The sequence below is a fragment of the Sturnira hondurensis genome, unplaced genomic scaffold (genome assembly GCF_014824575.4).
Source record: "Sturnira hondurensis isolate 20B ecotype Veracruz unplaced genomic scaffold, ASM1482457v3 Scaffold0005329, whole genome shotgun sequence".
NCBI classification, from domain to species: Eukaryota; Metazoa; Chordata; class Mammalia; order Chiroptera; family Phyllostomidae; genus Sturnira; species Sturnira hondurensis.
This window is the reverse complement of record NW_028077960.1, coordinates 10,879,148-10,951,236: the sequence shown is the minus strand read 5'-3', so window position 1 is coordinate 10,951,236 and position 72,089 is coordinate 10,879,148.

The window sequence follows — 72,089 nt, the reverse complement described above, 5'->3', positions numbered from 1 at the left end:
GCCACCCATGTAGGGTCTCTAGGATTCTGCATCTGTTTTCCTATCTCTTTGCGACAGGAAAGACTGTCTACGTTTTTAGCGATATATTTTAAAAGGTTTATTTATTTTTAGAGAGAGGGGAAGGGAGGGAGAAAGAGAGGGAGAGAAGCATCAATGTGTGGTTGCCTCTCATGTGGCCCCCACTGGGGACTTGGCTCGCAACCCAGGCTTGTGACCTAACGGGAACTGAACCAGTGACTCTTGGGTCTGAAGCCTGCACTCAACCCACCGAGCTATACCAGCCAGGGCAAGACTTTCTACTTTTAAAGCTTATGTAATTAGATGGACCAATCTGAATAATTCAGGCTAATATCCCATTCTCAAGGCCCTTAAACTTATACCTAAAAAGCCCCTTTTGCCATGTAGCATATTCAAAATTTGTGGGGGTTGGGATGTGAATATGTTTGGGGATAATTATTCTTCCTATCACAGGCACTGACTTTGAGTCTTCTGCAAAGCAGAGATGCACACCCAGTTCCAGATATCTTATTTCTGCAGGATAGTTTCTGTGCTATTTTGCTTGGAGACTTGTTACCATATAACAGGCCTTCTGTGTATTTTTTCATGAATTTGGCAAATATAGAATTTCTATTGTGTTCCAGACACTGTACTAGGTATTGAGGGAAATAAAAGTGAAAGACAGAGATTCTGTTTTCAGGAATTTACAGCAGAGTAAGAGATAATCACACATGCCACAGGGATGAGCACAGGGTACCATGGGATCGCACAGGCTTACCAACCACAGCCTTGAGATTTCAGGCGAGGTGTCCCAGGGAGAATTACATCTAGGCTGTTAGAAATCCTTAGTGAGGAGAGATTGTGTGCAGAATTGTGGAGGTTATAGTATTGTTACATTTTATTTATTTATTTTTTACTGTTGCATTCTTGAAATAAAGGAGGTACAAAAAACAGACAAGATTTCTGCCTTCATGGAGCTAAAAAACTATGGTCCAGGACCCAAGGAGTGTCCTAATCTCCTACACTTAGCAAGGGTGAGAACCTTTTATACATCAAAGGCAAGACAAGTAAGGACAGAGAAAGAATGGTAAATAACTGAAGTGGTTAAGAAGGTAGACAGTCAAAAATCTAAGAAGATGGTAGGAAGTGCCTACTTAAAAGCCTTATTTTTACTGTATTATTTTAAAAATTTTTCTTAATTGCAAGTTATTTAATACAGTGCACATGTGTTTCTTTGTTACAATGCATGTCTCTGTGTGAAACAATACAATGCTGAATATAGTGGACAAAGAGGTTCTTTTACAAAAATGTCAATATATGCCATGCCATTTTCAGTTATAAAGTTGTAACACAGGTTGTTTCTTAATAGCTGTGTAGAGAACTTTTCATGACTTACTTGTTTTCTTTTTAAAACACTTTACCTAGGTTTACAACACCATACTTAATAACTTGAAGCTAAACCTATCTAAAGGGACTTATCTAAGAAAAAGAAGATAAAAATATGAACAGTGAAAGGACAGCACACTCACAGTTATTAACAACCACACCTTAAACAAAAGCAAACTAAGAGGACAGCTAGGTCAGGAGCAGAACCATAGAAATGGAGATCACGTGGAGGGTTAGCAACAGGGGAGTGGGAGGAGGAGAAGAGGGGAGAAGATACAGAAACTAAGTAACATAGACAGTAGGTAGAAAATAGGGGGGAGGGCAAGAATAGTAGGGGAAATATAGAATCTAAAGAACTTGAGAAATGTGGACATAAACTAAAAAGGGGGAATGGGAGGGAGGGGGTGTGCAGGGTGGAGGGGAATGAAGGGGGGAATAGAACAACTGTAATGGCATAATCAATAAAATATAATAAAAAACCAAAACAAAATAAATAAACCTATCTTACTTCAAAAGAGACGTTAATTTGTATGCTTCTCATTATTCTACAACTAACCACTTTAACACACAAGTCTAGAAAAACATTAGAGCAAACTAGTAATTATCAATGTGCAGCGTGTTTTTTCTGTCATTTTATTCTTCCCAGTATTAACTTCAAAGCCAACTAAATCATAAGCTTATGTATAACTGTAGTTCTTTTTTTCATTTATATATATGTGTATACATATATATGTTATTGTTGTTCATTTACAGTTCACCCCATTTCCTCCATTACTCTTCCCTGTCCTACACAATCCCCACCTCCTACATTCAATCATTCCCCCGCCCCATTGTCTTTGTCCATGGCTTGCCCCTTCCTCTTATTTCCCCCATTACCCACTGCTGCTCCTCCACCTTGGTTACTGTCAGTTCGTTCTTGATTACCATGTCTTTTGTTCTATTTTGCCCATTTATTTCTTTGTTGATTAGGTTCCACTTATAGGTGAGATCGTATGATACTTGTCTTTCACTGCCTGGCTTATTTCACTCAGCATAATGCTCTCCAGTGTTTTTAGATAAGAGCATTAAAGAGAGCAGAGAGAGGTGTTTTGAATTTGAGGAAGTTTACCTATTAAGAGAGATTTTTTCTTAATCTCAAGGAAAATATTGAGTTGACTATTTTGAGTGTTTTTTACCCTTTAGTTCATCTTCTAAGATGAGCTTAGTTTCCAGTAAAGAACTTTGTTTCTGCAGACAAAAAGAGTAAAAAGGCCTTTAAATGGAAGATAATTTTTACCAAATTTAGTTACCGATTACTAGGGAGAAAGGACTAATTTACAGAGCTGATTTATTAGCCTGCTTTTCTTTTTTGGATTAGGAGCTAAGCAGGTCATTGATCTGACTGAAAAAAACACTTACCACCACCATTCCCAGCCAACTTTTGCTGAATGCTTGCAATTGTCCCCTAGAACACCTTCTCACCCTTTGCCCTTCCTTACATAAACAATGACCAAAAACTGATAAGTATGAGTGATAACACTATTTCCATGAACTCTCAAAGGGACTATGTGAATTCTGGAGAAGTTAGAAGAAGGTTACGAAAACTCATGATGAAGACATGGGATGAAAGAGGTATCAGAGCATGTCTGAAGTAGTAAGGGGAAGAGAACTTTCTTTTCAGTCCCATTATTTCTCATCCTGCTGCACTGCATTTTTCACTCTGTATTTCTTTAAAGTGTGGACTTCTGTTTGTCTTATTTGTACTAAAACATCTTCTCTTGGAAAGGTAGATTGAGCCAAAGAATCTAAAGTTTTAATAGCAGAATGTTATTACTTCATCTTATCACAAGATATTTATTACTTTCAGATAAAAACTCAATCCTTTTGTGTGTGTTAATTATCTTAACTAGTCTAAACAGCACATTGACAAAAATAAATAGATGAGTAAGTACATTTTAACGTAGAGTGGGAGGAGGCAAAATAAAAAAATAGATGTGCTTATTAGTGGTTTATTTTGTCACAAGAACTTGGAACTCTTAAAAGAACAGGAACTCCAGAATTTTCAAGTTGAAGGGGAAATTTTTGTAATAAGATGTGAATAGCATGCATGTTATTATATTATAAAGATTTGCAATTATGACTTCATCACAGCTAAGGGAATACATTTTTAATGAAGTGCGCATTGTCAATGTGCAAAGCAATAAAATAGAAAAAAGTTATAGAACTGAAACTTTAATATATATGATAATACACATAAATTTATTAAAGGTAAAAAGCAGAATAAATTAAAATTTAGTACCCAGAGGGTGAATAAAAATGGTAAAGAATTATAATTTTTTTTTAATTTTGTAATTAGCTTAGCATAATAAAATTAAAGAAGAAGAGTTTCAGAAATTTTGTTACCTTATAAAATATTTCATGAAAGGGAAGGAAGAAAATTGTTAATTATAAGCAGTACCTAAAGGGGAATCTGTTCTATCTTGAAATAATGATTATGTTTCTAATTAATTTGTGGTTTCATTTCAAAAACTATTAACAACAATGTTTTGAGCACTCTAAATATTCAAGTGAAATGCACAGGTATATTTAAAGTATGTGTGAAACTCAAGTAACTTTAAACATCTATGATGCGCTCCAAAGCTTTTTTGAAAAGCAACATGAAGTTAGACATTTTACCTTATTCACTGAGGTCTTTTAACATAGTTATTAGTTTTTGTGATGGGCTACTTGTCTATGTATGAATTTGGTTGTTCTTAATATATCAGGAAATGCACTTTTTATTATTGTGCTGCTGCTTTCACAGGTTTATTATGATGAAAAATATATGTTAAAGAAATAAAGTAAAGCTACAACAATCAAAAGTTATTCTTTCAGTCTTTATTTGTAATCAGAACCTGTAACAGTGGGGAACTGTAACTCACCTCACCATTTTTTTGACATTGTTTCTCTAAGTGCTGACTCTGACTAATATGTGGCTTATAGAGGAACAGCATGTTTTTGTAGGAATCCTAGGAACTAGTTTCAAAAGATATAGACTCCAACCTTCAAGCATCCCAGCTCCAAGAGATTTGCTGACCTTCACCCATGAAGCCAGGGTGCTGTGACGCCAGGATGACTAAACCAGGATGATGCACTCCGGACCATCACTTGCCCTATTGGAATGGACTGTATTCTCTGCATGTAGAGAACTTTTCAACCCCTTCCCTTGATCTCTTTGTTCTGTTCCCCTCTCCCTCCTTACAAAGAACCTCGGCCTACACTGAGAGGGGGAGATGGGCTTTGAGATGTGAGTCCCCCATCTTCCAGGCAGCTGGCGTCTGCAAATAAACCACTTTCCTTTACATTAGCACCCTCCTCTTGAGTATTGGCTTTCGTAAGGGCAGGCAGCCAGACCTGCATTTGGTTATGTACCTAAAAGTTTTAAAGCCCACCTAGTTTATAGTTAGGCTTGACACATGTACATGTTTCTGAACATCCAGAGAATGAGGGAGCACATAATTTGAGGTGAGCTACAACCTTAACCAGTAGAGGATTCAGAGAGATCAAAATTTGTTTTCTGTGGATGAGCATAGTTGACAGACTTGACCAATAGACTGTTTAGTAACTGTTCTGTCCCTGAGGGAGGAGCCATACCTTGAAAGGACTCTTAGGAAAAATTATTTTAGCATATTGTGTTATATTTTAAGGCAGATGATACTGGCATTTGCTTGATTAGCTCAACTGAAGTCAACTAAAAGTTGAGTGAATTCATCAGTCGGTTACATAGAAGGCCAATGGGCTTAGTTAGCATTTTTAGATGCTGCTCAGGGGACTCCTGGCTTCTTGTTTGCCAGATTTTGACATTGAGTATATTATTTTTATGCAATTGAAATTCCTTGTTTATGCGGCATTGGGTACTTTTTATGGACTGAATTGGGTTCCCTAAAATGTGTATGTAGAAACCCAAACCACCAATGTGACTTAATTACCTTTAGGTGGGTAATTAAGGTTAAATGAGGTCATAAGGGTGGGTCACTAATGCCACAGAACTGGTGTCCTTATGAGAGGAGAACGAAACGCAAGAACTCCCTCTGCCTTTCCCCTTGTATGCAAACAGAAAATGAGCCTTCCCAGGACACAGTGAAAAGGTGACTGTCTGCAAGCCAGGAAGTGAGGCCTAACCAGAGACCAACTCTGGAGGTAGCTTGATCTTGGGCATCTAGCCTCCAAAACTGTAAGAAATTAAATTTCTGTTGTTGGATCCACCTAGCCCGTGGTGTTCTGTTATGGTAGTGCTGGCAGACAAGCCCAGTGCCCCAGTGAGAGGGTTGATTGGATTAAGCTAATTATTTTGTGATCATAGATTTTGATGACCTTGTGTAAGGAGCCTGGAGATTAGATTGTGAATGCGTTCGAGAACCAGGCTGTGTTCCTTGTATGTGGTTTTGGAGCTGGTTTTATTATGGATACTGTGTGAAAACTCAGGGAAAATAATGTAGTGCTCAACTGAGCAGCCTCTTGTTCCTCTAAATTTTGGGATTATATGAGTTCCTATGTTTTTAATGTATATGTTCATACATTTTATGAATGTTTTAGTAGCATGTTTACCATGTTTCTCAGATTTCCGAGTAGTGTGACTGTCTATGACACTAAGTTCAGGAGAGTCCTGCCTCTTAGTTCTGATTTTTGTGCCTTTTTCATGTTTATAGATCATTCACAATGGGTAAAGATATTTTAATGTGCATAATTCTATGGGGAGGATATGGGAAGGATAGTAAGTCCTTTCTCATATGTAAAATCTATTTATTTGACTATTAAGAGAAAGCAAAACTTTCCTATTTTTTAGTACTTTTTTCGTTGAGAGCTAAATGGTTGCTAGTAGTCATGCCTTCATAAATTAAAAAAAACCTACTCTTATCTTCTCTTCTCCATTTCATTGAAATGTGTAATTTTTATTCTTGCCACATAAGTCAGCTGAGATGGAATAGTTTTTAATTTGAGTGGTATGCATTCAAAAAGAGAAAAAATGTTTTGGGTACATATGCCATTCCAAAAAAATACTGCTATTTTCCAATTTTGCCAAAAATAGAAACATTTACCTATTTTTTAAAAATATTTTATTTATTTATCTTTAGAGGGGAAGGGAAAGAGAGAGGAAGAGAAACATTAATGTATGGTTGCTTCTCGTGCATCCCCTGCTGGGAACTGGCCCCTGCCGGGAACTGGCCTGCAACCTAGGCATGTGCCCTGACTAGGAATCGAACCGCGATCGTCTGGTTCGCAGGCCCATGCTCAATCCACTGAGCTACACCAGCCAGGGCACCTATTTTTATATGTTGCAACTTTGAAATAAGTACTACTGTTTTATAGCATTGCAACTTTTCTCTGTAGCAGTGCGCTAGTGCAGAAAAGTGTGGACAGACTAGGTGGGGCTTGAATCCTGGCACAGTCACTTAATCTTACTAAAGTCATTTTACTTTTTGGATTTGGTGTCCTTAATGTAAAATGTGGATATAATTCATGATCTTAATGGGTTTGTTGGAAAGACTAAGTAAAAAGTTTGTAGTTCTACTTAGCATAGTAATAGGCACACAGGCCGTGAAAGCTATTTTCTAAAGAATGAAATTTTGAAGAGCTTATTTTAGTTCTTTACACTGGAGGTTGCCAGAAGTTGGACCTAAGGTTAGCATGGGTGTTTTCCCAGAGGGTACTATGTTTCCAGAGGGTACTATGTTTCCAGGTGGTGCTGAGATTAGTATACCGGCACGGGCCAGTCTCCTGTGTGTCCTTGTTTCCCAGGGTTTGTGGAAGGGTGTGCTGCAGTAGTGCATGTCTGCAGGCACTTTTCATAGCCCCTGAGAGGCAGTAGGTAGCCACTCACTGCACACTGCACTGTATCCAGGGACATGGTGGTCATTAGCCACCCTTCAGTGATCAGTTACTGCTCATTTCCCACTCTGGTAGCCAGGTTTTGGTTCTGGGCAATGACACAGTGATTTGGGAATTGGCTGCATCTATAATTCCAGGCTTTTACTTTAGGAGAGTCTATGGTGAGTCAAGCGGTCATGAAAGACAGAGACAGAGTGGGGGCTCCTTAATATACTCTGTCTGTCATCATTCCAGTCAATTTTTCACATTATTTAAAAGGCGAACATAGAAAACTATTTGGAGAGAGAAAAATTTAAAATGCAAGTATCTTACATGGACTTCTTTTTCTTTTTTAAACATACTTGTTTTTAGCCAGGGAAAGATTTCAGTAATATATAAATGTGGCAGAAGAGCCTCTACTGGGTAATGATTGATATGCTACGTGGTAACATTTGAAAATTAAGAAGTACACTGGAACTAGTCCAAAGTAGTGACAACAACTGGGAATAAAACTTGTTCATACAGCAATAGAAACAGAAATAAATCACCTTTGAGTTTTTCATGACTGTATTATTCAGATACTTGGTTGTGTTGCTATCTGATATATTTCTATGCATAATTATAAAGGGAAATCAATGTTTTCCTCAATGACTGTTGTTTTTAGTAAAGTGGTTAGTGGCTATGAGTAAATTATACACATAGAAAAAAAACCCAATGTCAGGAAATATCACATGTGTCTGATAAATATAATAAAAGTACTGGACCATCGTAATGCTCACTTATGGTACTTATAGGAAATAAAAATTAGCACTGGACACAGACACTAAATATGTACATATTAAATGAATAATATACAGGTGGAACAAAGCTTATGTATCTTAAGAATAACTACCTGGGAGATGTTTGCAAACAACAGCTCCCACAAGGTGTTGATATTGAAAATATGTAAAAACTTCTATAATTCAACATGGAACACACAATCCAATTGGAAAAAAATGGGCAGAGGACCTGAACAGACACTTATTCTGAAAAGACTTACACATGGCCAATAGACATATGAAAAGATGCTCAACTTCACAAGCTATTAGGGAAATGCAAATCAAAACTACAAAGAGATACCACATCATACCTATTAGAATGGCTATTATCAACAACACAGGTAATAGCAAGTGTTGGAGAGGTTGTGGAGAAAAAGGGACCCTAATTCACCACTGTTAGGAATGTAAACAGTACAGCCACTAAGGAAAATTGTATGGAGGTTCCTAAAAAAATAAAGAATAGAGTTACTCAAATAATTTGGAAACCTTTATTCACAAAGATATATGTATACCTATGTTCATTGTAACATTTTCCACAGTGGCCAAGATATGGAAACAACGGAAGTGTCCTTAAATAGAAGATTGGATAAAAAACATTGGAATACTACTCAGCCATAAGAAAAAAATGAAATACTTCCATTGTAAGAATATGGGTGGGTCTTGAGAATATTATGGTAAACAGTATAAGGCAATCAGAAACAGTTAAGGATCATATGATTTCTATCATATGTGGGATATAAAGCTAAAAGCAACAAGTGAACAGACAAGAAAAACAATCAAAAACTCATAGACACAGACAATAGCATGGTGGTTACCAGAGGGAAGGTGGGTGAGGGAGTAGTGAGGGGTAAAGGGAGCTAAACAGATGGTGACAGACGATGATGTGACTTGGGATGGTGGGTACATAATGCCATGTGTAGATCACTATTATAGAAATATGCCCTTGAAACCTATAGAATGTTATTAACCAATGTCACCCCAATAAATTTAATGAAAATAGATTTAATAAATTAAAAAATAAAATATAAAACCAAAAGGTAGTTCCTTAGGTATGACATGCTTCTATTTCATAGGGGTATTTCTATGTATATGTATTTTTTTCATATTAACTAATCTATGGTGTGACATAAATAATAGAAAGGAAATTACTATGGACATGTATTTTTGGTATTAGTCTGTGATGTGACATAAATAACAGGAAAGTGATTTAAAAAATCTTATTAAAATACAGAATCAATAAGAAACTATTGAATAAACTATACTTCTCTCTAATGCCACATGACCTGACTCTGTGGTTCTCTCCTAGACTTGACATGCCTTCCTCTAGGGTGCTGTGTCCACTCACCCCTCGTAGCAGGCCCCTCTTCTTCACACAGTGTCTCTACTCTCCCCTTGCTTCCTTCACCTATCAGCATCTGGGATATCTTTTCTTTAAGTATATTTTATTGATTATGCTATTACGGTTATCTCAATTTTTTCTCCCCTTTATTTCTCTCCACCCTGCACCCCTCCCCCACCCTCCTGCCTCCCCCCCCCTCCCTTAGTTAATATCCATGGGTTGTACATATAAGGTCTTTGGCTTTTCCATTTCCTATACTATTCTTAACCTCCCCCTGACTATTTTCTGCCTACCAATGATGTTACTTATCCCTTGTACATTTTCCCCCTTTCCCCCTCCCCACTGATAACCCTCCGTGTGATCTCCATTTCTGTGCTTCTGTTCCTGTTCTAGCTGTTTGCTTAGTTTTTGTTTTTTAGGATCAGTCGTTGATAGTTGTGAACTTATTACTGTTCATAGTTTTTGACCTTCTTCTATTTTTTAGATAAGTCCCTTTAACATTTCAATATTATAAGGGCTTGGTGATGATGAACTCCTTTAACTTGACCTTATCTGGGAATCACTTCTATCTGCCCTTCCATTCTAAATGAAAGCTTTGCTGAATAGAGTAATCTTGGATGTAGGTTCTTGCCTTTCAGGGCTTTGAATACTTCTTTCCAGCCCCTTCTTGCCTGGAAGGTCTCTTTTGAGAAATCAGCTGACAGTCTGAAGGGAACTCCTTTGTAGGTCACTGTCTCCTTTTATCTTGCTGCTTTTAAGATTGTCTCCTTATCTTTAATCTTGGGTAACTACATTATCTTTCTTGTTGTGTTTCTTCTTGGATCCAATTTTCTTGGGACTCTCTGAGCCTTCTGGACTTTCTGGAAGTCTATTTCATTTGTCAGATTGGAAAGTTCTTTATTATTATTTGTTCAAATAAGTTTTCAACTTCTTGCTCTTGTTCTTCTCCTCTGGTACCCCTATGACTTGAATGTTGGAGCATTTGAAGTTGTCCCAGAGGTTCCTAAGCCTTTTCTCATTTTTTTGAATTCTTGTTTCTTCATTCTGTTCTGGTTGGATGTTTATTTCTTCCTTTTGTTCCAAATTGTTGATTTGAGTTTTGGTTTCCTTCCCTTCAATGTTGGTTCCCTGCAAATTTTCCTTTAGTTTACTTTGTACAGCTTTCATTTTTTTCCTTCGTTTCATGACCAAGCAAAATAAATTCTGCAAGCATTCTGATTAGCAGTGTTTTGAACTCTGTATCTGATAGGTTGTCTATTTCCTTGTTCCTTAGTTCTTTTTCTGGAATTTAAATCTGTTGTCTTTTTTTGGGCCACATTTCTTTGTCTTGGTGTGCCTGTTTTGTGGTAAGGGGCAGAGCCTTAGGCATTTGCCAGGGTGGAGCAACCCTCTCTGCTGAGTTTTGGTTCAGTCTGTAGGGGAGGGGTCAGAGAAGGAACAATGATGCTTGCTCAGCTCTTGCCCCACTTTCCGTTACTTCCCCCACAAGTGGATTGTGCCCTTTCAGGTGCCGATTTCCAGGTGGGTGGGTTTGTTTACATTTTAGGACCCTGTGGGCCTCTCCAATGGACTCTCCTCTGAGACTTGGAGTTGCTGCAACCCCCACAGGGTTTTATAGCTAGAGTTTTTGAGGCTTGGTTTCCCCACACTGGAACCCTGGGTTGCATGGTTTATCTTGCTCCCCAGTTGTTCCTACCTGCTTATCTGCACACAAATGTGGGAAATCCTGTCTGCCAGCTACCACTTCGCCATGCATCCTTTCTGTCCTCGCTGTCCATTTCCACCCCTCCTACCTGTCTGTATGAATGTTTCTTCCTTAATTCCTTGGTTGTTGGACTTCCATGCAGTTTGATTCGCTGGCAGTTCTGGTTGTTTTTGTTTTTAAATTTGTTGTTCCCCTTTTGGTTGTATGAGGAAGTGAAGCGTTTCTAACTAAGCCTCCAACTTGAATTTCATTCTAGCATCTTGAGTATGTTGATTGTCAGTCTGAACTTATCCCATTGTCAAGAGTGTGGAAAGGTCTGAGAACTCCTTAGCATATAATTACACCAATATCGACTTACTGTATTACTCTTTGACTTGGCAACACAGTTGGCATTCATTGAGTAACAATGAATAGTTTCTGAATTAATTTATAGAGAGAGGTTACCTAGGTGAGGAAAGAGAGACAGGGGAAGAGAAAGGATGTTTCTGCATCTGAAATACCATGAAAAGTATGAAGAACAGTCCATGCATAGAATATTTTCCATCGTGTTCCGAATGAGACAGGCTGTGTAGCAGAGGGGACACTACACGGGCATGACTGAGCCTGGAGTGCAGGCCTGGCTTACCAAGGGTGGAACAAGACATCTACCTCCTGTCCTCCCATCATTTCATTTCCAGAGAGTGGTTCAGACTTGGTTGCCTCCAAAGGGCTATTTTATGTCTCAGCTTTTACAATTTGTCAAATGATGGCTTAATATTGTTTCTATTGAATTATAGGTGGGGCAATTTTGATTAGATTTCAATATATTGGAAAAGAGGCATAGAATCCTATGTCACATAATAAATTGAGAGAATGTTTCACCAAATTGAGAACTATTTTTAAAGGAGGAGTATAATTTAGTATATATCAGAGGTGTTTTTATGCTGATATAAAGTATAAAAAAAATACCCTGGATAGAACAAGTAAGTTACTTAACCAGAAGCATAAGTTCAAAGTGGTAATTAACAGTATTAATTTTGCAAGCCATCATGAATAGTTGATATTGTAGAACTAGAAATAACAATTCTAGGATATTTATTATTATTCAAACTTTTATTGGGGAATTGCTGTAATTTTCATTCTTGTGTTTTAGTAAATTTCTAGAGATGTGAGAATCAAGAAGGTGGAATATAGTCGGGCGCATTTTGGAAAGAGACTCTAAAAGAGTCAATATATCGAAGGTTTTAAAATTAGGATGGGGAAGATTCATAACTGTTTTCAAGCATTTGAAAGGGAATTATGAAAGGATTGTGTTCAGTTATCCTCCAACTCTGCTGGAGATTGAAAGAGAAACAGGGGGCTTAATTTGTAGCAAGAGGAAGAATTCATTTAGCTAGAATTTTCTTTTTTGCCCAAATTATGATTAAACATTGTAATAGTTGACTGAAAATTGTTGTGAATATAGATGAACTTAAATTCTTTTTCATATGAATATATATTCAATATTTTCACTTTATGCTTCTTTGATGATCTTATACAGACTCTAGCATTTCAACAGAGTCAAAAGCATTAGGGGAAATATATTTGCTAAAAGGTATTTTCCCTTTCAATATTATTTTTGTTTTACCCGTTAAGGTAAAACCCAGCGCACATTGTCTGCTTTGGTATCTGAACAAGCTTATGAACATATGTACTAAAAATAAATGAGAGAGGCCAGGTAAAAGGCATTTAATTCTTTTTTTGCCTTTCCTCTTTCCCTCTGGTCACCAAGTAAATGTAAAATTCATTTGAGAAGCTGCTGTGAAGTTGTGTGGGCTGCTGTTTTCCCTATCAGCAGTGCCTGTGAAGGGAGACAGGCTGGACTTGTGGCATTTGTCGGGTCCGTTCCTTAAACTCACTTCATGGTAAACAGGTTCGGTGAGCTTTTCAAATGACTCCCAGGATGTGGAGCGCCTCCCTGCTGTTCTACATTAGAGTAAAATTCAGCAGAGACTTAAAAGCATTTCACAGCCTCAGAACAGAAACATAAAATAAATTCACCAAGTCCTTCAGAGAAAACTCAAAAAGACTGTTTTTCCTGGCATGTCTTAAAATTTCCCTTCAGGTTATTGTTAGGGAGAGAGATATTCGGCTCACATCTTTCCCAGCTCAGACACAGTGAATTATTGCCTTCCTATGGTGTGTGCCTCCTCAGAGTCCAGATTTGGGAACTAACTGGTTACCGCGTGTAGTGTGTGTGTGTGTGTGTGTTTCTCTCCTTGTAACAGCGAGTGGGTAGTAGTAGCCTAAAGGGAAGGACAAGAAGACAATAATTAAATATTTGGAATTTGAAAGGAGGTAACAGAAAACCTAGGAGCCGTCACAATTTTGAAGGCAAGTTCTAGACATGCGAGACTCTACCTCTGACTCTGCTGCTTACTTTCCACCTTGCAGGTCCTTGGGCAAGTTACTTAGTCTTTTCAGTCTCAGTTACTTCATCCATGAATAAGGAATAATGATAATAACTATTCCACAGAATTTCTATGAGAATTAAATCCAACAATGAATGCAAAGTGACCATTATGTGATAAGCATTCATATGTCAGCTGTGATGGCTAACATTGAAGAAAAAGTTCAAAGAATATCATAAATGGCAAAAATCTGTGGCTGAATTACCTGTTTTTGCTAGACGTCTGTGACCTCAGCCTTCTGCAGGACAATTCTGGGTGAGTGCATATGCCCACTAGGCAGGATATTGCTGTCTGTCGCTGTGCCCTTTGCTCCCAGAAGCCTCTTGTTCTAGACTCGCTGCTCAGCAGCACACCTGCTGCTCTGGTTGGCAGTCTCCTGAGGATTCATGTTTGTGTCCAGCCTTGCCACATCAAATGGGACTGTCTCCTGTCTCTGCGAGTATGCAGTCCTCAGGGGTTTCCAGCTCCTTTCTTGCCATTTACTCCTGCCTTCATCCCTGTGAAGTAGATGGGTAATTAGCATGGTTTTATAGCTACCTTAGGAGGAAAAAGGAACTAACCATGCACGTATGAATGTGACTGAGAATTTAATTGTCTGTTGCTTCCTTCTTAGCAACCTACATGCATTGTGTAAATATCTTTTAGCTGCTAAAGTTCACCTGTGGTGAAATTCAACTTCTTTTCCTTTTAAATAATAATTTATCCCTAAGGGAGTTTTTCTCATTAGCAACCACAAAATTGCACAAACTTGCCAGTTGACTATATGATGAAATTTATTCTCTATCATTATTGAAATAAAATAATTATAGCTGTAGAAGAAAAAGAGAACAATCAAATCTTGGGTTTCTGTGCATCGAGCTGCATAAAGGATTCTCTTGGACGTTTTGGAAAAATTAGCACAATGTGCTAGCATTCAAATAACCATAGTGTTAAATATTCACCCACCTCCTTCTATCTCTGTCTCCCTCTATCCCAGTGCACTTGGAGAATCTGAATTTTTGATTCCTATACACTCTGAAGAAATACTAATAACAAACATCTGTCAGGTAGTTTCTATGTGCCAGGCTCTGTCTTAAGTCCTTACACATGCAGGCTTGCAGAAGACATCAGGGGCAGAAAGAACAGTGAAGCTCAATGCCTTTTGATAGTTCTAAGAGTGAGAGCTCACTGACCCACTTTTAATTTTATTATTTTACATTTTTATTTTATTTTATTTTGGATGGAGGATGCCTGGTGGAAGCATCCAGACTTTCGAATTTACTTCTAGTGAAGTATAAGTGTTCTGGATCTGGATATGTGTTGGTTTTGTTTAGAGAACAGGGCACTAGTATATCAGCAGCCAATTATTTTTATAAGTGCCTGGGTCCCCTCTTGCTCGTTTCTCTTCTTTCTCACATTGGGGATCCTATTTTAGATTCACATGGAATTGACTGATAGATTATTAGTTTAATTAATGCACATTTTGAAAATCTAACTCACTAAATAACTAAAATGAATTTCAAAGACAACTGTAAATTGACTTTAGGATTGTTAACGCTTCCTTTCAGAAGGGGGACAATTGACATTAGCTCTAAAATGAAGAAAAAGCCTACTACACTGAGCAAACATATTTTTAAAGTTTATTTTTTGGCAGCTAATAGGAATAAAACACATGCTAGAATCTGAAGGAGGGTACAGGCAGTTTTCCTCACCACTAATCCACTTTAAAAATTCTGTTGTTCATCGTCTTTCAAAGGTCTCTTCGAGGACGTTTCCATCCTTCATGCCCTTGTTGGACAGATTATGCTTGTTTTGACCTGCTGCCTCTACAAGCTGAATTCAACTTGAAGATGATTTTATCCATGACCTAATTTTGTGGAAACACTGCACTGAAAACTGCCTGTGCAGGAGACCAAAAATAGCTGTATGTTACTTTGAGCAGGCACATCAAATTCTTTTCTCCCACCTTGTGGAGCATCTTCCTGTACTAACAAGCGAACTCTGAGTTGGTAGGGTTCACAGTCAATACCCTGCAGTGACCTGAACAGGCAGCCAGTAGGTTATGCTCAATGTCTGGTCTTCAGCACAGGCTCAGGAAAAACATCCTCAGTGGCTTTGCTATGTGCACAATAAGTAGATATTTAATTTTCACTGTTTTCTATTCCCAATCATATTATGTAGATCTCACATAATACTCAGCTAGAAAAATTTAGATTTATATAAAGTAAAATACCTAGGTAAGAGTATAATAATAACATAATGATTATTTCCATTATTATAGTATGAGGAAAGATGAAGAGAGTGAGAAAGAATATGTTCAAATAATTAAGTGATATAAAATATAGTATTACTTTAGAGTTTTATACTATATGAAAACTAAAAAATCTGATAAGTAAATGGAAACAATCAATTTTAAAATAAGTCTTTATTATTCTAAATATGAAAAACATAGGAAGAAAATGTTACAGTTTATTTCAAGTATCAACCAGGTGTAAATTGTATCAACTTATGCATTTACTTGGTCCAGATCAATGAAGTTAAAGTTCACTTGGATTTATTTTTATATGAAATAAAAATTTTTTCCTGTTTGATGCCATTATAGCCACTGTATCCTTTTATGCTTGCAATTGCATGAGCATTTTATATTCATGGAACTTTGAACATAGTCATTTGTTATATTTCCAAATTCCCACAAGATGGCAGAATTCCAGAGCATTTTAGAGTATGTGCATAGATAGGTAGCTAGAATTATTTTTAATCTTGTAACCAGGTTAAGCACAAATCCTGTTTTCTGATCAGTGATGCAAATAAACTCACACAGAGCAAGGTCCAATTCTTCTTCTTGTTATTTACAGATTCTACTAAATTGAAGTTATAAGACAATGGATTGTGCAGGGTTTACAATACTTGTCTGGTAGGGAACCAGTTTCTTTTTTATGACTCTAATTCGAGGTCATTTATAATCACCCAGGAAAGTGCCGTCTCATCTGTGTGTTTCGTTTGTTTTATTCATGAGGGTCAGAGATGAGCTGGGAGACAGGTTGTAACAGATGGAACTCCTCATCTTGGTACTTCAGAGGTTCTGGCCACATGGCAGTGTGGCTCTGCAAGCAGTGAGGAGCAGTCAGTCCTGTCCATCACCAGGCTTGCTCCTGTGAATATTAAATGATTGGGTTTTGCTCGATAGCGCTTGGTATGCTCTGGGCGATACAGTCTTGTTGTTGGAAAACATGGGGAAGCAAACTCCTGTTCTTTTATTCCTCCTTAACTTTTATCTTTTTTCCTCTTCCTCCCCCTCCTTTCTATCCTCCCCTCCTTTCCTCCCCTCTCTCTTACTCCTCTCTCTCTTCCTTCCTTCTCCCTTATTCTCTTTTTCTTTTATGGTACTAGAGACTGCTTCCGTGGCCTAAGAAATGAGAGGGCAGTACTGGAACCAAATTGAAGTAAGCTATTTTGAGTAAAAGGCTAAAAATAGAGGTTTAACTTTAGCACCTGTTTCAAATCTTCCTCCCTTCCTCCCTCCCTCCCTTCCTTCCTTCCTTCCTGTTCAATTACAATTGTCCCTGTTTCTCCCCTTGCCCATTACTCTCTCCCACTCTATAGACCCCTACCTCTCACATTCAGTTCTTCACCTCCCCCTTTGGCTTTGTCCATGGGCCCTTTATACATGTTCCTTGACAACTCTTCCCCTTCTTTCCCCTCTGCCCTCCCTTCTGGTCACTGTTAGTTTGTTGTTTATTTCAATGTCTCTGGTTCTATTTTGCTCACTTGTTTGTTTTGTTGATTAGGTTCTGTTTATAGGTGAGATCTTATAGTATTTATGTTTTACCTCATGGCTTATTTCACATAGCATAATGCTCTTCAGTTCCATCCATGCTGTCGTAAAGGGTGGGAGCTCCTTCTTTCTTTCTGCTGCATAGAAGTCCATTGTGTAAATGTAGCATCGTTTTCTGATCCATTCATTTACTGATGGGCACTTAGTTTGTTTCCAGCACCTGGCTATTGTAAAAAATGCTGCTATGAACATTGGGGTACATAGGTTCTTGTGGATTAATGTTTCAGGATTCTTAAGGCATAATCCCAGCAGTGGAATTACCAGGTCAAAAGGCAGTTCTATTTTTAGTTTTCTGAGGAAATTCCATACTGTTTCCACGGTGGCTGTACTAGTCTAATTTGCAACAACAGTGCACTAGGGTTCCCTTGTCTCCGAAATCTTGCCAACTCCTGTTGTATGTTGATCTGGTTATGATGGCCATTCTGACTCATATGAAGTGGTATTTCATTGTGGTTTTACTTTACATCTCTCTGATGGCTAGTGAATCTGAGCATCCTTTCATATGTCTCTGGGCCCTCTGTATGTCCTCCTTGGAGAAGTGTTTGTCGGGGTCCTTTGCACATTTTTTAATTGGGTTGTTTATCTTCCTGGAGTGAAGTTGTGTGAGTTGTTTATATATTTGGGAAATCAAACCCTTCTCCAGGGTATCATTGGCAAATATATTTTCCTATATGTTTGGTTTCCTTCTCATTTTGCTGACTTTTTCTTTAGTTGTGCAGAAGCTTTTGAGTTGATGAAGTTCCATTTCATTATCTTTCCTTTATATTCTTTGCTCTAGGGAACATGGTGAAAATATTGCTGCATTGAATACCTGAGATTTTCCTGCCTATGTTCTCCTCTAGGACTTTTATGGTGTCATGACTTATATTTAAGTCTTTTATCCATCTTGAGTTTATTTTGGTGTATGTTGTAACTTGGTGGTTGAGTTTCATTTTTTTGCATGTAGTTGTCCAGATTTGCCAACACTATTTGTTTTTTTTATTTTTAAAAAATTTTTATTATTTTTTAATTAATTTAATTATTTTTCAAGTACAGTTTTCTCTCTATTACTCCCATCCCTATTTGTTGAAGAGGCTATTTTTACTCCATTTTATACTTCTGCTCCCTTTGTCGAATATTAATTGACCATAGAGTCTTGGGTTTATTTCTGGGCTCTCTATTCTGTTCCATTGATCTATGTGTCTGTTCTTATGCCAGTGCCAGACTGTTTTGATTACAGTCGCCTTATAATATAGTCTGATGTCAGGTATTGTGATTCCTCCTACTTTGTTCTTCTTTCTTAAAACTGCTGTGGCTATTCAGGGTCATTTATGGTTCCATATAAATTTTTGAAATGTTTGTTTTATATCTGTGAAATGTGCCATTGGTATTTTAATAGCGATTACTTTGAATCTGTAGATTGCTCTTGGTAGTATGGACATTTTCATGATGTTAATTCTTCCAATCCATTAACTCGGTATATGCTTCCATTTATTTGTTTCTTCCTTAATTTCTTCAGTGTTGTATAGTTTTCCAAGTATAGGTATTTGGCTGAGTTTATGTTAGTCTTCCTCTTGTCTTTATAGGTGGGGCTTTGTATTCTTTTAATGTCTTACATTTCTTTATCTAGGCATAGGGTCATCTGAGCATAAGAGATATTACTTTTTTGAAGTCACTTTTTCAAATTAGTATGATAGTTATATAGCTAAATTAGAGAACTAGACAGTTCCTTCATTTGATAAGTGGGATAAATGTAATTTTAAAAATCATCTTATCTAAGTGATTACCTTTTGCTAAGATTATAATTCTGCCTGAATCCACCTGGAACTTACCCAGTACTAGTGGAAGGTTGTTTATGTTACAACATGCCAAAACTCATGAGAAGATAATGATTTACTTAATGGCAGGCTCTCTAAACTGACCATGAAAAGTTTGTTATCTAATAATGTCGGAACTCTTAATTATGGGATTTTGTTTTTAATGATGTTAGTAGGGTATTTATCTGAACTTGGGAGGTGATTGTGTTAGATGGTTAGGTGGAGGCTTACACTTACAACTGATATACACTTGAGGGAGTTTATTTTTGTGACCTAAATTTGACTTGTTGCACAAACTGCTTTCAAAATACTTATGGGCACCACGAGGGCAATACTTCTTAAGGTTCTGCAAACCTGTTTGTTTTGGCTCCTCATCAACAACCTGGAGGGCACAGGCACTGAAAAGGGGCATCTCAGTGGCAATAATGAATAGCAACTTTGAAATCTGCTTAATTGTATATTCCTAATGCCAGAGACCACCTTGAGGGAAACAGACTCCACTACACTCTACTTCCCCACCTCTGGTGTGCAGACTGAATGGCGTCTCTCCTGTTCCACCTTGACATTCATTTGAAAAAATTCAAGGTGATTCTCATTATAAGAGAGTTCCCAGTATGAAATAAATATCTTCTGGGAAGAAAATAAAAGCTCCTGAATGTAGAGGATCTGTCAGGACTTTCCCCCCCCATTCTGAGTTTTGGAGAAACTGCTAGCAACACAGAAAATTAACCTCATTTAAAATATTACAAAGATGATCTATAGCCTACTGTGGTATGGAGATATGGAGATAAAAATACCCAGTTGCAGAGAGCTGAATCCACTTTAGCTAGTTTAAATACAAAGGGACTTATTACTGAATATTCAATAGCTTATAGAATCATCGGGAGGAATAGACTCCCAAAGTCACACCAGAGAAATCAGCTGCAAATTTGCTGCTGTTGCTGCCTCAACCAAGTGGTTTTGTGATGAACAGGGAGGGAAGTTGCTGTAGCAATTTCCAGCTTCAGAACAATGCAGACCCTGCTAAGAGCCACCCCAGCAAATGAGTGTGTTATGCCTGCCTTACTCTGACTTACCTCAGTTCAAAATTCTCATAAGCATCTAATGGACAAAACAGAATGACATCTGGAGCACAAACTACAAGGGAGTTAGGTGCATTTTTCACAATGCATTTCATGACAAGAAAGATAATAAATGAAGTTTTAGGATTAAACCTTAACAAATGGATAAAATTTAACACTTGTGATGCTGAATTGCATTGTTTCGAATGTTTATTCAAATTGTTTCATGAATTTTCTTGTACCTGCCTTCTTTGAGGTTTGCCCTTATACAAAATAGAATATTGAACGCAGTTTTAGTTCCAATATGAAATAAGAGGCAAGCAAAATTTATGAAGGGAAATGTACTGAAAAGAATCAAGATAACGGAGTAGTTTTTGTTAAGGCTACACTGAAAAATCTGAGACTCAGTCTGGAAAAGGTGGTTTGACCATGTTTTCAGTAACTGTAGACTTGAAAGAATGGCTATGAAGAAAAGGCACAGCTAGGATTTGGTTCTAATCTTGAGTAGGTGATTTTAGATAAATACAGGGAGGTGCTCTCAGCCAGACAACGGGCACCATTTCCTTCCTACAATGCATACAGAACTGGCTGCACCCTCTGGGGATGTTTACCAGTGGAAAGCGAATCAGAATACCCTGAAGAACATGAGCACTGTGTGCTCAAGTATTTCTTTAATGTGAATGCATGAATGAAATATAAAAATAGTTCAACCTTTGTTATGGTAATTCATGAAAGGTAGATTATCAAAGGAAGTCAAGATATAAACATGTCTAAGCCTCTGGACTAGGTCATGGGAAGGAAATGTAGCACAATGGGAAGACTTTGGGTTTAAGTCAGGTGTTTAATCCAACTTTGCCATTTACTAGTTGTGTGATCTTGAGCAAATGACCTCTGGTACCTTCAATTTATTCAGTAAATTGGAGATAACATAGCTAGTATTAAAGGTTGTTGTGAAAATTAGAGATGGAAAAGGTGAAATATCTAGCCACATGCAGGCATAAGTGATTATGTTTTATTGCTACTTTATTAGGGACAGAATGCCTACCAGTGGGGTGGACACTTGATACAATGCCATGTGGCAGGGTTTGTCTCTGTGTGGAGTGTAGCGGAGTCTATTGTATAACCCCTTGTGGCCTTCCTCATATCCTCATGTCCTTGGACCACACATAGACTTTGAACTCTTGCTTGTCCTACATTCTTCATATTACCTTATGCTTAACTGACTTCAGTAGCCTCATGATGAAGCCTTTGGTTGTTTTCCATCCCTGCTCCTATCCTCACTTTAGCCCGTGTTCTGCTCACAAACTGATATTTATTATGATAGTTCCCTCTCAGATATCTGCAGTGGCTTCATATCATGCTTTCAATTGTTTTTAAAAGTGCAACTTCACTCATTAAATACAAATGAAGCTGATGAAAGTTTCATAGAATAGAGGTAAAAAGCCAGGTAGATGGTAAGTAGATAGATAAGTAAGTATAGGTACTTAGATGATAGATATTGAATACTAGATACTAGGTACTTAGATATTTAGATTTGTAGACAGATACACAAAAATATAGATAATTATAGATAAGTAGATGATAGGTAAAATGAATTTGTGAGAATAGGGGCTGAAAGGGAGAACAGGAGTGTGGTGACATAGGTGGATGGATGATCCCATGAGCATTGGGAGACCCAGTTCTGTCCCTTGTCCCCTGACATAAGTCCCTAAGTCAGTCTCGGCTGTGCTATGAGTGTTTGGTTCATGTGACCTATCACCTTGTGGTTCTAAATGAAGAAGGGCTGTATATATTTTGAAGTCACACTTACAAATATTATGCCTTAGTAATAAATCTCTGACTTGAAGAAGAACTTTGAGTAGGATGTTTTTCCTTTCTTGCTTACCTTCTTGTTTCTGTTTGTTTTCTTTTCTTGTAATTTTTGCATTACTATTATATTTCCTAAACAAATCAAATTTATTCTTTCTAGGTAGGAAAACAACACATGCTTGTTGCAAAAATATAAATGTTAAGAATAAGAAGCCCATATTTTTACATTGGGCGTGTATGTTCTTTCTGATTATTTTTGTTAATACAAGCAATTTTATAACATTAGACATTTGGACATGTGAATAATCATCTCCTTTAGATGAAATCCTAGAATTGAAATCCTTGATGAAGAGTGTATGTATTTTTAAGGGGTTTGACATGTATTTCTCATTTCTGCCTCCCTCTCAAGCCCTCAGAGAAGCTATAGGTTGTGAGAACAATTTTTTCTCCTCATTCTCACCAACACTGGGTATTATTGATTTTTAATTGTTTCCAATCTATTGAGTGAAAACAACATCTAATGAATGTTTTAGTTTGCATTCTATTCATTAATAGTGTAGCTTGAAATACTTTCTTATGGTTATTGGCCACTTGTAGTAAGCAATATCATACCATAACTTATCATCACATTCTTTTTTTAGAAAGTACTATTATCACGCCTTTGTAGCGAAGTAGCAAGTCCATGCTAGGCAAGTTCTGTGTGTGTATTTTACATGAAGAGAAAAAAAATTAAACTATGTTATTTGGTAGTGGCCCAATATATGATATCTAAAATAAAAAGATTCAGAATCTATGTTTTATATCCTTATTCAAAATTACTCTAATTTTAGATTTTATGTTTTAGTCTGTCTTTCTAGTAGAGGTACCATAATAGCAGTATATGTAGCATGTGATGTTTCTAGTGATTTGACCATTTTCACTTTTCCAAAGCTGTACTTCCCAGCATAAGTTAAACTTGAACCAACTTTACTTTTCATTGTTTACTGAATTGGGTTCCAGTCTGTTTCAATATAAGCATCTTTAAATGTGAGTTCACTATGAATAATGCTAAAGAGTGACATGGGCAATTGCCCAAATAACAGTAATGTTTACTTTAGAATAGTTTTTCAAAAAAGGCCTCACAGTACTTCAGTGACATTAACTGGTAGGTGTCTTCATTTTCCTCCTTTATATAGCTGGGCTCCTAATCTTTGAGGGGGGTAATGGGGGAAAGAAGGGGAAGGGTTCAGTCAAGGAACATGTATAAAGGACCCACAGACATGGACAACAGGGTGGAGACTGATTGTATGGGGGGTGGGTGAGGCAGGGGAGAACAACAGGGGAAAAACTGAGACAACTGTCCTGGAACAACAATAAAAAAACAGGCTGTACCTGACCTATACTACCAACAGATCTATTAGAAATAATAACAGTAGTATAAGGAAAAAAATTAAGAAACGAGCAAGCAAGGGCAAGTAAAACATTTTCTGTAATAATGTTGAAGTGAGTGAGGAAAGTGTGCAGAACCTTTATAAAAGTTCCCTTTTTTAAATCTCAGATTTCTGATTTTCATTTAAAGCGTTCTTTTTTTACTGATGAGTTCTGTATGCACAGTTGGCTAATGTGTGACTAATACACTAAGTGCTTCTTCCCCAGTGGAGAGGACAAGATCATTTGGAAGAGATTCAATTCTAAATCTCCTCTTATCAGGTTTGCATTATTGGCTTTGGTGTGTGGATATACACAGTATACCTTATTCCTGCTGCAAGTGGAATTTTTCACTAGGAGAGGAAAACATTGTTTGCCCTTGAGAAACCCTCAAAGTGAGTGAAAATTGCTGTGATACAAACTCAGGGAAGCAATTTGTAAACCTTTAGGCCACTGGCACTAGTATTTCACATCTTAGTGTGTGTCCTTCCTGTTTCATCACATTTCCTTTATCTTTCATGTTATGTCAGAGAATTATTTTGTTTGTTGTCGTAGCCCAGGGATATGATCTGGGGAGAATATCAAAATGCCACGGCGATGCAATGTAGCGAGTGAGGAGAATATTGGGGTTTGAGGAAAATTCCACTGAAGTAAAATTTCATTGGCTGAGCTTCTCTCCCTTTCCTCCTTTTTTCTTAAGTCACTTCTCCAGCATCCTACTAGTTAATGTCTTTTTTACTTCTAGACTTCAAGGAACCACTATTTCACACTATTATTCTACTGAGGATCACCTGCCCCTTCTTCAAACGCACATGTGGTTTAAGTTCAATGTTCCATGTCTGTTAAATAGTGCTGAGTGAATGTTTAATAAAATAACTTGAGTGAAAAAAAAATCCCTAAAGATTCCTGGAAACACTGTTCGGCTTTGGAGTTCTCAGTTGTCAAATACAAATGCTCTGTGCAGGTTTTTCATCTTGGGGTGAAGTGTTTTCATTTTATCGGGGAAAAGGGAGGTACATAGGTTGCATTGGTTTAAAGAATGCAAATACTCTACCTTACAAAGTATTCTAAGTTATAAAGCAAAGTAGCAAATTTTGAGTAATAAGATTAAAAAAAGAAGTCAGAATAGTCTTTCAAAAATGAGAACATCTGGAATTGAGTAAATAATGAAAACACAGTTTAAAAAACGGATAACCAAAAAGAGAATATTCTTTCAAAATATAAGTGAGAAGAGAAAGGAAGTTGCTTGCCACGGACTCAGGCAATGCTTTTCTTTTCGTGCCTTCGGCCCTTGGGGCAGTGACAACTTTTCACTCATGCTGGCCTCTGTGTGCCCCTCCGTCCCTCACTTACTCGCTACCTCTGCCCACACTTCTCATCCCTTTACGGAGCCCTGTTACTGGAGTCTTTTTATTTGAATCACCTGGGGGCGAATTCTGTTTCTTCTGGGGGACCTGATTGATACAGTATCAAATCTCTGCGGTCTTCTATTCTTTAGTTTCTATATGAAGAAAAAAATGAAGATTTTTTAATATGATAATTCTACCATTATTTATAGAAGCCTCTATCATCAAAGTGTATTTTTATCTAATTAAGTAAATAGAAAAACTAAAAGAGTGTTTGGGCAGACTAGGTCTTCTTAAGCTTTTCTGCTTCGATGTGGTGAGTTCAGCAAAACATTGGCTGGGAAGCAAAATTGCGATGATTTTGTCCCTACCAAGCTTACTAATATTTAGCACTGGACCTTCTGTTATTAATGATAATTATTAAACCAAGAGTATGTAAGAGAGCAGAACCATGGAAGTAAATACTTTTTAAGTCATTATACAGGGATAAGAGATGAATTGTAAATACTGATGTTGGAGAATGTGCTTTTAAAGATACAGAAAAAGGTTACCGTGTGACACTGGGGATTGTGCTGAAGTTGACGCTGGCCAGTCTAGCTATTTTGTGAGTTTAAAACACTTTGCATGTGCCAAGAAGAATTATATTGATGGTATTTGCCATGGCCCTTTAACATAAAAGCTAAAAACCACTGAGCAGCTTCTAAGGGACTGAAAGCCAGAGCTGCTTAGGTCTTTTGTGTGGTATTTTGCCTAGGACAGTATCCCCTTAAGTACTTTTGGAGGAAATAATTAAATATGTCCATAAAACTGAAATAATAGACAGCCATGAATTTTTATTACAGTTAAAAATTACTTCGTTGACTTAATTTTCTTCCTGAGTTTCCACTTAAGGATTTGTAATGTTCTGTGGGTATTGTAGGAACAAAAAGAGAAATCAATGATACGATGTCTTTTCCCCAAAGGTGTTACTGTTTAATCAGAGAAATACATGTGTGAAAACTAGAGAACATACCTGAGTGACATGCAAACACTGACCAAACGTGTTATTTAGAACTCTTAGTGGCTAATAACAGAAACTCCAGACTAATTAATTTAGGGAAAATGGACTTATTGTTTATATAGTGAGAAGTACAGTGAGGTAGAACTAGTTTTTGGCTAAAAGAGTGCCATTAGGTTATTTATTCTATCTCCATTAATGATCTCTTCTCTCTTCTGTGCTGGCTTTAATCTCAGGCAGTATCCTCCTGATTGGTGGTAGAAATTGGCTATTGGAGGGTAGTTATAAAATTGTTTTTGGTAGCTAGCAGTTTCAATCAGTCAAAAGAACATGCCTCTTTTCTTTTATTGGCAGCTGAATTCACAAGGAAGGTGGTGATTGCCCTGGACTAGATCATGTACCATCCTGAATATCCTTGTGACCAGGTATTAGGGTGCTCTGATTAGCTCATCTTGGGTGGTGTGCCTTTCCCTGTGTAAGGTGGGGATGGGACGTAAGGGTGAAAAAATGGAGTTTCCATGAAAAAGGCAAGTTACATAACAAAAAGAGGATAAGAAAAAGTGTGAACCGATGGAAACTCTGGTTATCACAGTCCACTACCATTTCTTTCTCTTTTTGAATATTTTTATTATGTAAGTCATAGTGAGCTAGTTTGATTCGTCATAGAAACCATTTATGGCTTGACTGCTGCACAACGGACTTTCTTCCCATAGGCGTTGTTTCAAACTTCCATTGCCTGGCCATGGAAATGTTAGACTTACAACCAATGAGGTGCTGATCCCCAAAGCAAAGGGAGGCGAGTCCCTGTCTCATCCAGGCACTGCCTCCACCTTCCAAGTCCTCACCTATGTTACTTCAATCCCTTCACATTTGAAGTTCCATTATTTACAACATACCACTTTCTGATTTTTCTGTATCTGTCAGGGCTGTCTTGTATATAAGTGACAGAAAACTTGTAGAAACTATGTTAACCCCCAAAGAAATTCATTGACTCCTATAAATGAAAAGTTTACAGTTAGATCCCAGGCATGATGGACTCAGGGATAAAAACAATGCTAGCAGGACATTGCTTTTCCACACTTGATTCCCAGTTTCATCTCAGTTGGTTTAGTTTTGGGGCAGATTTTCTAACATGATAGCAAAGCTGATCATTGGCATCTTCAGGCTTACTTCAATAGCATAGTCAGAAACCCCAATGATTATCAGTGCCCAGTTCTTTAGAGTCCAGCAAAATTTCCAAGGATTTATCTGGTTGACTTGGGGAAAATGCCCATTCCTGAGCCAACCTCTGCACATGTATGTGTGTGATTTGGGGGGTCATGAGTGGATGGAGTATCCTGATTTGTGAGCTGCTATTATGTGGCCACCATGCATGTAGTGGTGCTGATAACAGGGTGAGATCATCTGGACCATGTGGAATGGGTTTCTCATGAAAATGGGAGCCTACTTCCAGCAGAAATAGATCACAGAGAAAGATAATATTCAAAAATGATAACTACTGCCCTACCTGATAAATGATAAAGAAAAGAAATCAGTCTTTATTTTTATTTATTTACTTTTTTTATCCTCACCCAAGGACATTTTTTCATTGCTTTTAGACTGAGCTACACTGGCCAGGGCAGAAATGAACCTTTACTGAGCCCCTGTAGTGTACTGGGTATCTAGTACCAGGGTTTTTTGAACCTGCCTGGTAACTCGTGCCATTTCAGTACAAGGTGGGGGGGAAAGTGGGTTTACAGTTGGGAGTACATGAAAAAGAGTTTATTTATTCTTGTATTATTATTTACCAATTATTGTATTATTTGCCATTCAAACAACAGTAAACCTATTTAAAAATTTTTTATTTTCAGAGAGCGAGGAAGGGAGGGAGAAAGAGGGAGAGAAACATCAGTGGTGTAAACCTACTTTTGTCCAACCCTGAATATTCCTATCACTTTAGAGAAGGTATTTCTAGATTTCCTTTTGGAAGAAGTTCTACATTTTTGAAAACTAGGGAGGGCCTTAGGGCATATAAATAAGAAAGATGGATGATATGGACATGGAAAAGAGGAGGGAATACAAAAGGATAAGGCTGATGTCTTGTCTGATCAGAGCTGGTCAGACGAGCTCCACTCAGCGCTGGAGGCCTCCAGAGTGGAGCTGTGAGAAATGTCGGTGGGCCAGACACACTGAGGGCCCTTCGTAAAAGTCTTTAAATGCTCAGCTGGGAGGTTTAGATTTGTCTTAGAATGTGAGGAATGATCCGTTAAGGATTTGAGCAGGAAGGATTTGGGATGAAAAGGATGTTGAGACTTTTACACAGTAGTATGTTGGAGAAGGCACTAGGGACCAACAGAAACTGCAAGCCTTACCAGCTGCTTTATATGTAGTGATAAGAATCCAACTAGAGAAGTGGCAAGGAGGAATTGGAAAGCAAGACCCACATAGATGATTTCGAAACTCTGGGTACAGAAGAGTACCCGGTGGAGTGTTCTACAATTTACATCCCAGGGATTCTCTCCCAGGTGGTCCATTTCATTGACCCGGAGTGGAGCACAGCACTACACACTTAATAAGCACTCAGGATGATTGGGGTGCAGGTCATTCACACACCACAGTTTGTCTCAGAGGAGGCACAGACAGGTGTTTGATTAACTAGGAAGGGCAATCAAGCTGGGAGGAGAGGGGCGGCTGCTGCTGATGGTAATTGGAAGGTCCTGATTGTAGGCAGAGTTGATGAATCCTGCTTTGATAATTTTTGTTCACGTTTGTGTTTGAACCTTCAGTGTGTCGATTTCAGTTGTTGTTTTCTGTGTATATGAAGCTGTTGATAAAAAGAGGTCCTAGAACTATTAGGCACTTGTCCTCGGTCAACAACACTAGAATTGCATTGGGCACTTACTGGCTCTGGCTGGTTTGGAGCAGAGTTTGAGGTGGAATAGAGAAGTGGATATAATAAAAGCTATTCTGAAGCTGTTGCATTTTTGGAAATGTCTGGTTGGTCTTTGTTTTCCTTGACTAGAAATTATGACTTTCAGAACTACTCTAACGGTATCAGAAAAATCGGGGCGAGAGAATTTTTGCTAGTATGACACATAGATTGTAAAATTATCTTGGCTGTCTCACAGTCTTCATGATGTTAGTAATGTTACTGATGGAGTTTTACCCCAGTAAGGCAACTGTCCTTCACAGGACAAATCATTCCTTTTAAGCTAAGCTTGTTGAGTTATAGTACTTTGTAAATCTGTGTAATGAGTAACTTTTAAATTTGCCTAAATAATTTTCACTATTCTGAGAGAATGTAATGTTGTTTTTTTCCATTATTTAAAATTTTCAGGTCTGGGCTATCTCTTTCTGGAGTTCTATGAATTGTTCCAGGGAACCCAGATATTTTTGTGACATGACCACTGATTAATCTCTCCTAGCTCCCTTCTACAATTCTGTTTACTTCAGTGAGGGTGGGAAAGTTGTCTTCATAAGTTATCCAACACTCCTGAGTCTATTTACTAAGCCCTTCACCTAAAGGCATTTTAGAAAAATCATAAAGCATAAAAAGCATAAAAAGAAAAATATTTTCTTTTATGATAATCTGAGTCATTTCATGAAATGGGATTTAATAGATAGGTTTGCTCAGAGAGGAAACGCTTTTTATGCAGTTTTTCTTCTTGATGCTCACTCGGCCAAGGTGGTGTGTGACCGACCCAGGTGGATGGAGTTCATTTCTTTCACCCCAGTTGATGGTGCCCCAGGTCAGTGTTTGTGTTTGTATGTAAGATAAGCAGGATTAAGTGAAAGCCTCTCTTTTTTCCCTTCAATATTGATTACCTGGATATATCCAGTCATAGTCTACTTTTCTCTCTTTTGTATGCACGCATATATTTTAATCTTTTGAGACTTTCTTTCCAATCCTGTTACATTTTACTACATGCAAATTCATATTATTATTATATGCTTTTCATGACAGACCCCCTCCCCCCCCAAAATGATAGTGATTCAGGTTTTTTTAGCAGCTATTGATTATTTACAGAAGCTTTTCACTACCCTTTTCCTCTTTGCTAATGAGGTTATTCTTTACAACAAGTTACGTTATTTCAGAGCAAGCATCAAACTGAGGGAATAACAGCTTGCTACATGTTAACAGGAGTTACACGATCTGTTTCCTTCCCTGTTAATTGTCTCTCTCCATTGTAATTTCTAGGGCTATCTTCATAGGGCATCAGAAAGGTATGTTAGATTATTCTTTTTGTATAGAATACATGGACTAGAATCCCTTCCTCACAAAATCTGTGGATACTTAATTTATATAATGTGTGTGTAGCTATTACTCTCTGTGGTTGATCTCTCTTTCTGTCCATCTTCCAACTGACTGGGGAATGGTGGGAAGCTAAACTTCGGCTCTGCATTCTGGAAGAAAGCAACACTCATAAAGTGTTCGTAACGTTTCCTCTGCTGCTTTGTTCAGATTATTACATGGATAACTTTTGAGACTGATTGCGAGAGTAACTGAAGTCTCACACTGGACCTTAAACAAATTCATAATTACGACTTGACAGATAATGCTGCCCTACTGAATTGTTACCTTAGGTAGGTTGGCTCCATTTGGTGTCATTTGTTTATAGCTCTGGACCAGAGTACATTCAGCTGTCTCTAATCTCTTTACTATTGCATCAAAGAATTAGTGGCTACAAATTTAAAATAAATGAACATGCACATATGCATTGGAAAAACTGAGGGTAACACAGCTATCAGAACAGAGCATGATTTAATTTCCTTTTCATATTTGTGGGAATATATTTTTTATTGTTGTTCAAGTACAGCTGCCTCCATTTTCACCCCACCATGCTCCCAACGGTACCCTGTGGTTTTGCCCATGTGTCCTTTATACATGTTCCTTGATGGCCCTTCCGCTATTATCCCTCTCCGCCCTCCTCTCTGATAACTGTCAGTTTTTTCTTTATTTCAATGTCTTTGGTTGTATTTTGCTTCCTTGTTTGTTTTGTTGATTAGGTTCCACTTATAGGTGAGATCATATGGTATTTCTCCTTCTGCATGGCTAAAGAAAGCATCATATTATGTTTTTTACCAAGGAGAGGATGGACAAAGAATCTCTGCATTTTATAATTTGTATTTTAAATGAAGATCTATTTGATTCAGCAGCAGATAGACAATATGTGTAAGGAATCATGGGCTTGATATTCTTAAATAAGAAATCCACCATAGGCATATTTAGAAAATTTGTTCTACTTTTCTTAGCTTTAGTTTCCTTTTAAAAAACAAAATTCCTAGAAGTCTTTCTCTATCATTAGACTCGTGATGACTAATGAGAAAAAGTTATGATAGATGAAAATATAAGTAAAATTGGAGAAATGGTTTTTGGAGTGCAGTATTAACATCTTGGCAGTAATTTTAATGAATAACAACCATATGGGAGATGGGAACATATTCTAAAATAGTGTGTGGAACATTACATAAAAGTTTAATTTTTAAAAATTTATTAGAAAAATTATTAATTTACACACATTGTGTTTATTTATTTGGACATGATGTGATACAGATTTTTTGGTATAGTATTTTTCTGGCATATTTTCCCCTAAGATTTTACTTTCAAACATTTTGTTTCCTTAATTTTAAAAACAGCTTTATTGAGATATAATTTTCACACAATAAAATTCATCCATTAAAAGCATGCAATTCAATAAATTTTGATGAATTTATAAAGCTCTGCAACCACCGTGGTAATCTACTTTTGAAGCATTTTGTTCACTCCTAGAAGTTTCCTCATGCAGGTGATCTCTTGTCCCCCTATTATGCTGTTCTTTTGTCTCTATAAATTGTTTTTTTTAATGGACATTTCATATAAATGGAAGCAATACATAGTCTGTGCATCTGGCTTTTTTTCACATAGCATAATGTTCTTGAGTGTCATCTCTGTTGCTGCATGTGTTAGAAGTTCATCCCTTTGTCTCTGTGGAAAGAAGTATGGAATTTTCTTAGAAAACTAAAAATAGAACTGCCGTTTGACTTGGCAACTCCACTGCTGGGATTATACCTTAAGAATCCTGAAACATCAATCCACAAGAACCTATGTACCCCAACGTTCATAGCGGCATTTTTTATAATAGCCAAGTGCTGAAAACAACCTAAGTGCCCATCAGTAAATGAATGTATCAGAAAACTATGGTACATTTACACAATGGAATTCTATGCAGCAGAAAGAAAGAAGAAGCTCCTACCCTTGGCGACAGCATGGATGAAATTGGAAAGCATTATGCTAAGTGAAATAAGTTAGGCGGTGAAAGACAAATACCATATGATCTAACCTATAAGTGGAACCTCATCAACAAAACAAACAAAGGAGCAAAACAGAACCAGAGACATGGAAAGAAAGAACAAACTGATAGTAAACAGAAGGGAGGAAGAGAGAGATAATGGGGGAAAATAAGGGAAGGGCCATCAAAGAAAGTGTACAAAGGATACACGGACAAAGTCAAAGGACGGTAGGATCAAGGGTAAGAAGTGGGGATGGGTGGGGTGGGAGGGAATGGTGGGGAGAAAATGGAGACAATTGTACTTGAACAACAATAGAAAAAAGTTCATTCCTTTGTATTGCCAAACAGTCCTTGTTTGTGTGTATACACCATATTTTGTTTACCTGTTCATCCATTCATAGACATTTGGATTATTTTCAGTTTTTGTCTATCATGATTAATTCTGCTATGAACATTTACATATGTATTTTTTATGCACATATATTTTAATTTACTTTGAATAGAGTCCTATGAATAGAGTGGGCCATATGGTAAGTGTGTTTTAGTTCCTTAAAATACTGCCATACTATTTTCTGTAGTAGCTGTACTACTTCATGTTCTTATCTTCAGTTCTCAAGGGCTCCAGTTTCTCTGCATCCTTATTAACACTTGGTATTGTGGTTTGTTTTTTTTTCAATGATAGCCATTGTTGTGGGTGTAAAGTGATATCTCATTGTGAATTTACTGTTGTTTCTCTGATGACTAACAATGTTGAGCCTTTTAAAGATTCCACAATGTTCCTAATATTCCTGTATTATCAGTCCTTAGGTTCTGTAGTAATGTGTTCTCTTTCTTTGTTGATATTGGTAATTTGTGTCTTCTCTTTTTGTCCTTATCATTGTAGCTAGAGTGTTAGTGTCTCTTGATTATTTTTGAAGAAGCAGCTTGGGGATTTTTTTCTCTATTTTTAATTTTCTATTTAATTGATTTCTTCTTTGTCTCCTCTTTATTATTTCTCCCATTCTACTTTGGGTTTAATAATTTTCTCATAAAATTTTTAAAGTAGAGGATTAGATAACAGATTTTAGAACTTTTTTCACTAATATAGAATTATATAGTGTGGAGCAAAAGTTGTTGGCACACACAAGTTTATTCTTGTATTGTTATTTATTAATTATAATATTGTTTTATTTTTCAAAAGATTTTTAAAATGTATTTTTAGAGAGGAGGAGGAAGAAAAAGAGGGAGAAACACATCAATATGCGATTGCTCTTTGTGCTCCCCCTACTGGATACCTGCTCCACAACCCAGGTGTGTGCTGGAGACTGGGAATTGAACTGGCTACTCTTTGGTTCACAGGCTGGCACTCCATCCCCTGAGCCACAACAGCCAGGATATTTATTATATTATTTTCTATACTAACAACTGAAAATCTACTTTTGCTCCACCATGTAGATATAAATTCTCCTCTAAATACAACCTTATTTAATTTTATAAATTTGATGTTATATCTTCAGTTTCATTTCGTTGAATTTTTTTTTCACATACACTTGGAGAAATTTGCATTTTGCTTCTGTTGAGTCGTGTTCTGTAAACAGCAATTAGGTAAAATTTGCAGATAGTATTTTCAAGTCTCCTGTACCTTTGTTTTTTGTCCACTTTTCTTAATTACTGAAAGAAGAGTGTTGCAATTTCTAATTTAATTTTGGATTAATCGGTTTCTTCTTCATTTGAACCACACATTGTGCTCAGTAGTAGAGTTGATTTTCACTCTGGTGCAAGCTCCCCATCCTACTGTGCTGCAGGAATGATCAGTTAATTGCCAGTCCACCACCAGTGCATGGATCCCATTTGAGGTGTCTGTTTTGGAATCACTAGTAAACTATGGGCACAGAAAGCCTTCCAATAACTATGCATTTAAAAATGCAAAATGAGGCCCTGGCTGGTGTAGCTCAGTGGATTGAGCGCAGGTCTGCGAACCAGAGGATCGCGTTTCGATTCCCAGTCAGGGCACATGCCTGGGTTGCAGGCCAGTTCCCTGCAGGCCAACTCTCAGCAGGGGACACACGAAAGGCAACCATACATTGATGTTTCTCTCCCTCTCTCCTTCCCTTCCCCTCTAAAGATAAATAAATAAAATATTTTAAAAAATGCAAAATGAACAGGATGAACTTGATATAAATATTTAATTATTTAACTAATTAAAAGTGACTAAAAATTACTTGAGATGTCACTTAAGAGAGCCTGAAATCTAATGGGAAAGAAGAGCTTTGACAGATCATAGGTGGTTTCAGTTATTTAAAAAAATAACCATTTTGGTTCCCGTGGGCCGGCACAGGGGCAGCAGGTTCGAGAACTGACCCGCAGCGTGGAGAAGGAGGAGGAGGAGCGGGGCCCACGCGGGACCCGCATCGGAGATGCTAGTGCGAGGAGATCTCGGGTTTCTATTCCGGCGGGAGCTGTCAGGTTGGCACCATCTGATCACACACACATAACGAAAGGAGTAGGTGGAAGCAGAGAACATCAAGATACCTGCAAGAGACTGCACCACTGAATTTCACAGAAGTTCACACCATAAACCTAGGGAGTCAGAACAGATCAATTTAAGAAGCTGAAGCTAACAAGAAGAGTCTCATAAGCAATGGGAAGACAAAGAAACAATGCCCAAATGAAAGAAAAGGTGGAAGTCTCAGAAATAATGTTAGATGAAAGAGAGGCAAGTCAGCTATCAGATATTGAATTCAAAGCACTAGTTATCAGGAAATTCAAAGAGCTCACAATGAGCTACCAGAAACTAGAGGGGAGCTACCATGAGCTCTCCGCAAACTATATCAACATGAAAAAGGAAATAGAAACTATCACCAAAGGACAAGAGGAAATGAAGAATACAATTTCGGAACTGAAGAACACAGTAGAAGGAATGAAAAGCAGGATCGATGAGGCAGAAGATCGGATCAGTGAGTTGGAGGACACAGTAGAAAGAATCTCCCAGAAAGAGCAAGAAAGGGAAAAGAGGCTCAAAAAGAATGAAGATGGACTAAGAGAAATGCAAGATAATATGAAACGTAATAATATCCGAATAATAGGAATACCAGAAGGAGAAGAAGAAGAACAAGGGATAGAAAACCTATTTGAAAGAGTAATGATGGAAAATTTTCCTAATTTGATGAGAGAAAAAGTTACACGAATCCAGGAATCACAGAGAGTCCCATTCAAGAGGAACCCAAAGAGGCCCACTTCAAGACACATCATCATTAAAATGGCAAAATTTCAAGACAAAGAGAGAATCCTAAAGGCAGCAAGGGAGAAAAAGGAAGTAACATACAAGGGAGCCCCAATAAGGTTAGCTACTGACTTCTCAATGGAAACACTCCAAGCAAGAAGAGAATGGCAAGAAATATTTCAAGTAATGAGAACCAGAGGCCTACAACCAAGGCTACTTTACCCAGCAAGGCTCTCAATCAAGATAGAAGGCCAAATAAAGAGCTTCCAAGACAAAAGAAGTCTAAAAGAATATGCCTCCACCAAACCAGCTCTACAAGAAATACTAAAAGGGCTGCTTTAAGGAAAGGAAGGAAAAGAGAGAGACAGAGAGGAACTGTGGTACAAAAATGGCAATGAATAAGTCCCTATCAATAATAACCTTGAATGTAAATGGATTAAATGCTCCAATCAAAAGACATAGAATAGCTGAATGGATAAGAAAGCATGACCCACACATATGCTGCCTACAGGAGACCCACCTCAGGACAAAAGACCATCACAGACTAAAAGTGAAAGGCTGGAAACAAATTTTCCAAGCAAATGGACAAGAAAAAAAAGCCGGGGTAGCAATTCTAATATCAGACAAAATAGACTTCAAAAAAAGGGCCATAAAGAGAGACCCAGAAGGTCACTTCATATTGCTCAAGGGAAGAATCCAGCACGAAGACATTAACATCATAAATATATATGCACCCAACATAGGAGCACCCAAATATATAAGAAAAATCCTAGAAGACTTCAAGAAAGATATTGACAGCAACACAATTATAGTAGGGGATTTTAACACCCCACTGTCAAAAATGGACAGATCTTCCAAACAAAATATCAACAAAGATATAGCAGCATTAAATGAAACTCTAGAAGAAATGGACTTGACTGATATATATAGAGCGCTTCATCCCAAAGAAGCTAAATACACATTCTTTTCAAATGCACATGGAACATTTTCAAAGATAGACCACATGATAGGACACAAAATGAGCCTCAACAAATTCAAGAAAATTGAAATCATACCAAGCATTTTCTCTGACCACAAGGGACTGAAATTAGAAACCAACCCCAAAGGAAAAAACCCAAAACACCCAAAATCATGGAGACTGAATGGTATGCTATTAAACAACGAATGGGTCAAGATTGAAATTAGGGAAGAAATCAAAAAGTTTCTGGAAACAAATGAAAATGAACTCACAACAACCCAAAACTTATGGGACACGGCCAAGGCAGTCCTGAGAGGGAAGTTCATAGCAATACAGGCTTACCTAAAGAAAATAGAAACATTTCAAACAAACAACCTAACCCGACGCCTGCAAGAACTCGAAGAACAACAACAAAGACAGCCCAGAGCAAGTACAAGGAAGGAAATAACCAAGATCAGAGCAGAATTAAATGACATAGAGACCAAAAGCACAATTATAAGGATCAATGAATCCAAGAGTTGGTTTTTTGAAAAGATAAACAAAATAGACAAGCCTTTAAGTAGGCTCATTAAGAAAAGAAGAGAGAGGACACAAATAAACACAATCAGAAATGAAAGAGGAGAGATTACAACTGATACCACAGAAATAGAAGGGATTGTAAGGAATTACTATGAAGAACTGTATGCCAAGAAATTTGAAAACCTAGGTGAAATGGACAAATTTCTAGAAAAATATAATCTTCCAAAACTCAATGAAGAAGAAGTAGAAAGCCTGAACAGACCAATAACAGCAAATGAAATTGAAGCAGTAATCAAAAAACTCCCATCACACAAAAGCCCCGGACCAGATGGTTTCACAGGAGAATTCTACAAAGCGTTTAAGGAAGAGCTAACCCCTATTCTTCACAGACTATTCCAAAAAATCCAAAATGATGGGAAACTCCCAAACTCTTTTTATGAAGCGAGCATTATCCTAATTCCAAAACCAGAGAGAGACACAACAAAGAAAGAAAATTACAGGCCAATATCACTGATGAACATAGATGCTAAAATCCTCAACAAAATATTGGCAAATCGCATCCAACAATACATCAAAAAGATCATACACCATGACCAAGTGGGATTCATCCCAGGGATGCAAGGATGGTTCAATATCCGCAAATCAGTAAATGTAATACACCACATAAACAAAAGCAAGGACAAAAACCACATGGTCATATCAATAGACGCGGAAAAAGCTTTTGATAAGGTACAACACCCATTTATGATAAAGGTACTCAGCAAAGTGGGAATAGAGGGAGCATTCCTCAATATAATAAAGGCCATATATGAAAGACCTACAGCCAACATCATACTGAATGGGCAAAAACTGAAAGCTTTTCCACTAAGATCAGGAACAAGACAAGGTTGTCCACTTTCACCACTTCTATTTAATATAGTATTGGAAGTTCTAGCCACAGCGATCAGACAAGAAAAGGAAATAAAAGGCATCCAAATCGGAAAGGAGGAAACAAAACTGTCACTGTTTGCAGATGACATGATAGTGTACATGGAAAATCCTATAGACTCTACCAAAAAACTGCTGGAACTAATAAATGAATTTGGCAAAACAGCGGGATACAAAGTCAATATCCAGAAATCAAAGGCATTTCTGTATACTAACAATGAATCAGCAGAAGCAGAAATCAAGAAAAAAATCCCATTCGATATAGCAAAAAGAAAAATAAAATATCTGGGAATAAATCTAACCAAGGAGGTTAAAGACCTGTATGCAGAAAATTACACAACACTGAAGACAGAAATCAAGGAAGACACAAACAAATGGAGACGTATACCGTGTTCATGGATTGGAAGAATTAACATCATCAAAATGTCCATACTACCCAAAGCAATTTACAGATTCAATGCAATACCTATTAAAGTACCAATGGCATATTTCACAGACATAGAACAAACACTTCAAAAATTTATATGGAACCATAAAAGACCCCGAATAGCAGCTGCAATGTTAAGAAAGAAGAACAAAGTAGGAGGGATCACAATACCTGATATCAAACTGTATTACAAGGCCACTGTAATCAAAACAGCCTGGTACTGGCATAAAAACAGGCACATAGACCAATGGAACAGAATAGAGAACCCAGAAATAAACCCAAATCTCTACAGTCAATTAATATTCGACAAAGGGGGCAGTATCATAAAATGGGGTAAAGATAGCCTCTTCAACAAATGGTGTTGGGAGAACTGGACAGCTACATGCAAAAAAATGAAACTCGAGCACCAACTTACATCATACACCAAAATAAATTCAAGGTGGATAAAAGACTTAAATATAAGCCATGACACCATTAAAGTCCTAGAGGAGAACATTGGCAGGAAAATCTCAGATATTTCACGCAGCAACATTTTTACTGATATGTCCCCTAGAGCAAGGACTATAAAGGAAAGAATAAACAAATGGGATCTCATCAAAATAAAAAGCTTCTGCGCAGCTAAAGAAAACAGCATTAAAATAAAAAGACAACCAACTGTATGGGAAAACATATTTGCCAATGATACCTCAGACAAAGGTTTAATCTCCAAAATATACAAAGAACTCACACGACTTCACTCTAAGAAGACAACTAACCCAATTAAAAAATGGGGAAAGGACTTGAACAGACACTTCTGCAAGGAGGACATACAGAGGATCCAGAGACACATGAAAAGATGCTCAATATCACTAGCTATCAGAGAGATGCAAATTAAAACTACAATGAGATACCACTTTACACCGGTGAGAATGGCTATCATAAACAAAGCAATAAACAACAAATGTTGGAGAGGGTGTGGGGAAAAGGGGACTCTGGTCCACTGTTGGTGGGATTGCAGACTGGTACAACCATTATGGAAAACAGTATGGAATTTTCTCAGAAAACTAAAATTGGACTTGCCTTTTGACCCAGCAATTCCACTGCTAGGATTGTATCCTAATAACCCTAAAACACCAATCCCAAAGAACCTATGCACCCCAATGTTCATAGCAGCACAATTTACAATAGCCAAGAGTTGGAAGCAACCTAGGTGCCCGTCAGTAAATGAATGGATTAAAAAACTATGGTACATATACGCAATGGAATTCTATGCAGCAGAAAGAAAGAAGGAGCTCCTACCTTTTGCAACATCATGGATGAAACTGGAAAGCATTATGCTGAGTGAAATAAGCCAGGTGTTGAAGGACAAATACCATCTGATCTCACCTTTAACAGGAAGCTAAACAACAAAGCAAACAAGCAAGCAAAATGTAACCAAAGACACTGAAATAGAGAACAGGCTGCCAGTGACCAGAGGGGAGAAGGGAGAGGGGAGGGAATTGCAGGGGAAATAGCAGAGGGATTTAGAGGAACATATATAAAGGACACATGGACAACAACTGAGAAGGGTGGAAATGGGAGGGAGGGGGAGCACCGGTGTGGGATGGGATGGGAGTAATAGACAGAAAACTGTACTTGAAAAATAATGAAATAAAAAATTGGGAAAAAATATAAAAAAAAATAAAAATAACCATTGTTATCACAGCCTAACGAGTTAACACTTTAAAGCAAAGCAAATAAATTTAGTATAGAAAATTCTTAAAGTGGTTTAAAAGGTGGCATATTTAGATGCCACCTTTGTGGTTATCTAAATATGCAACTTACAGAAAACTGAGGCTTAGTGAATTTAAATTCACCTGCAGAGAACATGGTGAAAGTGGGAGTTGAAAATCACTTTGTCTTTCTTCAAATCCCATGTTCTTAACCACTTTGTTACGCCTCACTATTTCTCTAAAATTTTGAGATCTTCAGCAAGGCCATCTGTTTCATACACTGTATAAGAATGCCTAAAATTACTTTAACAGAGCCATTCTTTAATGTTAAAAGTGCCTCTGTTTCTGATTCCATGGAAACTTCCATGGTTATCCCTCTGTAGCTATCCCACATGGACATTTGGTATGAGTAAAACATTTATTTTTTACTATGAAGTCATACACTGCCGTGCTGATCAATATTGATTTTTGGGAACTGGTCCTAGAGAGACTGGTAAAAATTAGCATTATGAACCAGTAAGGCTGAGGATCAGGCCTAGTGAAACCCTCTTGTAGTTGGTCCCTATCCTTCCGTAAACCACACTGTTGGTAAAGTGCCATGCTGCTAGAACCATAACATGTGACCCTGGTGGGAGAGCTCAGCTGGTTGCAACTGTCGGCTGATGCACCAGGGCTGCAGGTTGATCCCCTGACCCGTGATGTGCAGGGGTGGACCAATGAGTGCACAGGAGGGTGGAGTGACGGATGAATCTCTCTCTCTCGTTCTCTCTTAAAACAAACAAGCAATAAATTAAAAAAAAAGACACAACACTTACAAAAATATAAAAAAACTGATAAGAACATAAGAATGAATGACAAGCTTTAAATTTGATTTTGTGCTTCTTAGAAAGGAAATTAAAGTGGAGAAATATGGATTTTTATTTCTATTCATATTCATGAATCTAAGGATTCATAACAGCTCTTTTTATTTGTGCCTTGTGAAATAACACAAGCAATACATGATTATTATGAAAAATCAGAAAATAAATAACAATTCTTTTTGAAATGCATATAATCCCACCACCCAAAACTAATTCCTTTTAAAATTTCAGTGTGAGTTAATGTTTGGAAATGTTTACTTTTTTAAACTTCCATTTATATACATACATGTTAAAAATAGAACTATATTTTTATACTCTTTTTACTTACCAATATTTTGTAGTAAATATACTTGTATATTTCTATACATTTTCCCAATTATTTCCTTGAAATTAAGTTCAAAAAGTGGAATTGCTGGCTCTAGAAAAGTTTTCATAAAGAACTTCATTTTTGAGCTGGTTTTTGAAGAATGATTTTATCAAGTAAAGAATCAGAAGTAGACAACTGTAACACACTTTTTGGCTAAAAAACATTTAAATTAATTTAATTAATTTAAATTAGTTTTACATTAAAAACTAATTTATTTTTTACTTTAAAAACTAAATTAAGTGTTATAGTAAGGTCTTTGAAATATAAAGAGTGTCAAAAATTTTATGAAGCTCAATTTGTAAGCTTTTTTAAAGCAAATAATAATAATGAGTACACCTGTTAAAAATCATATTAGTGTAAGTGTGCAAGGCCAAGGTATTTTCCCAGGATGTTACAACTCAGCCTGGTTAAAAACCAAATAATTCAATTCATTCTTTTCTTCATTTGTACATCAATATACTTAGTGACATTTATTGGATAATTAATAAATTCAAGGCACTGTGGTAGACCTGTGGACACACTAAGATAAACACGGCTAGAAATATCTTTAGGAAGCTACACTGCAAACTTCCACAAATATTTAGCTTATATTTACTATGCTTTTGTTGCTACTGATTTTCTGAATCAGAATATTTTGATATGAGCCAGGTATATTGGAAAATGTATCAATATGATTCTTTTGAAAACCAGCGATGTAAGGAACAGCTTTCTGTTCTATCTCATTCAACTTCTATGGAAACACTTTTGTCCTTGGTTTGGTTTTAATTATAAAGTTGGCATGGAGTTTTCCCACTTAATTTATTCCCAAGGATATGATTCAGGGTTTCATAGACAACAATAAAAGGTTGTTTAGAGCAACAACTCTTAATTGCGGTTCAGACTCATGTTTGAAGTATTGCACTCTGGCCTGAGTGTGTTGGACTCCACTGAGAAACAGCAAAGGTCAGTGGCGGCAGGGAGAGGGGTCCCCGTAGCTTCTGAGGACTGAAAGAAATAGAAGGAGGGCAAGGTAATGCTCCCTTTCTCTTGCTGCTTTTAAGATTCTCTCTTTATCTTTAATCTTTAATATTTTAATTATGGTGTATCTTGGTGTGGTTCTGTTTGGGTCTATCTTGTTTGGGACTCTCTGTGCTTCCTGTCTATTTCCTTCACCAAATTAGGCTTTTTTTCTTTCATTATATTTTCAAATAAGTTTTCAATTTCTTGATCTTTTTCTTCTCCTTCCAGCACCCCTATGATTTGAGTGTTGGTACATTTGAAGTTGTCCCAGAGGCTCCTTAGCCTGCCCTTGTTTTTTTGGATTCTTTTTTCTTCTTGTTCTGATTGAATATTTTTTTCTTCCTTAGGTTCCAAATCATTGATTTGATTCCTGGCTTCATCCCCACTCCTGTTGTTTCCCTGTAAAGTTTTCTTTATTTCACTTATGTAGCCTATGTTTCTGCCTGGGTCTTTTTATGTTGTTGAAGTACCCAATGAGTTCCTTGATCATCCAAATAACAAGGTTTTGAACTCTGCATCTGATACATTGCTTATCTCCATTTCATTTAGTTCTTTTCTTCAGGTTTTGTTCTTTTCTTTCATTTGGGCCATATTTCTTTGTTTCTTCCTTTTGGCAGCTCCCTGTGTTTGTTTCTGTGTATTAGGTAGAGCTTCTTTGATTCCCTGTCTTAATAGCATGACATATAGTAAAAAAGCATGTTGGTAAATCAGATTGGGCAGACCCTTAGGTAATCACCAGGTCCAGGCAATCCATGTTAAGTAGATTGATGGAGTCTCTGATATTGCTGCTCTGTGGCTCTGTGTGGGGGAGATCTCAGAGAAGGGACAATGCCACAGCCTGGACTCTGGGAGAAACTGTCTGTCCCCTGGCACTCGCTCTGATATAAGGAGAAACTTCAATTTTTCCCTGTGTGCCACTGGTCCCTTCCAGCGGCTGGCCCTGTGCTGAAGCCCAGAGGGAGTGAGTCTGCAGAAGTTCTAAGTCTGTTGTGACTCCTTTATGAGGAGACACCTACGAATCCTGCAGTTTCTTCAGCTGCCCCAACCCCTACTGGTTTTTATCATCAGAACTTATGAGGACCTATCTTTCTGGTACTGGAACCCTGGGCTGGGTGATCTGGTGTGGGGCTGGGACCCCTTGCTCCCCAGGTCTCCCTCCCGATTTTTTCCCACCACACGGTGTGGAGCCACTTGCTTTGTGTCTCTGAGCCTCTTCGCCTCTCCACGTGTCTCTGCGCTTCCTACATGTCTAGATGCATGTGGTTTCTTTAATTCCTTCATTGTTGCAATTCCATACAGCTTGATTTTCTGATGATTCTGGGTGATATTTGTTTTGTAGTCTAGTTGTAATTTTTGTGGTGGTTGTGTGAGGAGGCAAGCCATGTTTACCTAAGCCTCCATCTTGATTGAGTATATTGTTTTTCTTCCCTGTGTCCAGATTTAATATTCATTTTTATCAAATAGTGTGGTCATGGCTCCAATGTTACTATGAAATTGAGAAGAACACAGCATTATTCCATTATACTTTTGAAAAACTGCTGTGTCTTTTATATTAGGTAAACAGACAGAGCTCCAAAACGGGATATACGTTTCTATTCTGCTTCTGTTCATGCTGATGTTACATGAAAGCACGTCCTTGGAGCCAAGAGTGAACAAGACTGCTTCTTAAAGAAGAAAGGATAAAGCAGGATAAAGACATCAAAGCTGTTGCTATTACATCTTATCCTGAAAGAAATAAGAAATTACTAGGAAGGATCAGAACGTAACGAAAATGGGGTTACTATTACAAATCCTCCTGAGAATTTCAGATGAAGTTTGGAAGTTTCAGGGGAGGAGATGTATTTGTCTAACTGACAAAGCGTCTGTGAAGTTTTCCTGTTAATGGAAACAAAAGGCAGGGGCTGTATGTCTCAAAAATCAGGTAAATAGATCTAAAAATGCATAAAGTGAAAGTGTTAGGTTTTGAAAAACTTTTAAAGACACTTTCAAGATTTCTCAAAATACAGCTTCCTGTTCAATAGAAACTCACTGAGAACTGGTGTCACCAGGGCAGCATCAATCAGCATCAGTAGATTGTTACATTTGAGGTTTCCCATGGTTTCAGGTACTGAAGAAGCGCTGTTTGTTGTTTCATAATGTTTCATTTGTTCAACAAGTTCTTTAAAGCTCCCACTTTCTGCAAGGCTCTGTGCTGAGGACTGTAGAGGATTCTAAGATGTTTGGGGTGATTATTATATCCTTAAGAAGAAGACATAAGAAGAATGCAATAGTTGCTGACCATGATTTTTTACAAAAAATCATGATCTTTTACAAAGCTTACCAAAAATTAATTTCAACAAAATTGATGACTTATAATGAGAACAAAAAGATCCCATAGTATTAGTTTCAAGGAATGTTTTATTCTAGGTGTACAACTGATCTCTCTTTTGTGACCTATGTGAAAATTCTCCCTTCCCTTCAACTATGTTCCACTGTATTTGTGTGTCCTGAGAAACCCAGCACCATTTAGGGGTGCTGGGCAATGTTGAGACCAGGCTCTGGAATAGGAAACCTGGGTTAGAATAACTGTCTCAGTACTTGGTAGTTTTGTGATTTGAGCAAGTCCTATAATTACCCTCTACCTCAGTTTTCTATTCTGTAAAATGGGGATAATAAGACTGACTTTACAGGATTGATAAAATTAAAGAACATTGTAAAGCATTTAGCAAACTGCTTAGCAATACTAAACACACATTAACTGGTAGTTTATGATTTAAAAAATAAATCTAACAATATCACTCCTTTGTTCAAAACTAGGTGTATTTAATTGCTTTCCATTGCACTTAGAATCCAAACTGCCCATTACCACTTAAGATGGCTTACCATGCTTTACAGAATCTTCCCTCCACTTATCATAGTGTTACAGAAAACAACTCAGCCGCTTTCGGGTGTACAGGGTGGAAGTTTATTTTATGCGTGTGGACCCAAAGGAGCCAGTCTCCAAATTCTGGGCCCTGAGCAGTGGGAAAGCAGTTATTTTTATAGGGCAAGGGAGGGCCCGCCCTTCAGACCAAAAACAGGAGGCAGCTTACAGAAGTAGAGAGCAGAGCATTTCATTATCTCTGGTATGTAGATGATAAGCTAGAGAAACAAGGCAAATCACTGGGCTGTAAAAAACCTGGGCTGTAAAAACAACTCCCTAATTGCTGTGCTGTATTTTAAAATAGCCATCAATTTCCCCCAACAGTAGCACTTCCTGCACGACTCTTTCCCTGCATTACATACTTTCAGCCACCCTTGGCCCTTTGCTGTAATTGGATAATGCTGTTCCTCCTTCCTCCAGGGATCTCCAAACTTGTTTTCTAACTATGAAACCTCTGCAGCGAGATTGTCCAGTGGCCCTCTCCCATTTTCACATGAACCTTTTTCAGTGAAGCCTCAGAATCAGTTCCATTGTCTCAGCCATGCCTGACTTGGCTGTCATATCTAGCAGTTATTCCCCTCAGTAGGGTTCCAGTCACTCTTTCCTGTTCTTAAACTCTCATAGGTGAAGAAGTTCTTGCCCTCCCTCTCAAGACAGAAATCTAGAGAAGAGGCAAAACAGATTCAAAAGGGGATGTTTGCTACAAACAAAGTGGAGGGAAAGGAGAAATGGCAGGAGCCTGATGCACCAAGAAAGCACATACTAAGGAAGAGTATGGCTCCCAAGTTGGTGCTGGCGTCTGGGTTATACAGGGCTGGGTTCTTTGTGCAGGCACAGAGCTCTTTCAGGGAGTGCTTGAAGAGAAGCTTTAGACTTGTTGAAGAGAGGCTTAATAAAATAGCTGAAGAGCATTCCCATCCATATAAGAGAGGCTCAACATGTCTCAGTGCCACTTAACACTGAAATTCTTTAGTTATCTTTGTCATTTCTTACTAGATTGTAAGTCAGAGAAAAGGACCTGTAAAGGAAAGACTGCATCTCCCTCCACTCAAATGCTCTGTCCCCAATCCCTGACAGTGCCGTGCGCATGGAGATGCTCTGAAAATTCTGAATGTCTGGAAGCACTTTTTTTCTATGAAAAACAAGCCCTGTTCTGTTAAACTCTATTTCTAGAGAAAAAGGATAGCATTAGAAATTAGGTTCTTTATCAAGGGGTTCTTGAATCAATGTAGTCTCTTTAAATGTATAAAATGAAAGTTTTGAATTTTAAAGAGCACAACAGTTGTAGATAAAAATAATTAGTGCATTCAGGTAAGATCTACTGATTTGTTGTATCTTAATTATAAACTTTATTTATTTTTTAAATTTTTATTTTTTTTAATTTTAATTTTTATTTAATTCTTGTTCAAGTACAGTTTTCTGTCTTATATTCCCAGCCATGCCCCCCCACCCAGTGCTCCCCACCTCCCTCCCATTTCCGCCCCCCACCCTTAGTTATTGTCCATGTGTCCTTTATACTTGTTCATGTGAGTCCATCCCCTTTTCCCCTATGATTCTCTCCCCTCCCTCCTCTGGACCCTGTCAGCCTGTTCCGTATTTGAGTGTCATTGATCATATTTTGCTTGCCTGTTTCTTTTGTTGTTTAGATTCCTGTTAAAGGTGAGATCATATGGTATTTGTCTTTCACCACCTGGCTTATTTCGCTCAGCATGATGCTTTCCAGTTCCATCCAGGATGTTGCAAAGGGTAGGAGCTCCTTCTTCCTTTCTGCAGCATAGAATTCCATTGTGTAAATATATCATAGCTTTTTGATCCAGTCATTGACCAATGGACATCTAGGTTGCTTCCAACTCTTGGCTACTGTAAATTGTGCTGCTATGAACATTGAAGTGCATAGGTTCTTTAATTGTTAATTCTAATTTTGTACCTAAATTATTACCTAGTGACTATTAAAAATAAAAAGGCATGCCGAATTTTAAAATTATGAGTCCTATATTTCATGTTAATAGTAAACAAAATAATCTAAATATTACTTACTCTTAAAATCCACAGACTAAGTCATAGTTTTATAGTTATTTGTTCACAGTGTCACAGTAGGGCCTGTGCTGTGGCGCCTTGTTCTGGCTGCTCTAGGTGCATGCGTTTTTGTGGGTTCCTCAGGAAGAACACATTTCTTTGATATCCCTAGTGGTTGATGTAGTTTAAAGCAATGAAAAGTTTGTCCTTCAGTGGGATTGTATTAAAGAATATTTTAAAAATATTCACTTGTTGGTATTCTGCTGGCAGTTAGACTTACAATAGCAGACACATGTGACTCTATTTTTCAGGGTTTAATATTTCACTAATGAAGTGTGTCAGCCTGACTTTTGAGCTTTTTACTCTAAATTAGCCACTCCGAACTAAAGAATGAATGTGGAAGAAGTTTGCAGACTGGAGAAGGTGTTAGGAAATTGAAGATAGCAAAATTATTCCCATTCCCTCTTACCATGAGTAATAAGTTCAGTAAGAACAAACAAAAAAGCAAAGGGTATGAAGATATTTACACAATGATGTTTTAATGAAATAAATAGTTGTAGTGCATGGTGTATGCAATATAAATCACATTATTAAGGTGTTCCTATTAATTATAACAAAATTATTCATTCACTCAGAAAATATTTGTGCACTTACATGAAAATACGTGAATGAACAAACAGACAAAAAATTTCTGCCTATAATAATTATCAGTTATAATTTTAATGACGTTTAGCTTACAAAAACTTAAAGTTTCTTAGATGACTTGCACTTTATAAATCTACCATGAGAATATATATATAAATTATTTTTTTTCACTTTGTATTTTGCAAGTATCTGTTGTTTTTAAAATAGAACTGGCTACTTGAATAAATAAATCAATTGAAGACTATCTTAAGAAATCAATACTAATCACCTATCCTTGAAAAAAACTAAGTGAATGTAAAGATATTCTTATCAAAGTAGGGATTCAAAATACTGATAAGCACAATTGATGTTTAGAGACAAGACATGGGGCATGAAGTCAACTAGACCACTGAGGAAGTCAAATGCTCATTTGTGCTTCCTATAACTGTCAATTTTCATTTGCCTTGTGCTTCATAGGAGGCAGTCTTTTTTTTTTTTTTTGGTGTCAGATGGGTGCAAGATTTATTGGGCTGATCCCTTGTTAGGTTATGTAATGTCTAATCCCTGGGTTATACACTTGAAGCTACTGTGATAGTGTATATAAACTGTAACTGAAAATAAAAAATAATTTTAAAAAAGTTAGATCTTGCTCCTCAGCCAGATTTTTCCCCCTTACTTCTTTACTTTTCCAGAGTCCTCTATTTCCCCTGCTATTTTTTTCCCCAATTTTTTTATTTAATTATTTTTCAAGTACAGGAGGCAGTCTTTAGATAACATTTTTACTTGACCTTACGCAAAGGATTCGTATTTTATTTTTTAATCCTCATCAGAAGATTCTTTTTTCATTGCTTTTAGAGAGAGGGAAAGGAAGAGAGAGAAACATTGATGGGAGAGAGAAGTATCCATTGGTTACCTCCCTTATACACTGGCCTAAGGATCAAACCCCCAACCTAGATGTGTGGCCCGACTGGGAATCATACCTGCTGCCTTTCAGTTATGGGACACAGCTCCAAACAACTGAATCACACTGGGCCAGAGCTATCTTTTAAATAAATGAAGCTTCTATAGTGATGGTAGCCTTCTCTGTATAAAAAATTAGTAAATGTAATAGATTTTACACATTTACAGATTAAGGTTCATGGTTTCAACAGTTTTTCCAGCAATGGAGAGAATTCTTAATATTTTTACTGAAAGAAATTTGGGTCGGTTTTGCTCTAACACTGAAGCGAATCACTTGGTTTGTCTAGCAGGTGCTCAAAATAGTTTAGTGTTTTTGTTGCTCTCTCTTAAATTGATGCCAACTTTCTCTTTCTGTGAAAAAATTTCATTAACTGAGAGAGCAAATTGTATCAAAATTTGAACAGAGAAATTATGATTTGAGATATATCCAGGAAATATAGGACTGGTTGGAAACAGCCTCCTTTTTTCTTTTGAATGAAAAAGAAAAAAGGAGACTCCATAAATAATATATAATCAAATTTGGAGATTTCCTAAGGATTAGGCACATGTTTATAACATTACCCCAGACCTATTATTTGGGGTTCATTCACTTCACCTTGTTAATATTAAGTTCTAAATGATTAGGATTTAGATAAATATGTTTATAGTTGAATTTTAAAGCATATTTATACTGTGTTTACCATGGGGTGGTTATTAAAAGTATTAATGATTTTCTAGTTGGTTATTTTGTTTACGAACTTCTTTTATGTACAGAGACATGATGAAATTTTATTATAAGCATTTTGAATTTGTTGACATTTCAGTCAATAAAATTATTTCAAAACCTTTCCATTTCTACTCTGTTTACATCGATAGTGTCAAGTTTATGGCTGTGGTAACATTTGCAGCTATGGACAGCACAGATAGTTTAGAAAGAAAAGTTCAAACACAGAAGTATTTAGTGAGTTCTTATTAGGCTACACATGGGGTAGTTTATAATTGCTTTCCAGCATCTCACAGTCTTGATAGAGAGGGAGAGTTTGTGTGCATCAGAAGATTAGAATATCGTCAAAGATGAATGACCAGTTGAATACAATCAAGCACCAACCTTTATGACAAGTTACGGTAAGAGCCCTGTGTTCAAGGAGGGTTTAATGAACGAAGTGAACCTGAAAACAGATCTCAAAGACCTGGCTTTTCTTTAGAACTCGAAGAAATGGAATAGAGCACATTGTCTATAAAACTGTGAGACAGAACAAGTAGGTTATTGTAAGAAATTGAAGAGAGGGCATAGAGGAGGGAAGCTTCAACAGATTTCCCAGAGTGTGATGGTGCCTGACCTGAAGGCATATACTCATCCAGAAAGAACTTGGGATGCTCTCCACTATGCAGTGAGAAGTCGCGAGGGCTTGTGAGTATAGGACAGGTTCAGTCTGAGGACATTTTTCCATAACGTGTGCAAACAGTTTGAGGTAAATCCATACATTTGTTTGCCCTGATCCAAACAGATATTTGGAAGAGGAGAGACATTCCAAGTTAGAATGCTATGTAACTGTACTTTCTTCTTCATCTAACATTTATAAAATGCTGTGGTATGGTAGAACCTTTACCCAAGTGTTATAATCCTTTTCTTTTAAAGGAAATATAGGCTAAAATTAGAATTTTGACTGTTTTTCATTTGATAGAAAATGCAGTTTTCTAGGATGATTGAAGATCACAGAAATGTTGACCTCAAAGCTCTAAAATTTAATTCAGAGACTGTTTCTATATTAGGAATGGGGAATTTATTTTCTTGTTAGTATGAATGTACATGTTTAAACAATAGCACTGTGGCTGGAGCTCTATAAGTGAAAAAGGAAAAAAAAACACAGCTGGAACTTTTGGCCAATGTACATAATTAATAGAGTATTTTTAAAAATCTGGTTAAATTAAGAAAACCCTAGTGATTGACTATATTAAATTTATAAAATAATCATTTTTCTGGAATCATGCAAAGGGAACTCTCTGAAGAAAATAATGTTAAATAATAGAAGTTTTCATAGGTGGTGTGACATGTACTCAGTAAAAATTAAATCTAGAACAAAAGTTGAGAAAACCCTTACTAGTTGGCAAGATCATAGAAAGACTGAGGAAATATTTTAGAGGACAAAGTCTTTGTCCCTACTCCCCATAGGGGATCCCTTATGTTCTAAAATCTGTGCCATAGAAAGTCATTTGAATATTTCTTTATAATACTTCCTAACTATTCACTAAAGTATTTGTTTATGTTAATCTGTCTATAGGATGTTTCCAAGGAATGTTTAATGACACAAGAAAATGATCACCGTGTGAATGAAAAACGAAAACAAAATCAGACATTACCATTTCCATTCTGCAATGAAATTAATTAAACAACTATATAAAGTAAATTTTAGGAAATATATCACAATGCTTTTGGGGGGGTCCTTCAACTATGTTTTATTTCTGTGTAGATATATATTTTAAAATTATTAACATTAAACATTAATTTTTTATACTTGTAGGCAGGTGAGTGGTCTGTTTGTAGTTGCTGCTCTTGTATTTATTTTTATTGATACTTCAATATTTTTATCATAGATTTGTGTCAATTTTCTGTGTATCGAGAAAAAATAATTCTTGAATGCTATGTAAGTTGCATAATGTAGTTTTCATTATAGTGTTATGACTGGTTTATTTATTTCTTTTCTTTCATTTTTTTGATTTATTACTTTTCAAGTATGGATATCTCCATTTTCACCCACCACACCCTCCCCCACCCATCCCCACCTCCCACCCTCGAACCTACCCCCTTTGGCTTTGTCCATGAGTCCTTTATACATGTTCTTGATGATCCTACCCTTTGAACAATGAATGTTTTTCAAATTCAGGAATTTGTTACGTGCATTCTGATCACAATATACACGATGACACATTTTCACTCATGATTGACTTAATTAAACTGTAATTCTGTTTTAGTTCAAGCTTATGATTTATATCTGAAAGTGAAACATGATGAATGCATTAAAATTACAGGGCAACAGACAACTACCAACCAACAGCATGTACTTGGGATAAAGGAGAGTGTATGTTGCTTCACTTAAACTAAAATGCTGTATCATTCAGCATGTGTTCATCAGTTTTCAGTGGGAGGATAGAAAAAGTTTGAAACTCAGGTTACTGCTTGCTTTATCAAAAAGTTACAGACAGAGTTATGGGTCATTTTACTAGGTAAATGCTAGGAGCTGCTGCTAGGTAATTCCATTTTTCTTGAAGGCTTAGATATTTATTCCCCGAGTGTAGTGTTTGTAAAACATGTAAGGGGTTTTTCACAGAAAAACAGCTCCATTTAAAGGTGTGAATTCTGTGTATATTGCTGAACAATTCTGTTTTTTTGAAGACCCCAAGAGAGAAAAATGGGTAGCTCATTGTTTAAAATAGAAAACAAAACAAAGCAAAAATTGCTGAGTGACTTGAATTTTTACAGTGAATTTAAAATGGCTTCGGGTGCATTTTTAATGTCTTTATGATTTATATTTGCTCTGAGAATCTGGGGGATACTGGATAAATGCTTAAAAAATACAGTGCCTAGTTAATATGATTTAAATATTCTCTTGGGGGTAGGGGTGGAAAACTGGTCCCATTGTGAGTCCCATGGAGTCTATTTTATGAGAATGAATGTGCTTTGTATAAAAACTTGGTGATAGTGTGTAGTTCAGGTAAAGTAAAAAAAGCAAAAGGATATTGTTGAGGGCAAGGGGAACTAGCCAGAACATAGCTGTAAGGAAGCAAAAGGTGTTTTACTAACTAAGGCAAAGAGGCTCCAGGACACACCCGAAGAGCAGGGTGTGTTCCAGGATGTGGTGTAAGAGCAACCAGGTTAGTCAGGCAGATAGCCATCTGGACAGTTACTAGGGAGGGAAATTTTGCCCCTGAGCACAAGCTCAACTGACCAATCAAGTAAAGGAGCACGAGCCAGTGCACAAGTTAACTCACCAATAATCAGTAACCCTATTGTGCCCCTGAGCCAACCGCTAACCGCCACATCTGCTTCTGTATCCAGCTTGCTCGCGCGCCTCCATAAAACCCTAAGCTTGTAAGCGTTTGGCACGACTCCCATTTACAGCCCTCACGGACACTGTGTCCTTGGATACTTTGAGAGTTCGCCCCTGCGCAGGTTAAACTTGGCCAATAAAGTAACACCTTTGAAACCCTGAAAGTCTCCGAGATTTGTTCTCGCGGTTTCGAATGCAACAGATATGAGTTCAGATTATGGTTCTACAGTTAATGTTTTATGTGATCCTTAAAAAGCTATTGTAGAATACTGATGGAAAGGACATCAAATTATATTTTTTCAGGTTGTGAGACATTGCCTATGTGATTTACTCTCAAATTAATTTTGTTGTTTGTAAAGTGATGACACTGCTATAAATTTTACAGGGGTTATTGTGAGGATTAAGTAAAATGTATGAAGTGCCTAGGACATCACCTCATATTTTTTGCAGATTCAGTAAGTGGTGGTTTGCACGGTTGTTTGTATGTCTTCTTTCTGTCCAACTGTGGGTTTAGCCTGGGGTCCATGGACATCTAGGGGGTCACGGAGGGTCTCCATATAGGGGACTCCTTAAATTCTGTGCAAAATTTTGTGTATGTGCTTTTTTCCTGGAGAGAGTGTGTAGCTTTCATTGGATTTAAAACTTCTCTGTTAAATACCTTGATTACAAAGATACATGTTAAATTCTCTTCAGTTTAACAGTCAATTTATCTTATAGTCTGATTTAACAATTTACTTGTAGACAACTCAAAGGAATGACTACATGAATTATAAGGCAGACCTGAGGGTATAGGTGTAGTTATGGCAAAAAATTGCAAAAAGAACTAACTTAAAAGTGAAACATTTAGTCAATAGATTTTTGAAAATCTGTTTTTGTAAAATGGTCTCAGTTTTGAATTGACTTGATTTGTTGTTTTGTACAAAATCTTGTAAAAATGAGACCTTTGCTGTGGCTTAGAGAACAATGAGAATTTTCAGTATTTCATTTTAAACACATAATATAAAATTTATCTATAAAATGTTTGGTCATGTATAGGTGTTAATATAAAATGAAAGGATTTTATTTAACTTTTTAAATGGAGTTCTTTGAGTCTTTGATTTTTATATATAAGTACTTGCAATATATAAGGCTTCTTTCTATATTGCAAATGTTTGCCTAATAATATTAAGATCCAAGTATATGCTAAATATCCATGATTTATTTTTTCTATTTTTAGTGAGATATAATTGACTTTAACATTGTGCAAGCCTAAGGCATACAAGATGATGACTTGATACACACATACATTGTGAATGATTACCACAATATGGCCAGTCAACACCTCCATCGCCTCACAGTTAACTTGTGTGGGGGTGTGTTTGTGTGTGTGCTGAGGAAATTTAAGATATATTCTCTTAGCAACGTCTAAGTATAAAATAGAGTATTGTTAACGACAGTCACGAGAGACTCAGAATTTAGAACAGAAAGTTTGTACCTTTTGACCAGCATCTCCCCATACTCCCTGTCCCCCAGCCTCTGACAGCCACCCTCTACTTTGTTTCTGTAAGTTCACCTTTTTTATTTTTATTTTTAAAATTATTTTATTGTTTTTCAATTACAGTTGTCTGCATTTTCCTCCCACCATTTCCCCTCTACCTGACCCTAGCCAAACCCACCTCCCTCCCTTCCACCCCCGCCCTCTGGGTTTTGTTCCTCTGTCCTTTGTAGTTTTTCCTGAAAACCCTTCCCTCCACTGTCCCCTGCCCCCTCCCCTCTGGTTACTGTCAGATTGTTCCTCATTTCAATGACTCTGGTTATATTTTGCTTGTTTTTTTCTTTTGTTGATTAGGTTCCAGTTAAAGGTGAGATCATATAGTATTTGTCCCTCACCGCCTGGCTTGTCTCACTTAGCAAAAGTTCACCTTTTTTTAGATCCCACATATAAGTGCGATCATGCAATATTTATCTTTGTCTGACATTTTACCTAGCATAATGCCCTCAAAGTTCATCCACGTTGTCACAAATGCTAGAATTTCCTTCTTTTTCTTGGCTGAATAATTTTAATTGTATGTATATAACATATGACTTTCTTATTCATTCACTTATAGATGTGCACTTAGGTTGTTTTGTATCTTGTCTATTGTGAATAATGCCTTAGTGGACAAGGCCCTACAGATATCTCTTCAAGATGCTGATTGTGTTTACTTTATTTATTTATTTTTTTTAAATATAATTTTTATTTAATTCTTTTTCAAGTACACGATTCTGTCTTATATTCCCAACCCTGCCTGCCCCCCNGCTAGAATTTCCTTCTTTTTCTTGGCTGAATAATTTTAATTGTATGTATATAACATGTGCCTTTCTTATTCATTCACTTATAGATGTACACTTAGGTTGTTTTGTATCTTGTCTATTGTGAATAATGCCTTAGTGGACAAGGCCCTATAATCAAGATGCTGATTGTGTTTACTTTAAATATATAACCAGAAGTTGAATTTCTGGGTCACAGGGTAGTTCTATTTTTAATTTTTTAAGAACCTCCATATTGTTTTCCACAGTGGCTGTACCAATTTACAATCCCACCAACTGTGCACAAAGGTTCCCTTTTCTTTTTCTTTTTAAATTAAATTTATTTTTAACTCCTCACCTGAGGATACATTATATTGACTTTTAGAGAGAGAGGAAGAACAAGAGAAGTTAGATAGAGAGAGAAAGAGAAACATCAATGAGAAATAGAAACATCAATCAATTTCTTCCCATATGCACCCTGACCAGGCATTGAACGCACAACCTAGGTATGTGCCCTGACTGGGAATCAAACCCATAACATTTTGATCTATGGGATGATGCTCCAACCCACTGAACGACCTGGCCAAGGTGTAAGTGTTTCCTTTTTTTGCATTCTCACCAGTACTTGTTATCTCTTGTCTTTTCTATTGAATTAAATGGGGTGGCATTGGTTAATAAAATTATGTAGGTTTCAGCTGTACAATTTTATAATATATCATCTGTATATTGTATTGTGTGTTTACCATCTCAAGTCGAGTCTCCTTCCATCACCATTTATCTCCCCTTTACCCTCTTCCACAGCTCCTACCCTCTGGCAATCCCCATACTGTGTATAAAGATTAATTTTTTAAATCCCTTTACTTTTTCCATAAAGTCCCCAACCCCCCTCAACTCTGACAGATGTCAGTCTGTTCTCCATATCTATTAGTTTGTTAGTTTATTTTGTTCCTTATATTGCATGTAAGTAAAATCATAGGGTACCTGTCTTTCTCTGATAGGCTTATTTCACTTAGCATAATAACCTCTAGGTCCATCCATGCTGTTGCAAAAATTTTCTTATTTTCTATGGCTGAGTAGTATTCCATTGTGTAAATGTACCATAGCTTTTTAAACAACTTTTTTTTACTGAATTTATTGAGGTGACAATTAATAAAATTATATAGGTTTCAGATGTAGCCATTCCAGCAGATATGAGGTGATTTTCATTGTGGTTTGATTTGCACTTCACTGATGATTAGTTGTAGTAAACACCTTTTCATCTCTCTATTGGTCATCTGTATGTTTTCTTTGGAAAAATGCCTATCCAGGTCTATCGGGTCTATCCAGGCCCAATAACCATTTGTTTTTTCACCATTAACCATTTTTAAGTGTACAGTTCAGTTGCATTAAGTACATTAACACAGTCATGCAACCATCACATCATCTACCTCTGGAATTTTTCATCTTCTCACACAGAACCTCTCTACCATTAAACAACTCCCTATTCTTCTTCCCTGCACCTCGCCCCCGATGACCACCATTCTACTTTCTGTCTCTAAATTTGCCTAGTCTAGGAGGTTTGTGTAAGTGGAATCATAGTGTATTTGTTTTTTTGTGTGTGTCTGCTTTAATTTAGTTAGAATATCTATGATTCATCCATGTTGTAGCATGTATCAGATTTTCCTTTCCCTTTTAAGGTTCGATGCTGTTCCATTTTATTACCTTTGTTTATCCATCCACTGATGAACACTTAGGTAGCTTCTATTTTTGGCTATTGTGAATAATGCCACTGTGAACATGAGTGGGCAAGTACCTGAGTCCCTGCTTTCCACACTCTTAGCATCGGGAGCTCCCATAAACTTTAAGAAGATGCTAATCAGTGTGGATGAGCAGAAAATGGGAATGTGAAGAAGCCGGGCAAAATGCAAGGGCTGCAGGTGGAGGGAGTACCCTGAGAGCCACCAGGAGAAAAGTCCAGTGGAGAATGTGTGAGGTCTTCTATGGGGGAAGAGGGTGTTGGTGCTCTTTCAGGTTATTTAGTCTTCTTCATTCCTGTTAGACCCATCTCACAGTGGGCTGGCCAGGAGCCCACACCGAGTATGAGCCAGCTGACCAACAAGATCTATGAGGAAGCAGAGAAGAGGGTACTGTCTCAATTGAAAAAACAAGTAAGAGGTGGCACTGGATGCTGTAGCTCAGTTGGTTGGGTTGTTGCCCATAAACCAAAGGTTGTGGGTTTGATTCCTGGTCAGGGAGTGTAAGTGAGGCATCTGATGAATGTTTCTCTCTCACACTCATGTTTTTCTCCCTGTCTCTCTCCCTCCCTTCCCTTGTCTCTAAAATCAATAAGCACGTCCTTGGGTGAGGATTAAAAAAATACAGGTGGATTCCTCATCCCCAACCCAGGGCAAACACACCTCACCACGAAACCACAAAACTACCACCAACTGTGATCACTGAGTGCTGAGACATGGGAACGCTTGTCTTGCAAGGCACAATGAAAGCAAATGAAAATGTTCCAGATCTGGAAAACAGGTATCTGGTTTTTCTCCACTTCTTCACCCTCCTGTAACCATTGTTTAATTGAAGTGTTTGGGGTTTTTTTGCTGTTGAGTTGCAGAATTTCTTTGTATTTTCAGATATTAATCCCATATCAGATATATGGTTTGCAGATATTTTCCCCATTCCATAGGTTGCCTTTTCGTTTTGTTGATGTTTTCATTTGCTGTACAGAAGGTTTTTAGTTTGATGTTGACTAACTTGTTTATTTTTGGTTTTGTTGCTTGTGCTTTTCCTATCATTTAAAGAAAATTGTTGCCAAGATCAATATCAAGGAGTTTTTAAAAATGTTTTCTTCTGGGTGTTTCATGACTCATGTTTATGAATAAATCTTTAATCTATCTCAAGTTAATTTTTAAGTGTGATTGAAGATAAGGATTCAATTTATTTTTTGCAAGTTATTTTCCAACACCATTGACTATGCTTGCCTCCACTGTCATGTAATAGTTGATTGTATGTGTAAGAGTTTATTTCTGGACTCTTGATTTTGTTCCATTTCTCTATGTGTCTATTTTGATGTCAATAGCATACTCTTTTGATTACTCTAGCTTTGTAATATAGTTTGAAGTCAGGAAAGGTATGCCTCCAGTTTAGTTCTGCTTTCTCAGGATTGCATTGGCTATTTGAAATTTTTTTGGTTACGTACCAATTTTAGGATTTTTTTCTATTTTAGTGAAAAATGCCATTGGAATTTTTTCTTTGATAGGGATTGTGTTGAATATATAGATTGCTATGAGCATTATGGACTTTTAAAACAAATTTTAAGCACAACATTTTTATCTTTTCATTTTTTACTTTTTCATATTGTATATTTATTTTTTGATTTAATCTTTAATATATTTTTCCCTTTACCATTTGGTCCCCTTATACCCTCCTCCCCTCAGGAATCACCAAACTGTTCTTCATGTGCACGAGTCCTTTTTTCATTTTGCTCAAACTTTTAAACACATCAGTTCATGGATGGATGCCCAATTACTGGTATTGAAGGGTGGGGCAGATACAGGCAAGGGATGTCTTATTTGGTCATTGTGGTTGATGCCATTAAAATATTTGTTGTTTTTAAATGTTTGAATTTTCTAATTTAACCTTTTCTGTTAGTTTTATTTGTATATTTACTTTTAGAATATAAACATTCAAGGGAGAAATATCATGAGATGAGAAGTCACAAAAATTTTCCTTTTACGAATTACAAAATAGAGCTATTGCATGACTTATTTTTTAAATGATTTCTCAGATATTAATGAGGGAAATTACCCAACCATAGAGGTGATGCTGAAATGCATCATCTGCAAACTGAATTGCATCAAACTTCATAGGTTAATCTGTTATTTAAACATGAATAACTAGTAATTTTAGTCATCTGTCACAAGTTGACATATTCCTGACCATGTTTTTATTATTACTTTAACTAAGGGCTTATTTTGTGCCATGCATTTTGCATACATAAATATATTTAATCTTCATAATAATCAGGTATTATTTCTCACTTTATAACTCAGAAAACTGAAAGATATTTAATCTTCAGTTACTTAATATAAATTATAACATACTATGATTCAGGAACAGTGTTTTACTCAGTATGGAATAATAAATAAAACAGACCATATTCTGTTATCATGGAGGTTGCATTAAACTGCAGAAAGATAGAAAATAAACAAATTAATATGGTTTTAGGGCTGTAAAGAAAATACTGAGTGGGATAAGGAGTAGGTTGTGGGAGACTGGGGCAGAGCTCTTGGGATTCCTTTAGATGTTGTAAACATCAGGTCTTTCTTTACAGGCTTTGGGGAAGAGTCAGAATGGCATCAACGCTACAGGAGGATTTTGAGCAGAGTAGTGACCTTCTGATTTACCCGTGAACCATATCATTCTCACTGACTGTAGTAAGGCAACAGTGGAAACAGGTCGTCTGCTAAGAAGAGCCTCAGGAGTACAGGTAAGAGACTAGGATAATGTCAGGTGATACTGAAAGTTGTTGGGTTCTAGGTGTATTTTGAGTATAGAGAGGAAGGTAGAAGTTAAGGAGGAGACCAATGTCTTTGATCCGGGTATTTGGAAAAATGAAAGTGACATTATATTAAGTTTAGGATAACGAGTATGTTCAGGGTATAGTTAAGACTTTTGTTTACAGTGTGTTAAGTGTGGAATTTGTGTTAGATATATTTTTTAAAGATTTTATTCATTTATTTTTAGAGGGGACGGGAAGGACAGAGGGAGAGAAATATCAATGTATGGTTGCCTCTTGTGTGTTCCCCGCTGGGAACTGGCCTGCAACCCAGGCATGTGCCCTGACTGGGAATTGAACCGCAATCATGTGGTTCACAGGCCCGCGCTCAATCCACTGAGCTACACCAGCCAGGGTTGTGTTAGATATTTAAGTAGAGATGTCAAGTAAGCAGTTGGAAATAGAGTCTAGGGTTCGGGGAAGAGCTTATACTTAAAGCCATAGGACTGGGAGATTGGAGGCCATTATCTGGCACGTCTGTGTAGATACACAGAGAAGAGGCCTGGAGAAGATGAGGAAAATCCAGTAGTAGTTGGGGAGAGAGAAATGTGAGAGAGAAAGAGAGAGGAAGATTTTTAAAGAGACTAAAGTTTTTCAGGAAAGAGGAAGTGATTAAGAGGTGGGGTCCTAAAAAAACTGAGGATTGGATTTGTGAAGTAGAGGTCATTGCTGACCTTGATAAGATAGTGGAAAGATGAAGTTGTCTTTGGTATTCCTGTTTTTACTACAGATATAAGAGCAAAAAATTGGGTTCTATTTAGAAGAGAAGATGGGGTTTTGAATGTTGTTAGAGTCAGGTAATTGTCATCTAACAGTGGGAGAATAATTTTACTATGGCAATTTAATGGAATTTCAGGCAACATTACCTTTCCCCTTAGGTCTGTGTTCATGCACTTAAAATGGGACCAGCATGAATCCGAGATTTTCTTTAGCAATGTTCAGCATCTCATGTAAAGGCAGGAAGTAAGCAAAGAGTAGAAGTTAATCAGAGTTGGGATCTTGCCAAGTTGATATACTGGCAAAAGAGATGGAGAAAGCAGAGAATGTTGTGATGGGCCATGGAATCTGAGTAGGGTAAGGATGAAAAAATTTATGAAACAGGTGATCAAGAAAATCATTCAATAGATTAGTGTTCCCACAGTGAGGCAAATAATTCTTAGAGTTGGGATAAAGAGAATTCAATAATATCTTAGTTATAGAGAGTGGGATAATGGAAGATGAATGTAGTTATTGGTAATAACAAATTATAGTTACTGAATCAGGTGATTTTTCTGATGAGAGTTACCTGGGGTAAAGTGGAAGAGTATGTGGATATGACAGAGGAGTGGGAAAATGTGTTTGGTGAAGGGCCATATGGTGCCCCTATATTACAGGGGTCACAGTTCAGAGAGCTCAGAATCATAGGCTTCTTATGGCTTCTGAAGGCACCCAGGGCCTGAGGACATAGCCTTAATAGTGATTCAGGAGGTGATAATCAGATCTAATTAAAACCTCTCAGCTTCTAAGTTGTTCTCAGACTTGGTTGCACATTAGAATCACTGGAGCAGGGTGGGGACACTTAAAAAGTCTCTGAAGCCCAAACTTTATCCCAGATCAACAAAATCAAAGTTTCTGGGGGCAGTGGGACCCAGATGTCAGCAATGTTAAAACTCCCCAGGTGATTCTAATGGGCTGCAAGGCTGAGAACCGGTTTTCTAATTTGTGAAGCCAGAAGCAGCAGCGAGGCATTTTGACTCTGGAGCCTGGGCTCTGCGTGCTAAGATAGACCACCTGCTGCGTTGTCTGCATACAAGGTAAGAGTCAGATTTGCCCTCCTCCTGGGTGTGATCATCTAATGAGCTAAGGTTTATGAGAAAAGCCACCATAGATGGGTTTGTGTATATTAGCCAGTAGAAGTAAAAAAGAAAGTTTCCTCCCCAAGAGCTGAACAATCGCAGTTTGAGGCTGTGTTCTGCAAGACAGCAGGCCACCATTGAAATGGCAATTGATTATATACACACTGCTCTGAGCGCTCCTTAAGAACTTTTTATTCTTTTAGAACAATGCCAGGTGAAAGGTTCACAGCACAACTTTTCACGGTTAATTAGCAGTTAGAATAGATTCAAGCAACTGAATAGGGAGGAGCAGATGGACTCTTAGCTTATCTTGGGGCAGTAATTTGTACGTCTCAGCCATTAGTCTTGGTGGCTAACTACATCATCCAGAGGTAAAGTGATCTTGTATTTTTGCTTATTTTCTACTTGGTTGCTAAATAATTTAATGCCCAAATCTAATATCTGTTAAAAAATTAAATGAAATGTTTGTATCAGAGCAATTTGATTTGTAACGAGTTGCCATCATAAGCTCCTGGTGTTGCTATAGCACAATAAACCACACCCGACGACTGTTGTTGGTGCTGAGACAACGCTAATGTGCTCTGGTGAGTGAGGAATCCCTGCTTGCAAAATACAAAGAGCACATTATATTTTACCACCTTCTCCATTAAATGAGTTTTAGAAGAGTAAAGGTTTGCTTTTGTATTGAAATATATATATTTTTAATTTTAAAACTCCTGTCTTCAAATGGCCCTGTGTTTTTTTAACAAAATTAGTTGTAATATTTTAGAAAGTCAGTATTTTTGTTTGGTTATGGAAACGGTTTCGCTGTCTTTTTAAAAATAAATGTTTACTCCACAGACATTTATAGCACTCTGAAAAGGTTTTAAATCTCACATGTTAGTGCCTCAAATTGAATTTGAGGTATAGTAGTGGGGTCCACCACAAACCCTTCTGCATTTTGTGAAATCTGTGGGTTTACATGGCAACATTGTCCTAGGAGGGTGGTGGATCTTGCTTCCTTCTTCCACCTGGAAATGTGTTAGTTCTCTTTGAAAAGAAGGCATTTACTTAAGTTTAGCTTGTTATCATTTTCCCAGGAGGCGTGACAGAGGATGCTGGGTGACCTTTGTAGGGTTACTTATTGTCTCTGTGAACATTTCCTCCATCTGGAGTACAAAAAATACCCCCTGAGCTAAGAACTACGATGAAGACATTTTTTGTGTTTCTTCTCAGAAAGAAGTCAACTGTGGTAGACATTCAGGACGAGTTTTCTAAAATTGCCTTGTGCCATCTACTCTTCATTGGGCTTTGGCACTCTCATCAACCCATGATGATGAGTAGAATTGGTTCTGGCAAAATATTACCCTGAAGAGTTTAAATATCTACCTTGTTTATTGTGCCCTTCTCCTCTCTGCCTCTACCATGTGCCTATGAATTTCATATCCTGTTTACTCTAACATACGTAGTGTTACAGGGTGCAGCCAAGAGGGGGGCCCCAAATAGGGATTTGGAATGGGGTCCAGAACTCAAGGTGTCCAGGAAATATTAGAAAGATATATAGGATGTCCTCACCCCTTCCCCCTGACAGGTGTGAGTTGGGGGAAGGGACACATGGAGCAGAAACATGCAGAGCCATTTTGTACAGCAACAGCTTTGCAGCTAACCTCTGGCATGGTCATTTAACATCTCTATAACCTTTAACTGGTTGCATAGGTGTGTTAAATAGCTGTGGCCATGCTTTGGACCAGGGGGATGGAAGTGACTTCCACCAAAGATGTAACTTGAGGGCAGCTGATCCTTATTACAGCGCCTGTGTGAGAGCTTGGAGGTGATTGGCTCCATGCCATGGGGCCACGCCTGCCCAGACTCATCATGGCAGCCCAGGAAACTTGGAATAATACAGGATTGCTGGCAGGTGGGACTGATTGTAGGAGGAGTTGGAAATGGGGGTGCAGAGGAAGATTGGTGTGGGCATTTAAATCCAGGCATGGCAGCCATTGAGAAGAGAACTATGTGGCTTTGGCCAAAGTGGGGACCCCTGCAGCTTTGTAGAAGAGGACCATGTGGCTTTGGGGTGCTCCCTTTGGCCACATAGCCTAGGAAGCAGGAGAGAAGAAGGGTGCAAGGTTTTTGCTGGTGGGCCATGAGAAGGCGCCACACGGCTTTGAATTAATTGGAGATCCTGCTTGAATAGCGACACAGCTGATGGTGCTGGAAGCCTGGATCACAGACCTCTACTTTTCCTGAGGTATGGTACCCCAGATTAGGGCAGAGGGAGAAGGAAAGACTCTGTGTGTGTGTGTGTGTGTGTGTGGTATCCTAAAGAACTTTGACATTTTAATGAAGACCTTAGGTCGCTACTTTAAGTCTGTAGAGCTTTAAATAAACATTTCCTTTCCTTTTCACAAATCTCTGGCATTGAGAGACGTCTTTCCTCTGGCAGTGGACAGTGCAAACCTAGTGGGGGGGTCCTTTTGGTAATAGTATATGGTATTCCCCTTGGCTCTGTTACTGTAACAATAGCACCTGATACAGGCTTGCCTTTCTACCTAAGTACTGTATGTGCCCAAAGCAGCCCTGTTTCATGTCTTCTTTCGTCACTAAACAAAAAACCTGATTTGGATTTAGCGTAAACCAATTAAATCAGATACTCTGAGAATGTGATTTGGAGAATATTTAGATTGAAACGCTTCCCCCAGGTGACTCTAATGCATACAGAGCCTTGCTTAAGTATTCATGTCTTAAGCCCAACCCATGGATTGTTAAAGTCCTAGTTCTAAAGAGTTAGTAGGTTTATAAAGGAGGTATTTATAAACTAGAATTTCTTATAGGCTATTTTTGAACCCAAAACTAATGAGAGGACTTTGTCTCATCACCCTGAAGCAACTAAGCTAACAATGATTTTTTATATTGCTCTAACATTCCTCAGTGGCCATTGTGTTATTTTCTCTTGTCTCAGCACCGAGTCTTAGCACTGAATGCTGGAATCATCCACAACACAATAAAGGTGTAATTATTGTCCTTGTGTCTGATGGTGTAAGGTCCACTAATGAGAGGCTAACTTCCTAATTTTGTTGGGGTGGGAAGAATAACAAACTCATTTGACATTATGTCACAGTGTAACGGGGCGGGGGTAGCTTAATGGGGTATAGGCTCAGAGGCCCCAGAGTACCCCCCAAGCCTAGCTTGGGGCTGGGAAAAGAAGCAGGACAGATATTGAGAGTTATTTTGCATATCAATAACAGCAGGCTAGCTTCACAGCCTGCTGGGAGCCAGGGAGACGGAAACGACTTCAACCTGTGATGTAGCTGGGGCTGCGTCTCCTCTGTTGTTACGGTGCCTGTGCCAGAGCTTGGAGATGGTTTGCTCCACATCACCGGGCAGTGCCTGCCAAGACTATGGGAGCCAAGAAAGGCAGAGAATATGGGAGTGCTAGCTGGTGTAGCTGGTTGTGGGAGAAGTTGGACATGGGGTTACGGAGGAGGTTCTAGGCTGGGCTTTAACCAAAAAGGTGGGTTGCCTTGCAGAACAATGCGAGACAATGGGAAACAATGCGTTCAATGCAGTCCTCCAGGGCACAGTGTGAGACCATGTGAGAAGAAAAGGTGAAATGACTTCTGCTGGCTGGCCATGAGGAGATGCCTCATGGTTTAAGAACTAGAGATCACAGCGACACAGCTGAGGGATCTGGGAATCTGGGGAGACCTGCCCAGCTGAGCACTGATTACTGGGAGGAAACAGGAGAAGTGAGCGGTGGACTTCTTTTTTTCCTTCTGGAGGGCAGTACTTCTGCTTGGCATGTCCTGTGACTGGGCAGCAGGAGGAGAGCGGGACTGCATGTTTGTGGGTGTGTCTTCATTTCTAAAGGGGAGTGAGACTTAATGGTAGAATTCCGCCATTTTTCTGAATTTGTATTAACTTTTAATTGAATAGTTCATTTCCTTTTTCACAAACTCGCATCGAGAGCCATAGTGCCTAACGCAGTGGTTGGCAAGAAAGAACCATGGTACTGAAAGATCCTGGGGAGGGGGCTTGTTTCTGTAACAACTGAATCTATGATGCTGAGGAATGTCGGCAATCACCACTCTGACGGTAGAATTACCTTTTTCCTACATGCTTTAGTTAACTAGTGATTTTTTGCCAGATTAGAGTCTTGCCTCTTAGTTCAGAGTAAATAGAAGGATGACCTCAGAATTTTAAGAATACTGGGAAGTTTTCCATGGCCATAAATACTTTGGGTTCAAAATCATGGTTTCCTGAGTTGAATTGTCACGGATGGGGAGAGAGAGACCCAAGTCAATAGGCTCCCTTTCCTGCCTTGGTTCTTGTTTTGCACTCAAGAGAATAATTCAGGCGAGAGACAAACATCTATAGTGAAAATAAGATAGTAAGTTTATTTACGAAACACATGAGCACAAAGCTACAGGCACCCAGTTAGTCTAAATGCCCCATGTATAGAGGACATAAAGCTGTTAGTAAATTTATTCTGTACCCTTGAGTCGAGGCTACAAGTGGGTATTTAGCTAATCTAAGTATGCCGACTGCTGGGGTTCAGGGATTATATACCTCAACTGCTTTCTAGGTTCCCTACCATTCTCCACTTTCTAATCTTGGGGATGTTGTACAGCTACAAAGTCTTTTCTTTCTTCGTAAGGGCTCTTTGTCTTCATGAAATTGTTACGGAGGCTCCCTTTCCCAGCATAGAATCTCAAGAACTCACTTCCCTTCCTCCTATGCTATTTCTGCTTATGATTGGGATACCCGGCAATCTGAGTGAGATTGTTACTGAAGCCCCATTTCTCAGCACAGTCTCAAGGACTCCCCCTTCTCCAGCACTATTTTGCTTGTGATGCTCAGGACACCTGGCAATCTTATCAAACCGAGCTCGGGACTGTTGAGTGCGACGTGTCTTTCTTTCACTTCTAACCTCCTGTATTAAGTTCTTTGTTGGATTGCAATGGCGAAATTCCTGCCTTTATTTCCCCTCTGGACACTCATTCCTAGCTGCTACCTAACAGGATGCTTTTTGAAGGTTGGACCAAGTCTTAGAAAATAAATAACTGAAAATGACCAGTAAATATAGGTGAAAACCCCCCTCAGGCTTCTGGCAGGGAGACAGGGAAAGGAACCATTTGAAATGCTCAGAGCATTCCCTTATTAACAAGGGCTGCCCTTGTTGGGGGCGGGGGGAGGGATTTTCTCCCTTAACTAGGGAGAAACTAGTTAACTAGAGCCTAACTGACCTGGGGTGAGAGAAATACCCAAGTCCGGCACCCGCTAGCTATCCTGTTCCTCCCAAGTGGGGAGAAAACTGAAAAAAAAAAAAAAACCACTTGGGAAGTTCATGGGGCAGAGACATGGGCTCACGGAGATGCCAATTTCCAGTTTACAGGAATAAACACGCCTCTACCTGATGCTCCACCACCGTATCACTAAAGGCCTTGTCACAGCAGTTCCTTTTACCCACTACCTCATCCTGGCTATCGAGAAAACATTGCGATGCATATTAAACAGCAAGAAACATAATTTAAAGAGAGCAAGCATCACAATCACACATGGCAGAGTATTGGAATAAAATATATTTTGTTAATTTATTGGCCTTTAGGTTGTTCTTCTTTGAAGTACTTTTTGGGTGATATTATTTTTCAATTAATCATTTCAGCAAGACTGTCTTATGGATATTTCCTGAGAACTAGGTATGATGGATTTTTTTTCACCTGCCCTGGGCATGAAAATCTTTACTCAAATGCTTTATACTCTTGAGAGAAACTGGTTTTCTCCTTAAGGTGTTATTACCATTGGCAAGATGGAATCCTGATAACCAAAGACGCTGTGGCCTTAGGAACTTAACTTGTCTTGTCTATTGTAAATAAGAGATGATCTATGATAACGAGTGGATCTAGCCCACCCGTTAAAGCTGGAGGCCTGTACAGAGGTTTTCACTCAGCGAAAAAGTTCTAGCATGGAGGGATAATGATGGCCGCCCAATGATAACAACACACTGAATGTGTGTTGTTTGCAGCAAATGGTTTTGTGTGCTGCTTTGTTATTACTGATAATTTTGTCATTTAAATACACTTTAGAAAGATTAGCAATGATCCCTATACAAAAGGTGGATGTTAATCTAAGACTCCTTTGCAATATATGTTCTCATCTAAAAAGGAATTTGGATCATATTTTGATTAATTTTATTTTTTTTAAATATAAAAGACTAAGTTTTCCATGATCATTTTAAAAAAAGCCTTGGGGCCCCCAAAGTCATTCAGGGCCAAGTCCTTTTTAATCATAAATAAATATTCTTTCCTTTGGATATTTAACATATATGAGTCATTTGTATTCAAAGCACAGTTTTATTTTTATCCTCCATTTCCAAGAAAAGTTATTCAGAGAGGCAGTGTTCTTATTCTGACCATTGATGAAACTTTGGGAGGCCCTGTACATTTCTGTTACTCTCTGATAACAACAATATTATGGTGCTAGTCCCCCTAAATCACAAATTCTGTGTTAATTCATTAAGTAAAAATCTCACTCTACGTAATAGTCAATATTTTCCCTTCATTGCAGATTGTAACTCCTTTCTCTATGGAAAGGTCCAACTGTTGGTAGTTTCTCTCTTCTTCAGCTGAGACCTAAAGCAGATGAAAACCTTTGATCTAACAAGGGGAAGACTATGTGCTCACCTTATTTTTATTTCCCTTTCCGCTTCCTTTCTCCCTTCTCTTCCATCTTTCAGCTTCAACAAATGGAAATAGGTGGACAGAAGAGAAAAGAACGTAGGACAGAGATGTCTGTCCTGTAAGATGTCTGTCCATCTTACTTGAGATGTCTGGTGGTGTCATTAACTGACTTCAAGCTCTTTGGGCCAGGTAGATGTTACAGGCTGATTTTTTTTTTAATGATTGGTCTGTGTGTGTGTGTGTGTGTGTGTGTATACGCATCTGAAGATTCTATCACTGAGGTCTCTTCCAGCTATTTCTCATGGTAGGTGCAGTATATCTACTTCTTTATTGCTCTTTCTTTAGCTCCTAGTTCTCTGATAGGCCAGTCCACACAGAAGCTATTGGTATTTTCTGCCTTTTCCAGGTGAAAAGGTATGTACTTGGATTTATATGGCTCTAGACTTGGTTTTTCTTTTTCTGGCATGGCTCACCATCTCGAGCCCGGCAGTCTCTGGGTATGAAGGCCAGTTCCAACACAGCCACATTATTCTGGGGCCACAAACCACTTTAAGATCCTGAGGCATTCTCTGTAACTTCAAACTTTAGGGAATTTACATTGCAGGGTCTGGGAGAAGTGCAATGGAAATGCCCGTTCTAAGGCTTTAGATGAATGTGTTAGCACCTTCCACATTTATTCCAAACCTCTTGGGAGAGGGTGGAGATTTCCACTAATGAGTCTTTTCAGAAATACGCTCTCCATATCTTGAAGCAGTTTATAATCTCTGATTTGCTTAAAGTGTCCAAGAATTGTTGCTATTGACATTTTCTTTGAAAATTTTGCATATGGTGATTTGTCTTAATACTCATTTCTATATTGATGTTGAAGTGTAAGTGGAGGTGGTCTGGCTTCCTCACCCAGGTGTCTGAGCAGTGTTCTCATAACCCTGAGATTGGGTCCAATAAGCTGTTCCCATAACATGAAGTGGGCTTGCATGTGCAGAATTATGTTATGTTATGTAATGTTCTGGCAGTTTTTTTTGCTTTGTTCCCCTCTAATACTTAAACAGGTAGGACTCCCTGCTGGGGGCAATGATGAGAGACACATGTAAGGGGACAGGTGCCATGATGGGTACCATGCTGGGGAGCCAGGGCCACGACATGAGACATGCAGATAGTCACGCAACTTGCAATGGGTGTGGCTTGCCCACCCATGAATCAAGGCATGCCAGACACTCCAATGGAATATTTTTCCATCTGCATGAATACCATGGACCTGCCCAGCTTTGAACAGTCGCAGCACAGATATGTATCATATTATTTGTCTCAAACTGAAATTGGTGCAGAGACTTGTATTTTAACATCCTGTTACCTGTGGATTTGTCTGGAGTATTTTCCCTTAGTATCCCCCTTAGGAACCAGGGATACTAATAGGCAGGTAAAAGTAAATTCAGATACAGCATTTGGAATCATCCCATTTCATTATGGCCATTCCTCTTATGGTTTATGGGAAAACTGTAACTTAGCTTGCCAAACACACTTTCTCATAGATTTTGGATCATTTACCAGAGTGAGAAAAAAGCTGTTTGAAATAGCTAATTTAAAAAGACAAAAGTCTAGTGGGAAATGTTGAACTCTTTTATAAGAATAGTTTTCTATGAATTGAATCTCAAAAGTTGCATTTATTATATAAGGTATCCAGTAGGTTGGATGATTTAGGAACCAAATGGCAAGATCTGTGTAATTCATGAGGCTGGAAAAATACTTCCTAACTCATCTTTAATTGGCCTTCTGTACCCATGCATCATAGCTCACATTAAATGGGCCATCTGAGTTAAAGTATTGCCATGCTATCTGTACATTCATATCAGTGTATCAGACTTTACTAGCTCTGCAGGATTTACAAAGCTAGGACATTTGAAGCATTAATAACTGTGATTATATTTTATGTAGCTAATTATTTTTAGCCTCTGTAATATGATGAAATATAGACCCTTCCCTGCAAGGTATGCACGTTTTTAAACTACAGATTTGTAGTCCTCTATCCCTTATTCTTTAAAGCCAAATTACTATAAAAATTTAGGCCATAGTTGTATACATCTATGCCTATGTTTATCATATTTGCTTGCTGAAAAGTTGCTCTATAAAGAAGTTTTCTATTAAAGTTTTCCTGGTTTATTTAGATTAGGCAATCCATTTCTTTTTTTAAGAGAAATGGTATCTTAATATTTTATATGGAATGGAATTAGAATCTGAGTGCTTCAGGGAATTATTTAAAGGAATATAATTCATATACTGCTTCTGTAAAAAGAGACTCTGAGAAAATGGTGAGTCACAAGCTGGACTAGCTCCTTGGCCCCTGAATGATTCTATGAAGCAGGTCAGTGCCACACCCCTCCCTTAACATGCTATTACCTGTGACATGTGAAATGTGTATGTCTATCAACTGAGCCACAAGAAAGAGAAACTATCAATATATTAAGCTGCTAATATTTTGGGCTTGTTTATTTTACCTTTATTTAACTTTGTGAATCTTTGCTTATTTAAAATTAGTTGCCTCTTATGTTCAGAATGATTAGAAAGGATTTTCTCAGAATTGAGAATGCATTATAATTTAATTATATTATAACCAATAATAGTTATAAGCTATATTTTAAGTTAAAAGACCAAAGGTTTTAAACACTTAGGAATATGTGGATGGTGTTGCATTATCCATTATAATGTAGCTCAACTAGTTGGGTATGTTTGGAGAGAATATGAACGTGTGTTCTATTCCAGTGAACTGAAGGAGCTAAAAACAAACAAACAAACAAAAACTTGCTCATTAGAAAGTACAGAATTTTTAAAAATATTTTATTTATTTATCTTTAGAGAGGAAGGGAAGGAGAGAAGGAGAGAAATATTAATGTATGGTTGCCTCTCGTGAATCCCCTGCTGGGAACTGGCCTGCAACTCAGGCATGTGCCTTGACTGGGAATTGAACCGCAATTGTGTGGTTTGCAGGCCTGAGCTCAATCTATTGAGCTACACCAGCCAGGGCAGAAAGTACGGAATTTTATCAATGGGAAGGATTGCAGTTGTAAGTAAGTAAATACACACACACATATGTATGTATTTGTTTTTTCTAGGACAGACCAAAGACTCAAAGAGAGTCCATAGACTTAGCGATTTAATGACACTTTTGGATTTGTCCAGAAAGTATATCTTGGTCAGAAAGAAAGTGTTTACTATTTTCCCCCACTCCCAGTTCCACAGTTGGGCTACCTGCCTGCCTCTCTGGTTCCTTTTACTCCTTTCTTTTTACTCCTTTTACTTCCAGCCACTCATCTCCTTCCTTAGTTCATTCAACTTAAGCCTCACACCCTCTTTCTTATGTTTTAAGTTTTAGTGGCTCAAATGTTCCACAAGTAAAAATTTTTATTACATGGAATCATTGTCCTTCCAATTAAAATGCAACTAACTATGAGAACATAATATAAAAAAATAGAAATTAATGCTCATATAAGTTATAATTTGAACTCTGTTTGAATTTTATTATTCAGTGTTTTCTAGAAAGTTGTTAATTAACATTGAAATTTGATCTGCATATTGAATAAATTTACTCAATAAAATAGAGTTCATAAGTACTGAGCTGAAATATACTGGAGGGAGATACTCTGTCTAGTAATTTGAATTCTATTTCTAAGATAAATAGTTTCATCCTTCTCTAACACTGGTGAATATGCAGAGATAGAATTAAACCAACTGAAAGAAAGCACGGGTCTGATTTTTTTCCACTATGGAGGTACATTATTCTTTAAATGCAGGGTACTTTTTGTTAGTTTTTTCCCTTAACATTCTGTTTTCAGAAGTCAGAGTAAATTGGATATACTCAATATAATTTTGTTGAAGTTGTTAGTTATAACCCTGTACTTACTTGTAATTTCTTATGCATGTTTGATGAAAATGAGCAAAAATGTGCTTATTTTCTTCTGGATTTATCTTGAGAGTTTACTACCAGTACATGAAACTTTATTAAAAGTAATTGAATTAATCTGAGGTGTGTCAAATAAATTTTAGAAATTTTAGAACATACCATACTCTAAATCTCTTAGCATTACCATTTGTACCTGTTTTTGCTATTCTTAACCATTCTGTAGTTCATGCTATCTGTTTAGATGTGCAAGCTAATGAAGTTATTAGATGTGGCAAATACATGTCTAAAAAAAAACAAAAGTTTTTTTTTTACTTTCTCTTGGGGTCCAGTTTTAATGCAGTGCTCTACTAATTCTGTCTCTTATTTCAAGTCAGATAATAAAATACCTTCCATGGATAGAAGACTACTAGGAACTGCAAACTCAAATGCCT